At 42.9% G+C, this 72,089-nt stretch overlaps 1 protein-coding gene across 1 annotated transcript; it reads right to left on the bottom strand.

Annotated features, from left to right (window-relative positions):
* Positions 1–57,330: 57,330 nt before the first annotated feature.
* CISD1 (CDGSH iron sulfur domain 1) lies at positions 57,331–70,399 on the bottom strand. The gene is made up of 3 exons (XM_029609775.1): positions 70,231–70,399; positions 65,600–65,805; positions 57,331–57,493 (listed from the first exon to the last, which is right to left on the bottom strand). Exons 1-3 carry the CDS (start codon positions 70,253–70,255, stop codon positions 57,404–57,406), a joined length of 321 nt encoding a protein of 106 aa, XP_029465635.1. The 5' UTR covers positions 70,256–70,399; the 3' UTR covers positions 57,331–57,403.
* Positions 70,400–72,089: the final 1,690 nt, after the last annotated feature.

Here is a 72,089-nt window from a genome sequence, read left to right as displayed (position 1 = left end):
ACAGGTGCTACTGTAGTTGGACTATTAGCCTGAGATTCTGACCTTTTCCTTCTGCTCATTATGACCCTATGACTATCCATTACAAGTTTTAGACAGCGCCAGCTGCTGTCCAGATATCTCCTGTAATTTCTCCAGGTCAGGCTCAATAGTGCATTTAGGGTTCACATGACCAGAACTGCAAGCAGGCCAAGGCAGCAGAGGATTCTGGGTCAATCACAGTCTCCATGTTGGTCTCAGATTCAGGCACACATATCAAATGACTAATAGGTCTCCTTCTTTGGTGTCACTCCAATTTAGGACAGGCCCTGAAACTTTGGTCCAGAGTTTCCCAGATTTGTGTGGGAATCTCTGGTGCAAGAAGCTATGGCCTGTGATACTCTGGTAGGCCCTGCATTAGAGATTTCCAAGAGCAGTCCCAAGTGTTGAAAGCTGTGGGCCAAGGATGCAGGACCTGTCAAGAGATGGCACAGGCCTGATGCATGGTCCAAAGATTTCCAAAAATAGTCCCAAATGTAGAAATCTCTAAACCAAGAAGGCAGACCTGCCACTGACAGGTTGCTGACATTCTTGGCAATGCTGTCCCAGATGTTCTTTTTGATCTTCAAGGATGTCTTCTGCCCAAAAAACGCACTGTGCTTCTCAAAGACCCGGCACGCCAGAAGATCCATTTCTTCTTTCGTGAAGCACACATCACATTGACACCACTTCTCCTCCAGCTGCTGATTCCTGCCTGCTCGTCACTCCCTGATGATGCCTGGGGTGGGCCTCTACCTCCCAAAGCGCTACTCTCACTATCTTCTCTCTTCCCCTCCACTCTCCCTGCTCTGACCCGCTCTACCTGCTTTCTTCTCCCCTTCTAACTGCCCAATCTTGCTCGTGCATGCCACTCTCTTCCCACTCTCTCTCCCCATTCTGGCTGCACGCCACCAACCCATGCACCACACTCCTTCTGGCCTGTCACCTCTTGCTTGCCTGTCACGTTCATCTGCTCCCCCACTCGCACCCCTTCTTTCACGCTCCATTCTCTCCACAGCCACAAACACCAATGCCGTTCTTTCAGGAACCTTAACACAAAAGTTGATGGATAGACAGATAATCACAGATCAACAATCAGATGCACTCTAAAGATTCACTCAAGAACACAGACAAAAGGATGGGAATCAGCAAGGGAAAAACAAGCAGCACAAAAGTCAACACTTAGCAATTGCAAAGCACCAAGAACAACCTCCACAGAAAACCTCCAACATGTACATCCAGAGCTCTCTCCTAACACCACCCAGCACTGTCAAAAAAGCCCTGGAAGAAGTTGCCTTGTATGTCCATGAAAGGAGGAGTGTCCAAGAAAACAGATGGACATCTGGGCATCACCAATCATACCACTGGTCAGCCTAGGTCATTTCTGCCAGCCAATAGGAAACACTGCAGCCTTTTTCTAACCACCATTTTTTACTGCCGTTTTCACCGTGTTTTTTGCATGCCAGTTTTATGCTATTTTTTGCATGCCTTTTGGGCTTTCTGTGGATTTTTAGCCCCGGTTTGATTTGCATACCATTAATTTACTGCATCGAGTGGGCCACAGGTTTTGCATGAGAGTGCCCGATTATGCGCACATTTTTGTATGCATAAACTCCATGTTAAATTAGGAGCAAGGTGTGTGTACAACCAGGCACTAATGTGAGCACGCAGCACAATGCACCTTATAACACTGAGCCCAGAGAGAGAGCTGATGCAGTAGTTGCAGCTAGATTAGAATCCACTGGGCTGCCACCTAGTGACTGGCACAAGCATTAATAATTTATATCAACAAAAGAGACCTCACCCATTCACAGAATATAAATAAATTCAAAAATACAATTTATTCATGAAAACACATAAAATAGATCCTGTCTAGACAATAATTCCTAAACTAACACACTCATCCATCCATACCACAAACATATCACAATTCCCATCAACCCCATGTATAAAAACGACAAGACAAGGAGTCCTTGTTTCGCCCGCTTCATCCGGGCTTCATCAGGGATATTTCCGTCACTGTCAGCTCAAATTTGACCTGTATTAAATACATATATTCATCGTAATAACAATCCACCAATTCTTACCCCTAAAATCCACTGCTCACCCAAAAAATATATATATATAGAAAGGATCTACCTGTGCAAAAACGCTTGTAAATTCTCTCCTGGTTAAGATATGCAACATCCGTTGCCGGATTACAGAGCTTTATATATCATTCAAATCTTCAAGTATATAAGAAAACCATTTCTCAATCCAACCTGCTTCCGCTAATTCCAGGGACCAACCCTGTAACCAAAATATAGCGAAAGACATAAATACAATACCAGCAGCTAGGACAATCTCTGACTACAACGTTTAAAACTCCTCCATACTCACATTTCCTCCGGAACTGATGTCATCACGTATAAACGGCATGAAGTAAAGCCATACACCTAAACCTAGGCATATATAGTTTATTTTATTTATTTATTTAATGTCTCTTATATACCGATGTCCGTTTGCACATCGCATCGGTTCACAGTAAAACATGAACTTTATGGGCGAAGCCCTTACAAGGAACAGATAAATACAGTTAACTTTAGGGCATAGCCCTTAACAAAAACCAAGGAAGAAATACATTGGAGGGGGGTATTGATTTACATACTATAACCTATATATATGTATATATATATATATAAATAAATATAAACATAAATATTATAACATTTCAAGGTACCAAAAATCAGAGGCATTTCGTAATCCAATATTCAGGCCGAGTTCACAAGTGTGGATTGGGGTTATCCATTTCGGAAGGAATTATGTGATGGGGGGTGACGTAGGGTAGGCTTGCTGGAAGAGCCAGGTCTTTAGTTTTTTTTTGAAAGTGGGTGTATATGACTCCATGCGGATGTCATGAGGTAAGGAGTTCCAGATAGTGGGACCAGCTAGAGAGAAGGCTCTGCTTATGGTGGAGGAGAGTTTGAAAGCATTAATGGGTTGGGAACGTAGGGTTCCTAGGAGAGCTGTGCGGGTGGGTCTGTTGGAGGTGCGAGGGGTGAGTGGAGGGTTGATCCAATTGAGATTGGAGTGTAGCAGACTTTTGTGGATGATGGAGAGTGCCTTATAAAGAATTCGGGAGTGTATAGGGAGCCAGTGTAGAGAGATGAGTATGGGGGTGATATGGTCCTTCTTTTTGGAGTTTGATAGAATACGAGCGGCAGCATTTTGTAAAAGTTGTAAAGGCTTGGTGTGTGAAACGGGGATGCCAAGGAGAAGTGCGTTACAATAGTCTATTTTGGATAGAATAATAGACTGAAGTACAGTACGGAAATCCATGAAATGGAGAAGAGGTCTGAGTTTTTTTATTGTTTGAAGTTTATAATAACAATCCTTAATGATAGAGTTAATGAATGATTTAAAAGTCAGGTGATTATCTATAAGTACACCTAAATTGCGAACCTGTGTGGGGAAAGAGGAGGATGAGTGTGTAGGTGGAATGTCTGGAAGAGGTTGCTTGTTAGATATGATTAAAAGTTCAGTTTTTTTGGGATTTAAAGCTAGATGCATGTCATTAAGAAGTTGGGTGATGGAAGAAAGGCAGGATTCCCAGTTATGTAGGGCAGTTTGGAGGGAGTCGGAAAATGGGAAAATGATTTGCACATCGTCAGCATAAATGAAATGCTTGATGTGCAGGTTGGTGAGCAGGGTGGTGAGAGGAAGCATGTATATATTGAAGAGGGTAGAAGAGAGGGAGGAGCCTTGGGGAACACCCTGAGGCAGACTAATGGGGTCAGATTCTTTATTATCCACAAAGACAGTGAAGAAGCGATTTTGGAGATATGATTGTATCCAGGAGAGGGCATTGCCGGAGGTCCCAATACTCCTGAGGATGTTGAGGAGGACATCGTGGTTGACTGTGTCGAACGCAGCCGAGATGTCAAGCATGGCAACCAGATAAGAGGAACCTGAGTCAGTCCCTCTGATGAGAGTATCATGAAGGGAGAGCAGTAAGGTTTCAGTACTGAGATGTTTCCTGAAACCATGTAGTGTGGGAGGGAGGATATTGTTTAGTTCAAGGTGATCAGAAAGACGAGAGTTGACTAGTTTCTCGAGGATTTTAGCTAGGAAGGGGAGGTTAGAAACAGGTCTGTAGTTAGACAAGGTAGCGGGGTCGAGATTGGGTTTTTTGAGTAGTGGTTTCACTACTGCTTGTTTTAGGAAATTTGGGACTGAGCCATGTTCTAGTGAGCAGTTCAGGATATTTGATAGAGGTTTGGCAATTACTTTGGGTATTGAAAGCAGGAGTTTCGAAGGAATAGTTTCAGAGGGATGCGATGAGGGTTTCATCCTTTTAAGGATGTTTTCTACTTCGAGGGAGGAGGAAGAGTCGAACGAGGAGAGGGAGACTGAAGCGCTAAAAGTCGGTAGGCAAATATTTAAGTTATTATTAGAGAATTGAGTTGTGATGGCGGAGACTTTATTTTTAAAAAATTGGGCTAATTCATTGCAGCGATTTTTTGAAGAGTTAGGAATTTGTTGTGTGTGGGAGGGAGAGGTGAGTTCAGCTACCATAGAGAAAAGGGCCTTGGGATTGTATTGCAAGCCATGTATTTTTTTGGCGTAGTATTCACGTTTGGTGTGAATGATGGAATTTCTATATTCATGCATGCGTTGGTAGTAGATTGTTTTATTAGAGGGGGATTGTTGTTTGCGCCAGGATCTTTCAGCAGCTCTAAGTTGTGTTTTAAGATTTCTGAGGTACGGATTGTACCAGGGTTTTCTATTTCTGTGGTTCGGGTTTACAGTTTTTGTTATTTGTGGGCAATGCTCATTGGCAATGGAGAGAGTAAAGTTGACCCAGGTGGAGAAGGCGTTTTCTGGGGAAGAGAGGTCAATTTTTTTTTCTAATTCAGCGCATGCTTGTGAGATGGTATCAGTGGAGCAGGCTTTACGAAATTTAAAAGATAATGGCTGTCGTGGTACGGTGGTAGAACTTTGAGGAAGAATAAGTTTAGTCTGGATCAAGTAATGATCTGACCAGGGAACTGCTGTGCAAGAGGGTGGATTGCTGATGTTAATGGGGGAGTTAATAAAAATCAGATCAAGTGTGTGGCCAGCTTTGTGTGTGGGAGAGTTCACAATTTGATGGAAACCCATAGCTTCAAGGGATGATATGAAAGCTTCGCAGGCCGGGGATTGTGGGGAGGTATCAACGTGTAAATTAAAGTCACCTAGGAGAATCGTAGGTATATCATGGGATAGTGAGTTTGCAATAAATTCAATGAGTGGGGATGAGTCTTTCTCTAGAAGCCCTGGGGAGGTATAAATGAGACAGAGCTGGAGTGTGTTGGATTTGAAAAATCCAATTTCGTATTGAATTGGAAGATCGCATTTTTGGGCCAATAGTTGTAAGTCCTTTTTAACAGCTAAGAGGATGCCGCCTCCTCTCTTCTTTTTCCTAGGGATTGAGAAAACATCGTAAGTATCTAAGGGTAATTGGTTGATGAGTGGTGTGTCATGCTGTTTGAACCAGGTTTCAGTGACAGCGCATATTTCTGGTTTCGAATCAGTTAGAAAGTCATGTAGTATATGAGTTTTCTTTGTTAGTGATTGTGCGTTGAAAAGGATAATGGAAATGAGTGAGATACTAATTGCTTGAGAGCGTGTGAGTGTCTTTATGGGGATCAGCCTTCTTTTGTTGAGAGAGATCTTGTGTTTTGAGGTCAGGTGTGTGAATGAGAATGGCTGATTGGAGTGGTGTTCTGGTTGGAAGGCAACAGAGCAGTTGGTGATTAAAGGAGGCATTGTGTCCTGCAAGTGTCTTGCGGTAATAGATTCAGGAAAAAGAGTGGGAAGTGGGAAGTGGGAAGTGGGAAGTGGGAAGTGGGAAGTGGGAAGTGTCACTCATTAAATCCTTAACTGGTCTAGAGATTTACTATTAGGCTAAATCATTACCTCCTGTCAACACACTCTCCATGTCCCCCGGTGGCAATCATTAATCCTCACAGAAAAGCTTGCCATTCAATTGGCCCATTAAGTCCATAGGGTACACTTGTCTGCCAATCAAAAATGAATCTTTGTTCTGCTCTTCTCAGGACAGCGGCTAAATCACCTCCCTGCTGTAACGTTATTCTTTTAATGACAAAGAATCGTAATTCATCAATCTCATGATTAACATCTAACCAGTGTTTCACCAAAGGAGCGTTTATTTTTTCCATTTTAATCCTACTTTTGTGTTCAATGATACGACATTTCACAGAGCGCATAGTTTGTCCTATGTAAATCAAAGAACAAGGACACAAAATTACATAAACCACTCCTGCTGATTCACAAGTAAATGTATCTGGAAGAATGTATGGCCGTTTTAAATTTGGATGACAAAACTGTTGTATCTCTAAGACCTGAGAGCACACTGAACACCGCCCACACTTCAATTGTCCCGTCATGTTCATATTACTATCAAAGCCATTAAATTGAATCTTAAGGTTATCCCATAGATTCCTACGTTTTTTGACAGCAAAAATCGGACTATCTTCAAAAATTTTTAAAGGAGCCAACACTTTCCAATGATTTTTAATTACATCTCTAATTCTGGAAGATTTAGACGAAAATGGAATCGAACAAATGGTACGAGAAGGAGATTGTTTGTGTGCTTTAATTAATAAATTGTCTCTGTTGGAGTACAATGCTCTTTTATAAGCTTTTCTAATCACTGATTTGGAGTAACCCCGCGCCAAGAATTTGTCCTTCAAACCCAACGATTGTTTTTTAAACTCTTCAACAGACGAACAAAGTCGTCTGTATCTCAAAAATTGCCCTGTAGGGATGTTATTTTTTAATTGTCTAGAATGAAAGCTATCAGAGTGTAACAAATTGTTCTTATCTGTAGGTTTTTTATATATTGTCGTGGCCAACCTATTTCCCACAATATAAACTTTCATATCCAGAAAAGGCAATAACCGGGAACTGATATCAAAAGTAAATTTCAAATGTGGATTCGCTCCATTTATCTCCTGCCAGAACAATCTCAATTCATCCATAGTACCCCTCCAAATTAAAAAGATATCATCAATATACCTAACCCACCACACCACTTTATCCCACCATGGAGAGACACAAACCACTTTACTTTCAAAACCAGCTACATATAAGCATGCAACTGTAGGTGCAATCGGGGATCCCATTGGAATCCCTGATATTTGTAAAAAAAGTAGATGTTTATAAGAGAAAAAGTTACAAGTTAACACCAATTCCGTCATTTTCAACAAAAATATCAATTTCCTGTCTGAAAACCCCATGGTAGACAACACTGCCTTAACCATATCTAACGCTGCATCTTGTGGTACATTTGTGTAAAGTGCTGTAATATCCGCTGTTGATAGCAGGATTTCTTCTGAAAAAGATGGGAGCTGATCTATGTGGTTAAGAAAGTCTATCGAGTCTTTAATATAAGACGGTATGGATTGCAACTTAGGTTGTAATATATTATCTAAGTATTTGGCTAACGGTTCTAAAATTGAACCGATGCCAGACACTATAGGTCTTCCTGGAGGAGCTATAAGCGATTTGTGTACCTTAGGGAGGATAAAGAAACGGGGGGTAACTGGATGAGTAACTGTCAAAAAATTAAATTCCTTCTTAGAAATAAGTTTACCATCCAATGCTTCCTGTAACAAATCATCCACTTTTTCATGTATTTGGGACGTCGGATCGGAAATCAACTCTTTGTAAAATTGTATGTCCTTCAATTGTCTCATAATTTCCGAGTGGTAGTCACACTCATCCATGACTACCACTCCTCCTCCTTTATCTGCAGATGTGATGATGATGGAATCATCATCACGTAATGCCTTTAAGGCTTGCCATTCCCCTTTACACAAGTTATAAGAAGGAAATTCAATAACTTGCTCTAACTTAGCAAGATCGCTCAAAACCAAAGTTTGGAAGGCTTGCAACAGGGCACTGGGGGGTGTCGGTGGTACCCATCGTGATGGTTTATACAATCTATTACCTCCTATATCCATCTGGGTGTCTACAAAAAATTCTTTAATCTGTAACCTCCTAAAGAACTTATATAGTTCAACCCTAGTCTGAAACGCATCATATTTCGCGTAGGGCGCAAATGAAAACCCTTTATTTAACAAAGAAATCATAGGGTCTGTCAAAGGTTTAGAAGAAAGATTGAATACGATCGAATTCTTTAATGTCACCTGCGTAGATTGTAGTTGGTTGAGGCCTGATGTACTGTCTGGGGTCTTGACCCCCTGAAATTTTTGGCTCCCCGAGCCCTGGATCCTAAAAAAGAGGAGGTTAAAGGAGCTGTCACAGATGAATGACATTCTACATTTTGATCTACCATTGGTACCTGAAACCCCACACGTCTCTTATCTTTTTTCTTTTTATCACCACTCACTTCTTCAGTGGAATCCTCAGAGGATGAAGAAAAATCTCCATGTTTTCTACCCCTCCGTTTCCTATTAGCATTCATCCATGGGTAAACATATCCCACTGTATAATCCTTCTCATCTCTATTCAATTTCTCTATTTTCAATTCTCTAGTTTCTTTTCTATATTCATCCAGTTGTTCTTGGATATCTTTTAATTGATTCTCCATCGTCCCATTTGTAACATCTTCCTGTAACTTAGATAATTCTACCTCAATATCCTTGTTAAGAATTTCTATTTGTTGTGTTGTAGTCTCCACAATCAGTACCATCAGATCATGGGAGCACTTATTCAAGATGGCATTCCATCTATGAACAAATTGTTCATTATCTGAAAATAAAGACGGTTCTTTATTTAATCTCAAACCACGTGGTATTCGTTTCATGTGGCAGTATTCCGCCAATGTTGCCGCGTGTAATTCCATTCTAATGGCTTTACGTCTGTTATTCGTATAGCTATCCCAGCTGCTCTTTAACGGAGTATGTGTTCCGGAGTCAAATAAATGAAAATTAGCCAGTATATCCGATGCTGCCTGTTCTGAATACGCATACATGTCATCCATGATCCCTCAAATCCTGGCAACCCAAAGGTACAGAAGAGTACCTTAATATAAAATTACCCTCAGTGTATTGTACAAGCATTAATAATGCCAGGCTGAACACATAAAAAGACTAAATATAAATTCTCCCTCTTCAGCATAGTTTGTACAGCCAGAATGAAGTGTGACTGTGTAATGCAGTGATTGGAGCGCCCACCTGTGAACCTGAGAATGGATAACTGTTCATTTCTCCTATCTCTGTTCACTGTGTGCCTCTCAGCAAATCATTTAACCTTCTAGTGCTTCTGTTTAAATCTTAAGCTCCTTAGGGCAAATACATGATAAATAATTAAGTAGATTATGCTGCACAGCATTGTGCATACTGTCGGTCCTTCATGAACATTATAAAATTAAAAAGGGAAACAAGGGAAGTGGAGACACTTCTGGATTTGGTAAGGTATCAACTGGATAGTCTTGGTGGCCAATCTGCGCCGGTGAATTTCTAAAGAACTTTTAAGATGACATTTTTAGTCCCAGTGCTCACTTTCCTTAAACAAAGATTCCAGGCATACATAATTTGTCACACAAACTTTGATGATATGTCACAAAGCTGCACTTCTTCCTGCCTGTCCATAGCTTTTTCCCTGACATTGAACTTTGACAGGCTGCACTTAAGTCAATCATATCTGCTTCCTCCTTGATGTTTACTCAGCTAGGGATTCATCATCACAGATTGACAGTCTTTGTTCTTCAAGCAGCCAGTTCTATGACCTGTTTCTGAAACAGACCATTGTTTAAAAAAAACTGCACCCTTTGGCCAATGGGGCTATGAACAAGAAATGGCATTGCCGACAACTGAATTGGATCTAAATCAACTCAGACCTATTCTTGTTTTCAAAGAGTACTGAAATGCAATATAGATGGATTGTGAAAAAACAATACTAGTAAACTGCACATTAAAGCATCTTATTTTTAGACTTAAATAATGCATGGGCTTTTGGTTCTATGAATACACCCAACTTCCCCTTGTTATTCCTCTTCACCAGCTGTTCCAAAGAGAAGGGAGTTACTTTCTGATAATTTCTCTGGAGAGGACTCAGAGTTTTACAAACACCCACACAGTGCACACTTCTGGCAATGATTGATTGCTTTTCCCTTTCTTACAGCATAGGAGCAAGTTTGATACTTTGCTAGTTGAATGTTTTGGCCTCTCTGTATGAACTGTTAATTTCTTCTTCACTAAAGATTTAGTATAGAAGAACCTAGGCAGAGATTATTTTATATCCAACTTTCAACGAGCTACTAAATCAAGGGACTATTTAGTTTCTGGATATGAAAGCTATGATTCACAAACGTTTCTATTCGGGGATGGCTTTCTGTGCTATTATAAAATCAAAGGATCCCACCAACAAATAAAATGACTTCAAAATCCAAGCTAAAGAGTGGTGTTTTTCACAGCTGTAATGATGTCAACATGATTCTATGTTTGACATATAAGGCCTCTTTCTCTTACTAACTGCTAAGCCATCCCATAAAGCAGGGAATGACATATTCCAGTCATGCCTCTGGAATTATTTTGAAGGGAACTATGCTAGCCGGGGGCATACATAAAATTATGGGTAGTCTAAAGAGAACTCATCTGGAAGATGAAAGGAGAAGAACATGTCCTAAGGAGCTAGAGCTGTTCAAATTTGCTTGTCAGTGGAGCTGAGTAAAATCCTAACTCATCCCAACTTATCACCAGCGATATACTTAACCAGCCTTGGGAGTCAGTTGGAATACCTGGGCCAGTTTGTCATCCATATCACCTTCAAAGATACAGACTATAGCTTTCAGGTTTGTGTGGTGAAAGGACAATTCAGTGGCAACCTTTTGGGATGCAGTGTGACCATGAAGATGTGCCTTGTAAAAACATACCATTCCAGTGCAGCCTGAAGAAATGACTAGTGGGGCTGAGGCAGACTCCATTCCACCACAGCCCAAAGAGAGGCCCAGCAGAGCCTCAGCAAATCCCATCCCACTGTGGCCAAAAGAAAGGCCCAACAGGATCACAGCGGAGCCCATCCCACCGCAGCCAAAAAAGAGAGGGGGAGGCCCTGAGACTGTGTATGCGTGTGTGTGTGTGTGTGTGTATGTGTGTGTGTGTGCACGCGCGCGCAAGAGAGAGTGAGAGGCTGAGTGTGTGTGTGTATGAGAGAGAGTAAATGAAAGGATGTGTGCGAGTGAGCCTTTGTGCATATGTGTATGGAGGGATGAGAGTCTGTGTATGTATGCCTGTGTACATATGTGTGTGGTATATGAGAGCCTGTATGCATGTGTGAGTGTGTTTATGTGAAAGAGAGAGGATAAAGTTTGCACGGCCCCCCTCTCACTATCCACAACAATCTCAGGTTGACTGGAAATTAAAAGATCACAGGTATGGACAGCGAGGAATTTTTTTGTTTTTGTATTCATTTTAATTGGTGGGCGTTAGTTGATGTGTCTGTTGTTTTGAAATATTTTGTTTTTGATAACTTTAATTCTTTTTATTGAATGATATTCTGTTTGTCAGTTGTTTTTAAATAATTATTCTATTAGTATAGTTTAACTATTATGATTGATGTGTTAAATTTTTCCAATTTTATTTTTGTTTTATGTGGAATGGTGGTGTTTGTTTTTCTATTGTTGCACTGCATACAAATTCTGGCTTCTTATGGTTTCCAGTTCAGTTTTAGACTGCATGTACTTTATACTTTATGGTGTCTTTTATTCTGTATTTGGTGAGGATCTGCCAGTGTTCTGAATCTGTAACTGAGATAAAGTATTTTGCTAGCAGGTAGTTTCTGTGTTGAGATCTATAGCAATCTGGCTTGTCCTGTTTTCCTAAAAGGAGGTTTATTGATGTTTTAGGGCCTGGTGTAATATTTGAAGTTTTGCCTTTTCATAGGTAGGATTGTTACTGTTTGAGTGCTGGCATTTATGGCTGTTTTGGTAAGGAAGGTTTACTATATTGTCATTGCTGTTCAGCCCATAATGAATACACTTTACAATAGGTTTAATACCATAGGGTTCCAAGTGTCTTTTTTGAAAGGTTTTCTGGTTGGCACCACAGCAGTACCTGTAAAAATAAATATCAATGTTATTGTGATATTTTTACCTCAGAAGCCTATGAATGCCCTTTTTCATGTAAAAACTATTGTAAATGCAGAATTTTTAATTGTGTGTGGTGAGGGCAAGGAGGGAGAGGGCGCAAGGCTGTAAAATTTGCCTAGGATTCCTAATAGCCCTGTTCTGACATGTAGAGAATCTGACACACACACATGCCCACCATTCACCCATCTCCCACATCTCCAGGGGGCAAAAGCTGGGGAAATGTAGGCTGCAGATTATAGTAGAGTTCGTGGCAGTGTGGCAGGATTGCCATCTTCCTAGAAAATTGTTGGGGGGGGGGGTGTTCCTGGGGCAGGCAGTAGGCATTCTGGAATGGAGCAGAGTTGGAGTTAGCTGGTGAACCTAACTGGCTAACTCTGGCTATGCTGCAGGCAGGTCTAAAGTTAGCCAGATATACCCATCAGCTAACTTTTAAGATAACTGGGTACATTCAGCGGTGCTATCGTGCCACTTAATATCCCGGTTAAGTTAGCTAGATAGGTGTATTCATCTAATTTATCTAGCTGTTAGTCAGCTGAATATAGACCCCATTATCACTGAAACTGTATTTTACCACTCCGCTGACCCCTGCTTTCCACCTTCTTCAGCATTTCAAATCACAGAAAGGACCAGACTTCAAGAGACCCCCGGCCCACTCAGTGATTTGACCTGTGCTGTGCTCTGGGGGTGTCAGGGTTTCTAGAGTAGGGAAAGCCACCTGAGGAGTGGCTCAGGACTGCAAGGCATTCTGGGCTGAACAAGGGCGGGTCTTCTGCCTAGCCAGCCCCCTCCCCCACAGGTTGAGCCCGTGGGTTCAGGGGGCCAATAAGTCTTTGCGACAGCAGTACATGGTAGTGAGTCCATACAGGCTGGAACCAGACTAGACAAAGCAAAGATGGGCAGGCAAGGCTTGGCAGACTGGATGAGGCAGGCAGGGCTCAGCAAGCAAGGCTAGATCAGCAAGGCTGAGCAGGCTTGGATAGACATAGCAAGGCTTGGTACACGGAGGCAAGGCAAGACTGGGTACTAGGCAGGACCTGGAACTAGACAAGACACAGGCTAAGGCAAGACAAAGACAGGATTCAGGTGCAGGCAGGACTGGACAGAATACCGGAACAGACAGGACTGGCAGGGCATGACAAAACTTACCAAGGACAAGACCAAACAAGCCAGACTAGGGCAGGACTCAGACAAGGATAACACCAAACAAAGAACATATGAGCCCAAAGGTATCAAGGAAGAAGGCCCATAAGCCACTAGGTAATGGGAAGGCCTGGATAGGCCAAAAGGCAGGGTACTAGCCAGAATAGGCCCATAGGCCTCAAGACAAGGCAAGAAGCAAGAAGGCCTAAAGGCCACAAGACAACGCAAGGCACAAAACAAGAAGGCCCGAAGGTCACAAGGCAAGGCAAGGAATGAGGGTCAGGTCACAGAGCCAAGAGTGACATCATGAGAAGACAAAGGTACACTAGCAAGGCTGAGTTACATAGGACTGAGACTCAGATGTGGCAAGAGCAGCGAGGATGACGTTAGCAAGGCTAGTGATGAGGCTTACTGAGGGTCTCTGCTGGTAGGGAGGCATCATAGCAGGAGTTAAGAAGATAGGATAAAGCTGCATAGCAGGCAAAATCCTAACGGGGAGAAAGGGAGTGCCATTGAATCCCTTGCATCACGCCGCAGATTGCTTTGAACAACCCCTGTATCCAGACACCCACTGTCAGAGAGGGTTTCTGAAAGTACTAACAATAATTGTAAGCACATTTTGAGGCAGAGCAGTTCTATCATTAGGGAGGATGAGGTGGCTGCCTCAGGCGGCAAAATTTTGGGGCAGTAGGAAGTACCCCCAAAATACCTCTGTGGTAGCCGTTTGACCTTTCATCCAGAGGCAGGAAGATTTAGACAGTACTCACAGATTACATGACCATGGGGTTCCCACACCTCATGGGCAGGAAGAAGGGCTCCATGGCACCAGATGATGACATGCCAGCTCGAGACGATCTGACAAGCTGGCAGTAGTGCAGCAAAGGGAGCTGCTGCTGCTGGAAGTTCAACCAGTGCTGCAGGGATAAGTGAGGCCACAGATGCTCCTGGAAGTCACTGAGCTCAACTCCGCTGTCTCTGCTGCGGGCCTCAGGCCCCCACTGCTGGAGTTCGGCTTCACAGAGGGCCTGGCGGCTGTGGGAATGAATGCCGGCACTCTGTAGTGGGATGGGTGTTTGCAGGAGGCCAGTGTGGAGAGCTCAGATTGGGTGGTGAGGCTTTGAAGGCTGCTTGCACAGAATCAGCCTTTTCAAAGTGGATTGTGTGTGGGTGTCTGTGTGTCAGGAAGCCAGGCAGGAGGGGAAGCTGCTGGGTGAGCACAATCCAGTTAGTGTTCCAGTTGGCTGGTCTGGACTAAGGGAACACCACCTGGGAGTGCCACAAGAAGGCAGGTCAGGACAAGGACCACTTTTCCACCTAGCCAAAACAAGGGCAGGACTGACAAGGACAGGACACAGAACAAGGAACACAGAACATAAAGGTCCAAAGGCACATGGGGCTAAGGAGGCCTAGATAAGATGTAGAGCAGGGAGGGCTTAGAAAAGGCCTAGGTAGGCCACAAGGCAAGGAGCAAGAAGGCTGGAGGGCCACACGGCAAGGCAAGGAGGAAGAAGGCCAGATGGCCTCAAGGCAAGGCAAGGGGTCAGGGCAAGGAACCAAGGTAGACTCGATGCAAAGACATCAAGGCAGGGAACGGGCAGGTTTATGTAAGATAAGAACATAAGGCTTGCAATACTCGGTCAGACCAAGTGTCCATCAAGCCCAATATCCTGTTTCCAACAGTGGCCAAGCCAGTTCACATGTACCTGGTGGGATCCCAGGTGGTAGATAGATTCCAAGCTGCTTATCCCAAGAATAAGCAGTGGATTTCTGCAAATCTACCTTAATAATTGTTAATGGACTTTTTCTCCAGGAACTTGTCCAATCCTTTTTTAAACGCAGCTATATAAATAGCTTTCACCACATCCTCTGGCAATGAGTTCCAGAGCTTAATTATGCATTCAGTAAAAAATATTTTCTCTTATTAGTCCTCATCTTGAGTATTGTATTCAGTTCTGGGTACCACATTTCAAGAAAGATATAGTGTGTCTCCTGATCTTTGTACTTTTCGAAAGAGTAAACAACTGATTAATGTTTACTCATTCCATTCCACTCATTATTTTATAGACCTCTATCATATCTCCCCTCAGCCGTCTCTTCTCCAAGCTGAAGACTTGTAACCTATTTAGCCTTTCTTTATAGGGGAATTGTTCCATCCCCTTTATCATTTTGGTCACCCTTCTCTGTACCTTTTCTAATTCTGCTATATCTTTCTTGAAATGTGGTACCCAGAACTGAATACAATACTCAAGATGAGGACACACCAGGGAGCGATAGAGAGGCATTATGATATTTTTGTTTTATTCCCTTCCTAATAATCCCTAGCATTTTATTTACCTTCTTGGTTGCTGTTGCACAATGAGCAGACGATTTCAACGTATTTTCAACGATGACAACTAGAACCTTTTCCTGAGTGGTGATTCCTAATGTAGAACCTTGCATTTTGTAACTATAATTTGGGTTACTATTCCCTAAACACATCACTTTGCACTTGTCTACATTAAAATTTCATTTGCCATTTGCATGCCCAGTTTCTCAGTTTTGTAGTGTCCTCTTGCAATTTCTCACAATCCTCTTGTGATTTGACAACTTTGAATAATTTTGTGTCATCAGCAAATTTGATCACCTCACTTGTTGTTCCATTTCCAAGTCATTTATAAATATACAAGCCGTTAGACCAGTTCAAACGGGCGAGATTCCAGTCAGACCGGCATGTCAGTCAGAGCCGCTCTCTTCTCCATAACTTCTTACCCTTCCCATTTACTAACTCGTATCCTCTTCCCTTTTCCTTCCCATCCCCTCTCATCTTCCTTTTCCTTCCCCTCTCACCTCATCCACAACCCCTTCCCTCTCCCTCAGCCCTCCTCCACTCCCTCTTTTTCTCTTCTACAGGGCCGGCTGTTGTCTCTTTGCGTGATGGTTAAAACGGGCGAGGTTTAGCTCTGCTTTGGCCGTCACTACTCCCTCCCTCCTTCCCCGTTGGCGGAAGGACGGGCTCGGCGACTCTTCTGCCTTTTCCTCCTCCTGTCCCTTTGCATGACGGTCTGGCTGTCCCTACTCACTCCCCCCTTCCCCGGTGACGGAGGGACGGGCCCAGGCTGTTAACATGTTAGAGGAGCCGTTTCTCTGAGCAGTAGCTCGTTTGCCCTTTCCTCCTCCCCTCTGTGACACCCTGGTCCAATCTCTCTGCCTTGGGGCATAACGTCAGCACGTCGCTCAGAGAACTCTGTTCTGCACATGCGCAGAAGAGCTGCTCTCTACTGCGCATTTGCGGCACGTTGGTCAGAGCTCATTTATTTGTATTGATTTAAAAGCTTCGATTCTAGAGCAGATCCCTGGGGCACTCCATTATTCACTTTTTTCCATTGTGAAAATTTACCATTTAGCCCTACCCTCTGTTTTCTATCTTTTAACCAGTTAGCAATCCACAATAGGACACTGCCACCTATCCCATGATTTTCTAATTTCCTAAAATGTCTCTCATGAGGCTTTCTGGAAATCCAGATACACTATATCAACTGGCTTACTTTTATCCACAAATATTTACACCCTCAAAAAAAATGTAGCAAATTATTTGAGGCAAGACTCCCCTCGTCTAAATCCATGTTGGCTTTGTTCCATTAAACTATACTTATCTATCAGGCCAATGCAATATAGTACACTCGGCCGAGCGCATGGCTTTACATGTGCTTAGAAGCACATTATGGACATGTGTCCAAAACCCTTCATGCAATAAAGGGATTAGTGCACACAAAACATGCGTCCAAACCAGCGCATAGCTAATAGCGCTGATCACATGTAAATTCATATTAATGCGGCTATTAGCTATTACCACCACCCACTCCCCCAATCTAAAAAATTGCCGTGCAGCCACGGCACCCATTTTAATACTGCAAATTTAATGTCTGCCTGGGAGCAGGTGTTAAAGCAAGCACGCTCAAGGGCTGATGGAAAAAAAAAATCCTGCTTTCTGTGTTTCCTCCTATTAGTATCCTAGCGATACTAAATAGGAGGAACCACAGAAAGCAGAATTATATCCCGCTCAAGGGTTTAACAAAAAAAAAAAAAATCCTGCTGCTTTCTGTGGTTCCTCATATGGGTGTTATGAACTGATATATTTGTGGACCCTGGATAGTGGCGAGAGTTGGCTCCACCCACAGGGAGGAGCCCTGTGGGGACTCACCATGATAGGCATGGCCTCAGCTGAGACGGACACAGTAGCAAGAGACTTTATTATACTGGAAATGTTAAGGAATCCCACCAAGTGGGAGGGAGACACAATCCAGAGTAAAAGGTAGCTCAATGATGATATCCCCGGTAGTGGCCACAGGACGGGGTACACCGAGAATCAAAGGAGAGTGTTTGAGAGTAGTACAGGAGGTCCATAGAGATGAATGAAGGATGGTACTCACTCTGAAGTATGCCAGGAAGGTTGCTGAAACGATCACGGTAGTAGCCCGAGGCACGGGGTACACCGGAGGTTCCAACAGCATAGGGAAGCGAACGCACAAGGCTGAACCAGATGCACCCAGAGTAGATGGAGAATGACTCTAGGCAGGAAGGCCCTCCGAGGAGCGGATAGCCTGAACGTAATAAGGCCCCCGAGGAGAGGGTACCAAAGGCGTTCAAGTCTCAGAGTCAGGAAGGGTTCAGCGTAGCAAAGCGAATCGTCACTGAAGGGTTGGAATTCAGTAGGAAGGAAGTCCTTGCTAACTCGTAGGAAGGTTAGTTAGGCAGGCTTAAATACACAGGCGGTGATGACGTCATGCGGAGGGGACGCCTCGGAGGTTCCTGCCATGACGTGTATTTGATGGAGCCTGGTACGAGCGTCTTAGGTAATCCCTGATTCAAGATGGCGGACGGGCTTGCCCACGCCATCCCAGGAATGCCAAGAAGAGCGGCACGAAGAGGCAGAGGCTGCCAAATGTCCAAGATTCACTGAAGCAGGGAAAAAGGAGGTGAGCAACAGAGGTCGCAGCCATCTGCGACCAACGGGCGCAACAAGGGGGAACCACAGAAAGCAATATCCCCAAGGTCTGGCCCAATCGACCCCCTGCCTACAGTAAGTGAAGGAGTAAATATATTAAGTATCGGGCACTTGATATTAGTTCACTCCTTCACTTCCTGCCGATTGGTCCATTCACTGACACATGTCAGTGAAAGGACCAATCCCCTATCAGAAGGCTGTCCTGAAATTGGATTGGGCCTTTCACTGACAAGTGTCAGTGAAAAGACTCAATCAGGACAGCCCTGCCAATGGTGGGAAGGGAGCTCTGGTCAGGCTGTTCTAGACGCACAGCCACTTCTCCTGGGCACCCGATACAGAGTGCTAGGGACACACAAAATTACCTATTGTGCATCCCTTTTAGCATGGCAGCTCATTTGCCTATTGCATCGAGCACCCAGGACAGGTGGATATGTGCGCATTCAAGAAACATCACCCAGTTTGGATGCACATCAGTATATATATTCAGCAATTTTGCTCTTTATGATAGTTTCTACCATTTTGCCTGGCAAAGATGTCAGACTCACTGGTCTGTAATTTCCTGGATCACCACTTGATCCCTTTTTAAAAATTGGCATTATATTGGCAACCCTCCAGTCTGCAGGTACCATAGATGATATTATTGCTAGTTTAAAATTTTCCAGTAGTAGGTCCTCAGTTTAATTTCTCAGTCTTTCAGCACTCTGGGATGTATACCATCTGGTCCAGGTGACTTGCTATTCTTTAGTTTGTCAATTGCCCTAGTACATCTTCCAAGTTCACTGAGATTTGTTTCAGTTCCTCTGAATCCTCACCTTTGAATATCATTTCTGGCATGGGTATTTCTGATTCCATCTTCCTCGGTGAATGCTGAAACAAAGAATTAAATTTAGTCTCTCTGCTATGGCTTTGCCATCCCTAAGTGCTCCTTTTACCCTTTGATCATCTAATGGTCCAAATGACTCCCTCGCAGGCTTTTTACCTGAAAAAGTTTTTATTATGAGTTTTTGCTTCCATTGCTTCAGAATATGTTCCTATCTTCCTCTGACTGTTTTTTACCCAAGTAACAAAGGATGAGCCAAAGTTCCCTTTAACCAAGTTTGCAAGCATTTTGCCAGTTCTGTTCCCCGAGTAAATATAAGAGAACAGAGGTGGCTCTAAGATGTAATTTATCAGTGAGCATTTTTTTGTGCCACCCAAAACTCTTTCTTGTTCTTCTCTGAGTTGGATTCATTAAACTTCTTTCAGGCCTGCTCCAATTTTCAAGTCAAATCAATTATATCTTTATCTAAAACATTCTTTTTCCAAATTGTAAAGTTGATAATTTCTCCTTAACACAGATTTAGCCATTTCCCACATCAAAATCTGATTCAATTGGTGTTTTGCATCATTTCTTATAAACTCTGTCCATTTGGTTTGCAAGAATTTAGCAAATTCCTGATCCTGCATTAACTAGTTAGAGTAAGTGGCATGTTCAGTCTTTGAACTAAGCATGCATGTAACTGGACAATGGTTAGAGATTACCAGTGACTCAATAGTAGAGTTCTGGCAGATAGAGAATATATTTCCTGAAAAAAGGAAGTAATCAATACATGATTTTGAATCATGGGATCTGGCATAATGAATATAATCTCTTCTTATGGGATTCAAAGTTCTCTAGATATCTAAAACTTGGAGAGAATCGTAAATAAATTGGTTTCCTCTATGTCTCCCCATAATTGTGGCAATACTTTCTGATTGACAATCCATCTGAGGATCCAGTACACAGTTCATATCCCTGCCAATTATAGATTGAGCCTTTCTTAATGAAATAATATGAGAAACAGCCTTTGTAAAAAAAATTGTGGTCATATTGGTTAGGTCCATAGATAGACCCTAGAATGGTAGGTCTCCCATATATCAGACCTAGGACTATGATATAATGCCTGTCAGGATCCAGTATAGATTGTTTCCATTGAAAGGAAACCAACTTATGCAACAAGGTTTCTACCCCATGCCTCTTAGATGACCCTTGAGCATCAAAGATCTATCTGACTCATTTCTTTTTTCACTTTAAAATGCTCTGGGTTAAGCATATGAGTTTCTTGTAAAAATATATTCCCTTTTAATTTTCTCAAATGGAAAAGTACTTTTTCACGTTTAATTGGAGTGCCCAATCCTGAAACATTCCAAATTCTGCACTTGACTTGCAAGGCCCATCTTATAGTTGATAGATGGGAGGTACTCAAGAGCATATATACAAAATCTCCCAGGAAGCTCTAAGTTGCTTCTCGAATGCAACTGACCATCTAGTCATCTGCAATGCAATAGTTAGTCATTTAAAACTCGTGAGCTGTCAGATGCCTCCCCCTGAATCCCCAACCTGTTCAATTTCCTCTCTCTGCTGTCATATATAGACTTGACCCCTTCCCTCCCCCTACATCCTTTCCCCACCTTTTCTCTACTCCCAGAAACTCAAATATCAAAGGCTCACAGTTAGAAACTAAGAGGTCACACTATTGATGCATTCAGGTGTTATCCTTTCTTTCCATTCAATTGCTCCATGCCCTTCTAGATTACTAGGACTGGAAGAGCATCTACAATTAGAAATACAGCATAACAGTGTTAACTATTCGTTATATAAAATACCTGAAAAACGAGAGGTATTAAGCATCTATTATTATTATTCTGGAAATTCAACTTCATAACTTAATGCATAGTAAAATATTGTTGAATGTGCTCCTAGCAGAATCATTTTGACCACTAAATAGATTTGTATAAGATCTTGAGGACGAATGTTCTCAAAGCAAGAAGGGGCAATACAATTTCCTAAATTAGAACTCGAGTACCACTTTCATTGTTCTGGTTAGAGGCCTGCTGATATTCAGTTGTAAAAATGGTCAAATCCACTGTAGCATAACACACACCAGGCTGCCCATCTACTAATATTGCTACTTTAACTCTCCAACGGCAGACAATCATATAATGTGCCCCTCCGATCAAAGTGCTTACTTAATGGCTAGCTGTTCAGGTCAATCATAGGTAGTTGGCTCACAAAGCAGCTTCTGATGTCATAAATGATTGAGACAAACTTTTGTGCCAGATCCTTAACTGCGCCAGATATGACAATACAAATTTATTATTGCAATGCACCAGGTCACAGCACATTGGTACAAGATCTTTTCATTTAGTGGAAACCGCCATGGAGTAGTCTTGGAAAAGTAGAATTTTATTGTTTTGGTATCAAAGATCTTTTTTGTTTGTTATATTGTCTGATAATTTCTACTTTGTGCAAAGTTCAGGTGGCTTGGGCCTATTCTCCATGCGGGCTCCCAATCGATGCGCAAGTTCTACAGTCAAGGCCCCTTGCATACTCTCCAGGCCCAACGCTTGTGCAAGCCATGTTTCAATCAGTACCGACAATTCCAAATTGGGAACACTCTATGGAAGCCCTACGAATCTTACATTTTTTCAGAGCAATCTATCTTTCAGATCGTCAATTTTGATATCTTGCTTGGTTGCTGCCTTACCAATGCAATGTTCTTGGTTTGCAAGAGGTTCATTTCATTCTCCATTGTGCTGATCTGTGCCTCTGCCATGTTCTTATGAGAGCTAAATGAGTCTATGGAATTACGCCTGTCAGATATCTGCTCAGAAAGGTTTTCAAAATTGCCTTCCAGTGTGAGAACCACTGCTTTTATCAGATCTTCCACCACAGTATCACTGAGAACACATGGCGATTCCGATTCTCGCCTGTCCGCCATCTTTGTATCCTGCACCTTGGATTTTTCTTATTCCTTCCACACCACTTTCACAGACATCTCGCCAGAATTTTTAATTACAAAGTTATTCATATATTATCAGATGTTTATAGCAAGAAATTAGAGCATGATGCAGTCGAGTGAACTGGAAGGCTGCTAATCAAGGGGATTGCATCCAGAGCTTACCAGACTTATGTCTTCCTCAGCTCACCGCATCACATCTCCTCCCAAGAAGGATTTATGAATAATTTTTTGATGTAAAACAGCATCTTTTATTCCTCATCTTTTTCACAACTTTCTATTTTCTCTAGATGAGGATTTATTTGTTCTGTTTTGATTTTATCTCAGTTTTACTGACCATGAAGTCAACTTTATGCCTCTCATCAGCCTTTGGGGCTCTATTGGTGTCTTGCAACCCTTGTAAGGCTTTCCTGAGGCCCACGCCCAATGTCTGATTTGGAGAAATATCTACAACCTTGAATGAGGAAGAATGAATTATATTAAGTTGTGGGTGAATGAGCCACAGGCTGAGTCACATCAGGCATCATATGAATATGTTTTTTCCCAAAGGAACTTTATGGTCTCCTACAGCTTCAAGAAGTAAACTTCACATTCTCTGCTGCTGAGTGCTGGAAAAATGAGTTTATTACAGATTCAAGTCTTCAGGGTCAAAATGAATACAGTAAGAGTACAGCTGTTACAAAGGATGGACAAGAAGGGAAACTACCTTGTGTGTCAAGTCAGAGTTGGTGCTCCATCACCCTTTTCAGCAAGTCTGGTGTAACGTTTGCTGGTTGCAGGATTGTTCCACAACCAATAGCATTCACCCCAGGACACAGACTACTTCCAAAATGACAAGAATGCCACCATGATGGCCATCAGCATTCCCATTCCCCGGGCCTCCCCAGCAGTATTTACACCAGGACACTGACTGCCTCCAAAGCGACAAGAACACTGCCATGACATCACTAGCACCCCTGCTCCTTGGGCTTCCCTAGGCACTCGCAGGAAACAGCCTGGCTGGTGTGCTTTGATGACATAATGTGGTTGGGTATAAAGGGCCCAGCTGCATTCCCTTCCTTGCCTCAGCACAAGGCTTCCTGCTTGGTTGCAGTACATGTTGCTCCTGAGTTCCTGACCCCAGCCTTGGTTCCTCAGCCTGCCTTGCCTCATCGAGCCTGTCTTGCCTCATCAAGTCTGCCTGGTCTCCTCCGGCTTGCCTTACCTTGTTCATCTCATCTTGCCTTGTCCTCTTCCTCTGACCTATCCTTTCTCCAGCCTGACTTCAGTACTGACCTCTGCTATGGACAGGGACTACTCTCCTGCCTGCTTCCTGCCACTGACCTTAGCTATGGACCATGCCTACATCTTGCTTGATGCCTACCTCAATCTCTGTTTCGCTACTGTTAATTCTCTGACAGCTGCTTGTCCTGACCTTGGTCCAGCCCTGGACTCTTTTATCCTATACACTTGTGGGGATCGTCGCCTAAGTTCTGCTGGCCCCTGGAACCCAAAGGCTCAACTCATGGGAAAAGGGGTTGGTCCCAGCCCAGGGTGTGGGCCTAGTAGATTTGCCTACTAGGCTGCATCAGCCATGCCAGAGAACAAGGATCCACTATTCTTACAAGTTTGCTGAGGCCATGGACCTGGTAGACTCACCTGCATTCCAGGCCATACTTTGTCTAGCTCAGTGTATCCAGCAGCAACAGGATGATTTAAATCAAGTGACTGATCTAGTTGAAAGACTGGTGGTGCGGATGGATGTGGTTCAAGTCCAGCTGCCATCATCGGCTCTGGTTCCGCGTCCTGTAACCCAGTATCTAGCTGGGCCTACTCGATGCCTGCCGTAATTTCCTTCCAACCCCCCCCCCAATACATGGGAGACCCTAAGGAGTGCAAAGACTTCATAAACCAATGCAAAATGTTTTTCGAGCTTCAGGCAGCTCTTTCTTTCTCTGCTCGTACAAAGGTAATGTACATGTTGTATCTCTTTGCTGGCTCTACCTTTGCTTGGGCTTGTCCACTGTGAGAGTGAGAGGATACGCTACTTTAGAATTTAGATCTTTTCCTTCAGCAGTTTTGGTTGGTGTTTAATGAGCCAGGCATGATGCATCTGCCGCTACTGAGCTGCTGAGGATTTGTCAAGGGACTCTTACCATAGACAAGTATACAGTACAGTTTCGAACCTTGGCCTCTGAGATAGGCTAGGGAGAAGATAGCCAGATAGCCATCTTTTGGCAGGGGTTGTCTGGGAAAATCAAAGATGAATTAGCAGGGCATGATATCCCATCCACATTAGAAGGCTTGATTGCCCTAGCCATCAGAGTGGATCTCGGGTTTCAGGAATATGCACAGGAAAACAGAGTTTCTCGCCAGCCCATTCATCTGCCTCTTCGGTTTCAGCATTGCTTGGCATCCTCATCCAGTTCAGTGCAGACTGCCCTAGCAGAGGAACCTATGCAACTGGGTTGCTCTAAGGTTACTGAGGAGGAAAAGTGTAGACGGAGACAATTAAATCTCTGTCTATATTGTGCTGATCTCTTTTAGGTTAGGAAAATTGCATCCTTAGGGCTAGTTGGAGAGGCAACCCTAGGCCAAGTCCTGCACTCTCCACAATTTGTAATTCCTGTCCGCATCAGCATTGGGGAGATCATGATTCACACAGCGGCTTTCTTGATTCTGAGGTAGGTTGGAAATTTTATTTTTTTTTTATTTATTTAAGTTTTTTATATACCAACATTCAAGACGGTAGTCCCATCATACTGGTTCACAAGAAACAGGGGTGCAATTATAATAAACTTTACAATTTGAACAATAGTGCAGAAAAGCAGTTACATGTAACAAGGAAATCAATAACTTGGAGTAAGAAGGAAAATGAAGATCAGATAATTATATATATATATATAATGACATTGTAAGAGGTGGCTATTAATGCTATTACTAGCGAAGTGTGTTGATTGAAGGGAGTTAAATAATGTTGGAGTTAGGAAAGGCCTGCGTGAACAGCCACGTCTTGAGTCTTTTCTTGAATGTTGAGATGCTGGGTTCCATTCTAAGATCCGGGGGAATGGAGTTCCATAAAGTTGGACCGGCTGTGGAGAGGGCCCGATCTCTAAGCGTGATGTGTCTGGTAGTTTTGGCTGGAGGTACTTGAAGTGATCCTTTGTAAGCATCTCTTGTCGGTCTTGTTGAGTAGTGTAATCGGAGGGGGATATGGAGATCGATTGGGGCTAATTGATGGATGTTTTTGAAAATGGTGAGAATGGCCTTGTAGATTATTTATCAAAGAAACACTAGTTCAGCAACATAACCTGCCCACAATCAACTTGGCAAATGCCCTCATTATCTCGTCTGTTTACAGAGATCCGCTGCCCGGTCCCCTTCGAATGCATACAGGCCTTCTCCACAGTGAAAGAATTAGCTTCTATGTGCTTCCTCTAGCTGCCAATTCTGTTGTTCTCGGGCTGCCCTGGCTCCGCCTTCATCAGCCGATCATAAACTGGAACATGCTGCAAATTGCCCATTGGAGCCGGTGATGATTCAGTAGTAATTCCTGCATAAAAAAGGGACTGTGCCTTACAAAAAAACAACAGCATTTTTTTCCTTGTCTGAGAATAGCAGGATCACTGTCAGAGAAACTGAGATCACTTGGGTTTAAGACTACACCCCTCTGAATGCCTTGCTGACTGATTTTGGCTAAGTGCCAGCAGGGAGGAATGAGCCTTGGGTGTGGCTAGTCACATCTCCTTTGGTAGCTGCTCCAGTGTATAAGAGATGTCTGCAGTAGCACTAAGGGGGAGGGGGGAGCAAAGAGTCCCCAGTAACTCCTCTCCAGCCATGTAGGAGGAGGTGGCAACAGAGGAGGATTCTGAGACTGAATGGAAAAACCCCTACTAAAAGTTAAGTTAAATGCTATTATGATCTAACAAGAGACTATTAGTTTAATTACTGAAGACTAACTTTAGGGAAAAACCAAAGTGATCTGTATACAAGTCTGTTGAACCCTTATGTTGAAGGGAAAATAACAGGGAAATGAAGCTTAGCTGTGCAACATAGAGAACCTTATGAATTTAGAAGTTGTGGCTTCTGTTGGTAACCAGTTATACTGTGGCCCTGTAATAATCTAAACTCTCAATGAACAGAGGGATACAAGAAGACTTGTTTGTGAAATGTTTTAGATGTAAAAATCCCTCTTTGAACTAGAGAGAAAGTATAACAGCAGGGTTTTCAAAAGTAGAAACAATCTCCCTAACAGGCCTATACAGTACAGTGCGCTCCGATGGAGCACACTGTTAGCCTGCTCTTGGATGCGCGTTTTCCCTTACCCCTTATTCAGTAAGGGGAGGAAAACGTGCATCCAACCCGCGTCACCTAATAGCGCCCTCAACATGCAACACATTTGCATGTTGCCCTCAACATGCAAATGCAACATGCAAATGCATGTTGAGGGCCCTATTAGGTATGCGCACAGGATACAGAAAGTAAAATGTACAGCCAAGCTGCACATTTTACTTTCAGAAATTAGCGCCAACCCAAAGGTCGGCGCTAATTTCTTCCAGCACCCTCCAACTTAATATCATGGCGATATTAAGTCGGAGGTCCCGAAGAGTATAAAAAGTTTAAAAAAAAAAAAATTTGAATTCGGCCTGCGGCTGTCGGGCCGAAAACTGAACGCTCAATTTTGCCTGCGTCCGGTTTCCGAGCCTGTGGCTGTCAGCGGGCTCGAGAACCAACGCCGGCAAAATTGAGCGTCGGCTGTCAAACCCGCTGACAGCTGCCGCTCCTGTGAAAAAGGAGGCACTAGGGACGCGCTAGTGTCCCTAGCACCTCCTTTTGCCCGTTTTTACCACCGGGCCTAATTTAAATACTGAATCGTGCGCACCGGTGAGTGGCCGGTGTGCGCGCCGGGAGAGCGGGCGTTCGCCCACTCTCCCGCAGACTTTACTGTATCGGCCTGTAAGAGATTAATAGAAAATAGTGGTTGAAAGCACTGACATTGGTCCTGGGGTTTTTTGGGGGGGTTTTTTGAGTAATTTTCCCTAAAAGAAGCTTGGTTTGGTTCATAAGCAGGGCTACAGACTAGTTGCAGCTAATTAAAGTATTGTTAAGGAATTTCCTGCCAGAAAAAAACTATTTAGTCCCAGGGTACCGCTCTAGAGGGTTTGAAACTAACAGGGCCTTGTTGGTGAGCGTTTTACTAAGAGAAACTGTATGTTTAGTCAACGAGCACTGTTTTAGAAAGTTGCAGTTTGCAGAACTTCCCTAATTGGTAGTCTGTTAGGAAAAGCTGCATGTTAGGAAAGGTTGGAATGTACTAATTAGAATGCCTGCTAAGATACAGAGGTCTGTGTGTTGGATTTAGTTTCAAAAGTCCTGAGCTAGAAGGTTTGCAGTTTACACAGGGTTATTAACTAAATGGCCATTAGAAGAAACTGCAGGTTAGGTTAAAAAAGTACACTGGAATGAGCCCATGGTGATGGGGGGGAGGGGGGGTGTTTGTGGAACCTTAAACTGTGAATGCAGTTACTAAAAATTAATAGGCACTGTCTGTAAAAAAAAGCTTAAATGCTTCTTTCAGCCATTAACCTGGTCTCATGCTCTAAAAAGTAGTAAGTCCTGCATTGAAACTAAGTGGAATTTCCTAAACTAATGATGTTTTGGAATGCCCTACTGCAGTTTATAATTTGCGGGATCTTCATAGCCCACTTCAATCTCTAGTCCAGCTCTTCGATGGCTCTTAATTGCTAGGTGCCTGTTGCTAGCTGAGGGCTATAATCAGAAGGTCTGTAATTGGAACACAACAAAACACCCTCCCAACATGAGGTAGCATGTGTTTTTCCCAAGCCTGGGATTAGCAGCAGCTTTTATTTACACATGATAACAAATGGACATTTATCACATCTGTTGCTAAACAGAAGCTTCAAATATCAGACAATTTCACAGCTCACATATTGAACTTGGGGCATCACTCATAAGTCTACTCATACTCCTCAAAAGATAAAGGTTCATAATGATCCAGGTACAGTTTGTTAACCACAGCCCCATATGGGAGAAGGCATTCAATTTGGACTTTATCCACCCACCTGTCTTGGCGGTAATACCAAACACTGTGCTTGCTGCCTGCCCTGACTCGGACTGTGCCTCGGATTCCTCTTTGCCTGCTGCCTGCTCTGGATTGGATTATACATTGGATTCTTCTTGCTTGCTGCCTCTCCTGACTCAGACTGTGCCTCAGATTCCTTTTTGCCTGCCCCAGATTGGATTGTACATAGGATTCTTCTTGCTGGCCATTGGCCTACTCCAGATGGCAGCAGTCAGGCCTAGCGCCTAGACCCTGGCCTTTGTAGAAGTGTCCGCCTGCTACAGCAGAGTTCGGGACTCCTCCGTTGGCCCCTTCACCCTGTCGCAGTCCAAGGGTCCACGTAAGTAACACTAATTTGGGAACTCTTTTCGAGGGAAACACTATAGTTAAAAGCCTTCCTGAATCATCAGCTGGTAGAAATGCTATTCAGATAGTCAATGCAATCAAAGAAGAAAGTAAGGACTGTAAAGTTGATATTATCATCCATCTGGGAACCTTAATACTGTTGATGCAACTCCATCATTGCTCTCTGCCTGAATGGCAGGGGGAAAAGGGGAACTGGCCCTTTAAATCTTGAGAAGAGGCATGGCTCTGTGCCTAAGAAGGCAGGACCAGGGACAGCAGCCATGCTGTGAAGAAGAAAGCAGGCCCGAGGCATCTGAGGTGGCTCCAGCCGCTGAAGAGAGGACTGAGGACGGCTCCAGCTGCATGAAGGAAACAGCAGCAGCGGCTGACCCGCCACGTAGCATGGCGGCATGGCCCGCCGTGCGAAGAGGAAGGCGTGGGTGGCCTCCCAGCCGCGAGATGAACAAAGGATGGTGGCTCCTAGCCGCGGAGAGCGGCACTGGTATCGGCGGCTCCAGCCGCGAAGGAGAGAGAATGACAGCGGACTCCGGGCCGCATGGAGGATAGCGTCGGGGAGCCGGGACGTTTGGCAAAAGGTGAGACGCTGCTTGAGGGCTTGTTCCCACAAACAGAATTGTAACACATTGCTGATACAGAAACATGGTTTATGGAGTCACATGACTGGGATATAGCCACTCTGGGCTATAACTTATTAAGAAAGGACAGAGAGGACAGGAAAGGGGGAGGAGTAGCTCTTTATGTCAGAAGCAATATCCAGGCAATTGAAATGCAGGGGACATGGGGTAGGGAAGAAGAATTATGGGCTAGCCTAAAAAAAGATGATGATGCTTCTATTTACATCAGTGTAGTCTACAGGTCTCCACTTCAGACAGAGGAGCTGGACAGAGATCTGATCAAAGATATCAAAAAGATGGGAAAGAAGGGAGAAGTGTTGCCCAATGGAGATTTTAATCTGCTGGATGTAGACTGGAGTATCCCTTCTGTGGAATCATAGAAACATAGAAACATAGAAATGACGGCAGAAGAAGACCAAATGGCCCATCCAGTCTGCCCAGCAAGCTTCACACATTTTTTCTCTCATACTTATCTGTTTCTCTTAGCTCTTGGTTCTATTTCCCTTCCACCCCCAGTTTTAATGTAGAGAGCAGTGATGGAGCTGCATCCAAGTGAAATATCTAGCTTGATTAGTTAGGGGTAGTAGCCGCCGCAATAAGCAAGCTACACCCATGCTTATTTGTTTTACCCAGCCTATGTTATACAGCCCTTATTGGTTGTTTTTCTTCTCCCCTGCCGTTGAAGCAGGGAGCTATGCTGGATACGCGTGAAGTATCAGTCTTCTCCCATGCTGTTGAAGCAGAGAGCCATGCTGGATGTGCATCGAAAGTGAAGTATCAGGCACATTTGGTTTGGGGTAGTAACCGCCGTAACAAGCCAGCTACTCCCCTCTTTGTGAGTGTGAATCCTTTTTTCCACATTTCCTCTTGCTGTTGAAGCTTAGAGCGATGTTGTAGTCACAGTAAGCATGTGTATGTTTATTTAATAAGGGTATTGACTCCAGGCAGTAGCCCTCATTCTGGCGAGTCACCCACTCTTCATTGGCGGCCTCTTGACTTTATGGATCCACAGTGTTTATCCCACGCCCCTTTGAAGTCCTTCACAGTTCTGGTCTTCACCACATCCTCAGGAAGGGCATTCCAGGCATCCACCACCCTCTCCGTGAAGAAATATTTCCTGACATTGGTTCTGAATCTTCCTCCCTGGAGCTTCAAATCGTGACCCCTGGTTCTGGTGATTTTTTTCCTACAGAAAAGGTTTGTCGTTGTCTTTTGATCATTAACACCTTTCAAGTATCTGAAAGTCTGTATCATGTCACCTCTGCTCCTCCTTTCCTCCAGGGTGTACATATTTAGATTCTTCAATCTCTCCTCGTACGTCATCCAATGAAGATCCTCCACCTTCCTGGTCGCCCTTCTCTGTACCGCCTCCATCTTGTCTTTGTCTTTTTGAAGATACGGTCTCCAGAACTGAACACAGTACTCCAGGTGAGGCCTCACCAAGGACCTGTACAAGGGAATAATCACTTCCCTTTTCTTACTCGATATTCCTCTCTCTATGCAGCCCAGCATTCTTCTGGCTTTAGCTATCGCCTTGTCGCATTGTTTCGCCGATTTCAGATCATTAGACACCATCACCCCAAGGTCCCTCTCCTGTTCCGTGCACATCAGCCTTTCCCCGCCCATCGAATACAGTTCATTCGGATTTCCACTCCCCATATGCATGACTTTGCACTTCTTGGCAGCTGCCATATCTTCGACCAATCTTCCAGTTTCCTTAGATCTCGTCTCATTCTCTCCACTCCTTCCGGCGTGTCCACTCTGTTGCAGATCTTTGTGTCATCCGCAAAAAGACAAACCTTACCTTCTATCCCGTCCGCAATGTCGCTCACAAAGATATTGAACAGGACCGGTCCCAACACCGATCCTTGCGGTACACCACTTAAAACCGCTCTCTCTTCAGAGAAGGTTCCATTTACCATCACACATTGTCTTCTGTCCGTCAACCAATTTGCAATCCAGGTAAAGAGGTACTGGATGCCCTCCAAGGGGCTATGCTCAAACAAATAGGAATGGATCCCACAAGGGACAGGTGTAATCCTGGACCTAGTGTTCACAAATAAGGATAATGTCTATAATGTCTGGACAGGTGCTCACCTGAGTACAAGTGATCATCATATGATATGGTTTGCTATTGCAAATAAGATACAAAGGAGTCATATGAAGATCCAAGTTTTGAATTTCAAATAAATGGACTTTGACAAAATGCGGATGTAGCTGGAGGAAGAACTAGAAAACTGGGAGAAAATGGGCAAGGTGGAACAACAGAGGGCTAAATTAAAAGGAGCTATTACAAAGGCAACAAATCTATATGTTAGAAAAGTAAACAAAAGTTCAAGGAAAAAGAAACCAATTAGGTTCTCAAAGGAGGTGGTTGCAAAAATAAAGGCAGAAAGATCAGCGTTCAAGAAGTATAAAGGATCCCAAAAAGAGGAATACCTGGTGAAAATGAGGGATTCTGAAGAAAGAAATCAGAAAAGCAAAAGGACAAGCGGAAGAAAGGATTGCCCAAGAGATAAAGAGAGGAGACAAAACATTGGCAGGAATGGTGAATAAAACGGAAAATATCATAATGCCTCTGTATCGATCTATGGTGAGACTGCACTTTGAATACTGTGTACAATTCTGGTGACCGCATCTCAAAAAAGATATAATTGCAATGGAGAAGGTACAGAGAGGGATGACCAAAATGATAAAGGGGATGGAACAGCTCCCCTATGAAGAAAGACTAAGAGGTTAGGACTCTTCAGCTTGGAGAAGAGACGGCTGAGGTGAGATATGATAGAGGTGTTTAAAATCATGAGAGGTCTAGAACGGGTAAATGTGAATTGGTTATTTACTCTTTCGGATAATAGAAGGACTAGGGGGCACTCCATGAAGTTAGCATTGGGCACATTTAAAACTAATCGGAGAAAGATCTTTTTCACTCATCGCACAATTAAACTCTGGAATTTGTTGCCAGGGGATGTGGTTAGTGCAGTTAGTATAGCTGGGTTTAAAAAAGGATTGGATAAGTTCTTGGAGGAGAAGTCCATTACTTGCTATTAATTAAGTTGACTTAGAAAATAGCCACTGCTATTATTAGCAACAGTAACATGGAATAGACTTAGTTTTTGAGTACTTGCCAGGTTCTTATGGCCTGGATTGGCCACTGTTGGAGACAGATTGCTGGGCTTGATGGACCCTTAGTCTGACCCAGTATGGCATGTTCTTATGTTCTTATTTATCAGATATATAAGAGAAAGAAAGAAAGCCCAAAGTGGTATAGTTAAATTGAAAGGTGTCGAGGAGCAATGTGCCGAGACAGACAAGGAAATAGCAGAAATATTAAACAAATTCTTCAGTTCTGTGTTCACTAAAGAAGACCCTGGAGAAGGACCATTGCTGGTTGACAAGACCATAGAAGGGAATGGGCTAGACACAACTCCTTTTACAGAAGAGTATGTATGGGAAGAGCTAGGAAAACTGAATGTGGACCAGTCCATGGGGCCGGATGAGTAACATCCCAGGATACTACGAGAACTCAGAGATGTCCTGATGGGTCCACTAAATGACCTGTTCAATAGATCCCTGGAAACAGGAGTGGTGCTGTGAGATTGTAGAAAAATGGTAGTGGTCCCGCTTTATAAGAGTGGTAGCAGAGAGGAGGCTGGAAACTATAGGCCAGTTAGCCTCACTTCGTTGGTGGGAAAATTAATGGAGTCACTGCTGAAAGAGGATACTAAACTATCTGTAATCTGGTAACTGCACTTATTATTATTATTAAGATAAATATTAGTTTTTACCTTTTTTGTTACCTATCCACTTGTTAATTGTAAACCGACATGATGCGATATCTATTGTGAATGCCGGTATAGAAAAACTTAAAATAAATAAATAAATAAATAAGTTGCTGAATCCGAGGCAGCATAGCTTCACCAGAGGAAGGTCCTGTCAGACAAATTTAATTTATTTTTTTGATTGGGTGATTAGAGAATTGGATTGAGGAAGAGCACTTGATGTCAGCTATTTGGATTACAGCAAAGCTTTTGATATCATTCCACATAGGAGGCTTATGAACAAAATGAGAAGCTTTGGAGTAAGCACCAAGGTGCTGGAGTGGATTACCAACTTGTTGACTGATAGGAGACAGTGTGTAATGGTAAATGGAAACTTCTCTGAAGAGAGAACCATGTTAAGTGGAATGCTACAGGGATCAGTATTGGGACCAGTTCTGTTCAATATCTTTGTGAGCGACATTGTGGAAGGGATAGAAGGTAAAGTTTGACTATTTGTGGATGATACCAAGGTCTGCAACAGAGTGGATACGCCTGAAAAGGGATTTACAAAGGCTTCAAGAGTAGTTGAAGATTTTGCAGCTGGGATTTAATGCCAAGAAATGCATAGTCATGCATCTGGGATGCAGTATCCAAAAGAGCGGTATGAGATGGGGGTGGGGGGGAAGGCTGATGTGCATGAACCAAGAGCGGGATCTTGGGGTGATAGTTTCTGGCGATCTGAAGATGGCAATGCAAGGTGACAAGGCAATAGCTAAAGCCAGAAGAATGCTGGGCTGCACAGAGAGAGGAATAACCAGTAAGAAAATGGAGGTGGTGATGCCAGGTCCTTGGTGAGGCCTCACCTGGAGTATTGTGTGCAGTTTTGGAGCCCTTATCTCAAAAGGGATAGAGACAGAATGGAGGTCATCCAGAGAAAGACCACCAAAATGGTGTGGGGTCAGTATCAGAAAACCTATGAAGAGAGACTGAAAGAGAGGAGGTGCTGGGGTGGTATGATACAGACCTTCAGAAACCTAAAATGCTTTAATGATGTGCAAACATCAAACCTTTTCTGTTGGAAAGAAATCAGTAGAACTAGGGATCATAAAATAAAACTCCAAGGAGGACGCCTCAGAACCAACGTCAGAAAATATTTCTTCACAGAGAGGGTAGTGGATGCCTTGAATGCCTTTCCGGAGGAGGTGTTGAAAACTGAAACAGTGAAAGAATTCAAAAGGGCATGAGATAAATACTGTGGAACCCTAAAGGCTAAAGGATGGAAATGAAGAAAAGACTGCATGGAGGAACTTGATGGTGCAGCGGTTATTACCCTTAATACTGTTGATGCAACTCCATCATTGCTCTCTGCCTGAATGGCAGGGGGAAAAGGGGAATTGGATTTGTTCAGCAACCGAGGGTCCCGACTTTTACGTTCTGGGGAAACAATTATGAGGGTAATTTGCTGATGCGGCGGTTATTACCCTTAACTAATAAGACTGATACTTTGATGCAACTCAGACATTGGTCTCTGCTTCAATGGCAAGGCATAACAGGGAATTGGATTTAATAGCAATCAACGAGGGCTAGTGTGGGAATCTGATAAGCACGGGGGTAATGGGGAATTGGATTCAAACAGCAACCAACAAGAGCCCTGATTTTTATGGTCTGGGAAACAGTGAAGCATGGGGTAACCTACATGGCATAGCACAAACTACCATAAGCTTACTGGGCAGATGGATGGACCATTTGATCCTTTTCTGCCGACATTTCTATGTTTCTGTGAATTCTGCAAACTTTGATATCAAGGGGACAGGCAAGATTTGTCGTGGGACGAAAGTCAAGCGTGAATGTCTGTAGCATAGCAGTTTAATTGAGCTATGTGGTAAATCTCTAATTAAAGAGCCTTTATTGGTGGGTTTTGATGCAGAGAAAGTATTTGTTAGGGTATCTTGGTCATTCTTACATAGAACTCTAGACATATATTGCTTTTCTGGTTTCATAAATAATGCCTTTCATATATTACACACCAATCCTATGGCTAGCATTTTGATAAATAGAGGCCTCTCAGCACCATTCTGCCTCTCCAGAGGAATTAGACAGGGATGTCCACGTTCCCCATTGTTATTTATGCTTACTTTGGAGCCCTTGGTGGCTACTCTGGAGAAGTATATGCCACACATAGCGTATGTTAGAGCGAAGCAATTGCCTTCAATTTTTTTTATTTTCTGACAACATTTTGTTTCTTCCTTCCAGAGGCCAAAAAACATATGGGAAAGATTCTAGATATTTTACATGAATACGGTAGCTTTTCTGGTTTTAAGTTAAACCTAAATAAATATGAAGCATTAGATATTTCAGATTTATTGGTAGGACACTGGCCACAATTCCCTTTTCAGTGGGCACAAGAGATAGGAGTTCTCATCCATAGGAATACTAGGAAATGGTATGTATCTAATATTACACCAGTTATAAAAAAACTTTTCAAATCTAAACTACAAAGCTGAATTTTAGGATGATTGCATTGATTAAAATGATGCTATTACCAAAATTACTATATATTCTTCAAATGTTAACCTTAGTGATTCAGAACACTGATATTAAAATCATTTACAAATTATGCTCAGAATTCATATGGAGGAATAAGAGCTAGGATATCTGTGGTAAGACTCTTGGTTCCAACTGCAAAGAAAGGATTATAGGGTTATGCAATTATGCAGGAGAAAAAAAATGTAGTTTTTGTTTTATTTTCAGGAAATTTTTTTTTCCACAAATTTCAGTTTGTGGATTGTTTGATTTGTTTTCATTCATGAAAAAAAACAAATCAAACAATTAAAAAAAAAAACCTGCCAAAAAATGAAAACGAAGCCTCCTGGCACTTCTCGCTTGTAAGAAAAAATGTTGGGGCCAGGATCTCCTCAGCCCCCACTTACCCAATCCGGTGGGAATTCGCCGGCTTCGACGTAAGCCCAGGCTAAAACTTCAGCTTTGCATATGCCGAGGGCGCAGTAGGTCGCTGCAACTTCGACCTACTCAAGGTCGAGGCTTTGGCCTGAACTGGAGGCCGGGTCCTGATGCCAGGGCCTCGGCCTAGGCCGGGGACCAGACCCAGGCCCAACACTGCAACCCAACCGGGAAGCTGGGTCCCAACATTGGGGCCTCAGCCTGGTCCTAGGCCCAACACCAGGATCTCAGCCCAGTGTCAGGCCCAGGCCTTGGAGCTTCTTCATCATCTTCTTCTTTTTTTGGCACTTGCAAGCCAAATGATGCCATCCGCTGGGGTTGCACCGGAGTTAATAAACTCTGGCACATTCACCACAGCAGACGGCACCATTTTGATATACCACAGTGTGTACAGCATTGCCTTGCAAGTGCCAAAGAAAGAAGAGGACAAAGAAGAGGCTCCAAAGTCTGGGACTGACCCTGAGCCAGGTCTGAGCCCTAGGCATCAGGACCCGGCCTCCTGCTCGAGGCCCTATCATCGGGCCTGGGTCTAGGCCTAGGCCTCGGCATCAAGACCTGGCCTCCAGATCGGGTCATGGCATCGGGCCTGGCTTCAGGCCCCGACCTAGGCTGAGGCCCAGTGTTGGAACCTGGCTTCTGGGACAGGTTGCGGTACCTATCCAGGCCAAGGTCCCGGCATCAGAACCAACCTCTAGGTCAGGTCACAGTGTCAGCCTGGGTCCAGACCCCAGCCTAGGCCTAGCGTCAGGATTCTATCTTCGTCAAATTCCCGATGGATAAGGTAAGGGTTTTTTTGTTTAATTTTTGAGGATCTCAGCCGAGGCCCCAGCATCGGCCCATGCCTTCACCTAGACTCTGGTGTCACACTTGGGCCTAGACCGGGGCCCTGGCTTTAGGCCTAGGCCGAGTGTCAGCATCATGCTCGGGTATAGGCCACAGCCCTGCTTTAGGCCTCGGCCTATGCTCGAGGCAAAGCCTCAGCTTTGGTCCTAGATCTAGGCCCGAATCAATAGTTTAAAATGAAACGAACGAATAAGATTCGTTGCATTTTTCAGTTTCATTTTAAACAAATGTACATCTTTACAGGATGAGTGCTACTCAATATAAAATTCTTTAACATAGGCTGTTTCATGAGCTCTCTAGCGATTGGTTAAGACTGAGTAATCATTATTTGGATATTCAGATGGAACAACTATTGACAGTCCCTTGCAATCTTAGATTCATATTACATGATGAAAACTTAGATCTACCAGGTGAGATAATTGCTACTCCACTAGTGTCATCAGTGCATCATACTTGGAGATTTGTACATCGATACCTTTCCCTCCCATGGAAGGTATCACCTTGGCTGCCAATTAGGAGTAATCCTGGGTTTCCACCAGAAGATAATAGCATGATATTCAAGTTACTTGTTGTGTTTGGTGGTCCACAGTTCTCCCCTGCGAACCACTGCACTTCCTCCAGCCCCAAGCCAACATTGCTGACCCCCGACGCCAATGAAGATCTTCAGAGCACATGCATGGCAGGCCGCCACATTCAAACAAGCCCAACGAACGCGTGGCAGGAGGTCACCAGTTTCCCACATGGCTGCCCCTAGGCATGTGTGCACTCGATATGCTCAAACCCAAAGGGGCCCGTGGCAGGAAATCCCCTGCGGTGGCAGCGGATGACATCACAAGCCTCGGATTTTAAAAGGTCCTTTTTCCCTGAAGTCCTCGCCTCGGCAACAGGTCTCCCTCCAGCCTGTGTACTGTGAGGTGCCTCAGCATTCCCAAGTTCCTGGTCTTCATCTTGTCTTCAAGTTCCTGGTCCTCATCCTTTCTTCAGTTCCTAGTCCTCATCTTGTCTTCTGTCCCAGTGATCTTCGTCTTTAGTTCTTCTTCAGTTCTTGTGGTCAGTTTTTTTGTATTCCTCGTCTTCTCACCTGCCTCCCTGTGCTGTTCCTCACCTTCCTACCCTGCTTATTCATCCCACCTTCCCTTAGATGGATACCCGGTATTGACCTATGCCTGCCTTCTTGACCTCTGTGAACGCCACCTTCCACCGATCTCTGCCTGCCTACTCGACCTCTGTGGCCGTCTGTCACCAACCTCTGCCTGCCTACTCAACATCCTTGAATGCCACCTGCCTTTGATCCAAGCTTGCATTGATCTCGCCTGCATACCTCAGCCTCTCCAACGGATCTTCTGACCATCTGCAGAGGCCCCCCCATCTAAGGCCTGCTGGCCCTGGTACCCAAAGGCTCAACTAGAGAGGAACATGGGCTGGTATAGGTGAAGCTCCAGCTGGGCTTCTACCTCACCTGATTCTGCCAGCCAACGGTGAGGACCTACAGGGCTCCTCCCTACAGGTTGCACCAACTCCACCTTGGTTCAAGGGTCCATGCCCGCAGTCAGCAAGGAATGGACATGGTACCATTTTTTATTAATAGCCAAAACAGGAAGGTCCATCCTTTTGAGCAATATAAATTACAAATGGAAATTTTGGATGCCTATTATTTTGCTTACAATCAATTGTCGAGTTTTATTTGTTCTACAATTCAGAGTCCCAAACAAAATATCACCTCTGCTGCTTTTCAGAGACTATTACATATTTATGAAGGGGATAAAGACAAACTATCTACCTGTTATATAGATACTTACATTTGGTGTATATGGCAGTAGAATAGGACAGGAAGACTCATCTGCATACTGTTCCCAACATCTCCTGGGAGAAGACTCCAGAGGTCACAGCGAGCGATCCAGGCTTCGAACTTCACAGTCCCGGTTTCCAGAGGCAATGCACCCTTTGCAGTAGAAGAGGACCAGAAGGCTCATCTACATATTGTTCTCAGCATCCCCCAGGAGAAGACTCCAGAGGTCACAGTGATCAATCCAGGCTTCGAACTCCTAATGGCACGTGAATCTCAAACCTTTCAATCCATTGAGAGAAAATCCACTTGCTGGTGTTTGAAGAGGATTAGTAAGTGTAGGTGCAGGAAATGTTAGGACTTAAAAAGTTTGGAGAGAGGTGAAATAGTGGGATATATTCTTTAGAGTTTGTGTATGTCTGAGATAATAAGCAAGCCAAAGGGAGTTAATTCTAGTATTTGTCTTTCCCTCCCTCCCACCCACCCCTAGCTCATCCCTTGATTTATAGGCAAGAGACACGTTCTCATAAAAAAAATCAATCAGGCTGTTATCTAAATCATACTATTGCACCAGCCCAGATTAAGTAGTGAATAAACCTATAAACTTAAAGGATGCTAATTCAAACTCCCATAGCAACCTAAACTTAACTAGGAATCAACAAAATTAAGATGAAGGTGACAGTCCAGCAACAAGAGGGGGACTTTCCAGTCTTTAGCATCGAGTATCACATGTATGATTTTTTACCCGTTGATGTGAGGTTGTATGTGTGCACCAGGTGCAAGGAGCTCCTGGCACTCAGAGAACAAGTCCAATCTCTGGAGGCTAGATTGGCAGGCCTGGAGGAGCTGAGACAGAGAGGTACATTGATGAGACATAGTAGCTAAGTCCCAAATCCAGGCTGACAGCCCCGGTGCTGCCTTGGATCTGAAACATCTTCCAGTTGGAAAGCATAACTCTGGTGTAGCAGGAATTGATCCTGTAGTAAGGATCTGCTCTCCATTTTTTGTCCTGTTCCTGTGGAATTCAATGCCATGAGATATAAGGCTGGAACTGAATTCTCTCTCAGGAAAATGATTGACACCTGGCTGTTTAACCAGTCATTTTAGGAAGAGCGGGGCAGAGCTCTGGGACTTATTGCCATACAAGTGGATTAATACTGACCTTAGGTGTCATGGGTTCACCTGCCGTGCAGCCTCAACGTGCCCTGATCCAGTCTGCAAAGACACCTCCCCACCAGCAAAGATCTCCGGTGAGCTCTATTCTAAGCTATCTCCTCACTGGCCACTTCACTCAGCCTGTGGTGCAGCCTCCTCTTCACCAGGGGTCCTCAGCGAGCATCACCTCCAGCTTTGCCAAGCTCTGCCTTGCTGCTCGCACCATACCAAGCTCCAGCCCCATTTAATCCTGCCTTCCCAGAACCTAGATGCTGTTTCATGGAGTTACCCTTGGTTCTCTGATCTGGTCACTCTTACCTTGTTATATGCCTTGTGGCCTCCAGGCCTTCTTGCTTATCCAGGCCTTACCTTACCTAGTGACATCTGGGCCTCATTTTTAGCAGCATTCTTGCCTTATGTGTTGCAGCCTTCAGGCCTCAGTGTTCTCTGTTCTGTGTTATCTTTGTCTACTCCTACCCTGGTCTGCTTTGCCTAAGTCCTGCCCTAGACTACCTTATTTAGTCCAGTCCTTGTCTGGTCTTATCGGGTCCTGCCCAGTCCAGCCCCCAGAATCTATTCCCTGCCTTGCCTTGCCCTAGCCTGTGTCTGCATCCAGCCCAGTCCCTGCTCAGTATCCAAGCCTATGTCTGTATGTAGTCCCAGGCTTGTTCAGTATCCTGCCAACCCCCTGTCCCAGTATCCAGACCTCAGCTCCTTGCCTGTTCCAGTTTCCAGTCCACAACTCCTTGCCTGTTCTAGTATCCAGTCCTCAGCCTGTTTCTATACCCAGAACTCTGCTTCCAGTCTCTCTGCCCACAATGCCCAGCCTGTATCTGACCTCAAGTTCCAGTCTGTCCAGCCTTATCCAGCCTATCCAATTAAGCCCTACTGGCCCCCAGAACCCAAGAGCTCAACCTGCAGCGGAGGAGGCTGGCTAGACAGAAGATAAACCCAGCTTCTGTCCTGCTCCTGTGTGGTGCTTCCAGACCCCAGTCCAATTAACTTTATGTCTGTTTTACTATTTTATGCTTGTGTATTCTGGTTATTAATAATGATGTAGCTGCCTGTATTGATTTTATTGTTGTAATCCGCTTTGGTCTTAATTTGTAAAAGCAAGATACCAAGTCCTACTAATAAATAAATAAACAAATAAAAGCATCTGTTTTCATACACACTGCATGGAATGCATTTATTTATTTATATACATTTATAGGCCACTGATACCAAAGCCAACTGCAGCTTACACTAAAATGATGCAGTGTCACTATTTGAAAAATTAACTGTTATTGCTTTTTATTTCTTTTCATTTTTTTTTTGACCCAGCAATATCCTCTTCCTCTTTGAGGCTTCCAGTTTTACTTGAAACTAGGAGATCTAGTGCCTCGAGCCTTCGTCTACAACTACCTGAAGATTTTCCTCCGATTTTATATTCCTTCACACTCATTGGCCAGGAGCCATACACTAGGCCACCTTCCAGAACCTGGCAATCATTACCCCTATAACCTAACCAGCCATTAGGTAACATCATTGCACGATGCATAGGTGTCAGAACTGGGTGGGCCGTAGGGGCCATAGTCCCATCAAAGTTTGCGCCAGCTGCATTAAAATTAGAGTTTTCATGCCGCCCGCAGCAACTCCTCCCCACTCCCGCTGCTCGTTCCTGAGTGAAGCTTTTGATCCTCCCCTTCTGTGCAGTTTGCTCGCAGCAGAGGTTATATCTTAAAGATGTAACTTCTGCCACAAGCAAGTATCAGCAGCACATGTGGGCCCTGTTTGCCAGACCTCTGCTGCATCAGCAAGGACCTGCTACCACCACTGCCTTCAGGTGGGACTTGTCTTCCCAGCCTCCACAGACCTGCTCTATCTTACCGCCACCACTTGTTCCTGCCCCTGCTGGCCCCCAGGCATGTGCTGCCACTGGAGCGACTGGATTGCCCCCTCTCCTAGACCACTGCTCCTGCCCTCAGTTTTACAAAAAGAACGAGATATCGTGCTTGGGAGAACTGAGGAGCAGCGGATGGGGGCTGGAAGAGATCAGGAGGGGGAGGGGCAGTTGAAAGCTGTTAGGAGAGCAGGGCAAATAGAAGGGAGGCTGAAGGGAGAGAGGACTGGGGGAAGGGACTGGAGGGGTCCTGAGACTTGCTTGGTTGCTGCTTTTCTGCGGATGGCAGGGTTATGACACTGGGACTGCCTCCCTCTTTCTTTCTGCCCCCCAACCTTGCTCTCTTCCCCTGCCCTTCCCCCTTGCCTGCTCCTTTTGCTCTTTTTTTCTTTCTCCCTCCCCCACCGCTACCCCTACAAGAAAATGGACGAAGGCTTGGCAGCCCCAGCATAACACCAAGGATGCCGAGCCCCCATCATTTCTCTATTTGGGAGTATAGGGCCACTGAGCTTTTGTTGTTTTGGGGAGAATGCCTCTTTCTTTCTGAATCCTCCACCCTTCTCTTTCTTTCTGCCCTCCCCTGCCCTCTCCCAACCCCTACTCTTCCCCTGCTCCATTCCCTCCTTCTCTTTCTTCTGTCTCCTGCCCCCACTCCTGTTCACATAAGAAAAACAACAAAAGCTCGGTGGCCCTATCCCCCCTCGAGCCTTCATCTTTATTTTTTTTTTTGGGGTATTATTATGTTGGGGGTCGCAGAGTCTTTGTTTTTCTTGGGGGGATGCCTGTCTTCCTGTCCTTAAACCTCCCCCCCCCCCCCCCCCCCGATTCTTGCTCCCAGCCTTCTTGCCTGTTCCCCTCTTCTCCCAGCCTCTGGCCTCCCCACCTCTCCCCACCTCTCTCCTCCAGCCCCCATCCCCACTCCCCCTTGCTCTTGCCCCCTGCCCCAACCTTCCTCATCCTTTTCCCTGGTACCACCTCTCTTCTCCCTGCTCCTGCCCCTCCCCTGTCCACCTCCCACAAGAAAAAGAAAGCTAAGCATTCCCAACATAATACAGTATTATACTTTATATGGTTTACATGAAGAATGTATGTAATTACATTAATATAGGGGTTGGAGGCAATTTGCATGGCTCCCCTAATCAAACAGGATTCCTCAACCCCTGGGATTCCTTCCCATCCAGGGGCTGTGAACACTGCTTCTGGAGTAGGAAGACCCAACCCTGGAATCAAACCTAGGCCCTCCGAATTGCAGTGCTGCTGCCACTAAGCTGGCTGTGAATTACATTTTTAATGTGTTAACATTTTAGTTTCAGAAGAAATAATGGAACACAGCTTCAGAAATCCAGAGTACTATAAAAATGACTGGAAAATCTTGAAAAACAGTAGCTAGGAAATATTGTGTACAGTGGTAATAAAAAATAGTCCAAGTTTTAATCTTTTTATCCATGTAAGGTTCTTGCTGCAAACTGCAGAAAACTATTTGAGAACACTGATTTATTATCTTAGGTTAATTATTCAGTTTTGTTGTACTTATTTTGCCAGATCCTTTCAGTGAACGGCTGAAATATCCCAGCTACAAAACTGGTTAGCACAGCGTGCACTGTTTCTAAATACAGCAAGGCCCTTCCATTCCCTTTCAGTCACTGTTCCTCAACCAGGAATCATTTTTCACTGAACCTCTAACTTTACTCTCTGCTCATATCACTTCTTCATGGTAGTTTCAAGCTTGTCTATGTCAGAATCACTTTAGAATGAACAGCCTGCTGGGTTTACATTTCTCATTTTTAAAAATGAGAAATGTAAACCCAGCAGGCTGGGTTTACATTTTATATTAGTGCAGAGTTCAAGTAGTTATATTGGTTCTTGTCACAGAAACATAGAATACAATGGCAGATAAGGGCCATAAGGCCCACCTGATCTGCCCAATTTACCTCCTGTTACAATAAGCCCCAGTTGATCTCTGACTTTCCCTCACAGCTAGGGATCCTCACATATGTGATGGCTATGTTCTAGGTTTTAGGGTTCTTGCAGAAGTGGAAATGGATGAAGACAGTATCCCCCTGCCCCCCCCCCCCCCCCCCCAACACACAACCTCTTCAAATTCTATTATGAGTGCCAAGGATGCAAGGTAGGTGATGCAGTAATGAGACCCATGTGGGTTAGAGATGAGGATGGCCAGTCCCCCTAATTTTGCTGGTTTGTGAAAGGAAGCTGGAAAAATAGTAAGAGCATTCCCACAGTGCCAGGATGGAGAATAGCATGATTTGAAGGAAATATGGTGATTAGAGTTTGTGCATATTTGAACACTTATTTTTTAACTTTTAGATGAATGCTGGCCTTACATGCCAGCAGTCAGTTCTGTCATGCAACTTGCTAAGGCATTGGTGATTTTCTTTTCTGACTGCATTAAGCATTCATTTTTTTGTGTGTTCATTTTACTCATTGATTTCTGTGGAAATTAAGCAAATGAGGCTGTATAGGGACTGACAAGTGAGCAAACATTTTTGACATTTTGTTTTTAGCTCCTTTTAACAATACAGCCTGCACATGCTCCATGTGGTTTTCCCTCTCAATTCCAGATGTTGCTGACAGCAGTGAAGCAACTTTGCATATTGGAAAAAGGACAAGGAGGCTCATGCATAAGGAAACAAGGAAATTAATGCATTCTGCAGCAGTCAGCAGGACAGGCCCAAAATGCTTCATTATATGCTCATTTGAATCTAATCTGACTCTATTCTGTCTCCTAAAAAGGCCCTTGCTCCAGCTTTGAATAGCAACTTTTTTTTTTTTAATTCAGTAATGTGCCCAAATACCTATTAGCTTCTGACTTCTTTCTGGTCTCAAAATGGGTGAATATCCCACACTGTGCTTCAAGAAACTCTCTTTACAAAAATGTCCCAGTCCCAGCTTGTTGATTATAAAGAGGAATCTTTGTATGTCTCCTGCTCTCTAACAAAATAAAATGGAACAAATGATACAAGGAGGAAGCAATTCTGAATTCTTTAATTTAAGTATGCAGTGAAAGTGTACAAAATAAAGCTTTACATGGCAGCAATGCTTGTTACATAACATTCCAGCTTGGCGCCTGCAGCAGGGTGGCAGTGTCACATTACTCCTTGATGAAATTGTTTGGTAATGGGAATACAAGTCAAAAGCCAGTACATCGTTTAAGGAAGTACAACCTAGAGACACTACAGGCCATGGGCGTACCTGGGAACTTTTGATTTCCAGTCACCCTGAAATTACTGTGAATGCGGAGGAGGAACCAGATGTGCACAAACTCACTCTCAGACACACACACACACACACACAAGGCGATCTTTCCACACATACACGCTCATTCTTACATGCTAACTCTCATTCCTCATTCTCTGACACATTCTCACATGCTCACTTACAGCTTAACTCCTCTCATTTTCCCACATGCACATGCTTGCTCACTCACGTCTCTCCCTCTTCCACACACACACACACAGACACACAAACACATGCCCACTCACCCTCATACCCATGTTCATTCACAATTTCACTTCTCTTCCTCCTACACAAACACACTCTCACAGACATGTCCTTTCCCCTCCCCCATGCACACACCAAGGCCCCCTCACATCTATATACAAATACACATGCACAAATACCCCCCCACCTCACTGGTTACGTCTCCCCACTCCAAACTCACCAGTAGGGTAACCTCCTCCTGGGCTTAATAGGAAGATTCCTTCTTCCAGCCAATTACAGCAGCAGCAGCATCTTCTACTGCCGCCTCTGCTATTTGTTGCGTCCGTCGGTCTCAGATGGCTTCGACCTCTGTGCCTCACCTTTCTTCCTTCTCTCTCCTCAAGCCTTGGGAAGATGGCTACTGCTGTGTCTTCATGCCGCTCTCTCCGGTGTCCCTGGATCGGCAACGGTGACGGTGTTCACCATGATTTTCCTGAGGGCCTCCTAGGGTGCGTGCGCACACGCCACCCACGTCATGGCGGGAACCTCGGGGGCGTCCCCTCCGAGTGAATTCACCACATCCTGGTATTTAGTCTGCCCTTCGTTTGCTAACAAACTGAGTTAGCAAGGATTGGATTGCCTCCAGTCTAAGCTGCTCTGCCACTTCCCAGCTGCCGCAGGAAGCTCTCTCTGCCCTTCGGGATATTTTTTCAGTTACCTGGGTACCCGCTCCTTGGGGGCCCTTCTGCTCTATTTCAGGTACCTATCTTGGGATACCGGGTACTCACTCCTCGAGGGCCTGCTCTCCCTAATCTGGTGCCTGCCACTGAACTACTTCTGCCTGCCAGGACCTTCAACTATACAGCTTCTGCTTCAGTGAGTACTAACCCTTTCAGTCTGTCTCACCTTCAGCGCTCTGTGTCTACATCCGGGACCTGTCCCTGCTACGCCATGCTGCCTATCACCTACTCGAGTGTGAGACTGGTCTCCTCTACTGAGGACCCCTGGACTACTTCACTGGGTTACCTTCACTGCTGCCTGCTCCCCGGGCAGTACCATCGAGCTGTACAATAAATACAACTTCTCTGTGTCTGCATGTATAGAGTCTAGCCTAGTACTGTGGTTCCTCACGGGGCTCCTCCCCATGGGAGTGGCCATCATCGCAGTACCCAAGAATCCACTCCAACACCTCATAATCATAACAGATTGCTAACTCCATGGATTCGGCTCAGCTCACCACTTTGCAGTCCATTCCGGGCCTGGCCCAGCGAAACTCCGAACATCAGAATTCGTTGGACAACTTGACTGTTGCCTTTAATCAGTTACTCACACAGATGAATGCACCGGCTGCCGCAGGTAAAGACGTTATACTGCCAGAAGTGACTGTCAAGTCTACAGTGCCTCTATCTGCTCCAACACGCTTCTTGGGTGAAGTTTGGAAGTGAGAGGATTTATTAATCAACGTTGCATGCACTTTTCTCTGCAACCTAACCATTTCCCTACAACGTATGCCAAGACCACTTATATCCTTTTGTTTCTGGACAGAAGAGCGCTGGCTTGGGCCTCACCGCTGTGGGTGCGCAATGACCCTATCCTGAATGATCTTGCCGGGTTTCTTGAACTGTTTAAGTCAGTATTTGATGACCCTGCCCGGTACTCGATAGCAGGATCAGCTTTGGTTAATCTAAAACAAGGTAACAAACCTTTACCAGACTTCGCCATTGAATTCAAGACAGTGGCTTCTGAATTACATTGGGACCCTAGGTGCCTGAAAACCCTGTTTTTTGAAGGCCTGAACTCCCGGTTGAAAGATGAACTGGTGACTCATGAAATGCCCGAGACCTTAGCAGAACTTATGAAGTTGGCAGCAAAGATTGATTGCCGAATTCATGACAAAGTTCAAGAGGTCAAGAGTCCCAGAAGACCACTCCAGAGAGAGATTCGTGTCAAGTCTGTACCCAGGCCTACACTCCCAGGGCCTGCTGCTGGCAAAGAAGAACCAATGCAATTGGGCCGCAGTCAGTTGACTTCTAAAGAGAGACGATTCCGAAAGAGGTTGGGACTATGCATGTATTGTGGACAAGCTGGTCATGCTGTATAAACATGCCCTATATGTCCAGGAAACTGGAAGACCTAAGTCCTGTGGGAGGACTCTTCTTAGGTCTAACTGCACCCTCTCCTCCACTCTCTCTTCCAGTAACTTTAATCTGCGAGTGGAGTCTCAATTCGTGGATCAGACGATGGTGCAAGGAAGAGGGATTCAGTTTTGTTAGGAACTGGGGAACCTTTTGGGGAAGGGGGAGTCTCTTCCAAAGGGATGGGCTCCACCTTAACCTGGGTGAAACCAGACTGTTGGCGCTAACCTTTAAAAAGGAGATAGAGCAGCTTTTAAACTAGAACAAAGGGGAAAGCCGACAGTCGCTCAGCAGCGCATGGTTCGGAGAGAGGTATCTTCAAAGGATACTAATGATGCATTAGAATTAGGGCATCCTGACAGTGAGGTTCCAATAATTAGAAAAATAGTCCAAGTGCCTGTAACTAAAAACTCACCTGAGCTAAAAAATTCTAACGTATCCCTATCAATTAAAAAGCAGAATGAAAATACAAACAAAAAACAAACTTTGAAATGTCTGTATGCTAATGCCAGAAGTCTAAGAAGTAAGATGGGAGAATTAGAATGTATAGCAGTGAATGATGACATAGACTTAATTGGCATCTCAGAGACATGGTGGAAAGAGGATAACCAATGGGACAGTGCTATACCAGGGTACAAATTATATCGCAATGACAGAGAGGAGCACCCAGGAGGAGGTGTGGCGCTTTATGTCCGGGATGGCATAGAGTCCAACAGGATAAACATCCTGCATGAGACTAAATACAAAATTGAATCTTTATGGGTAGAAATCCCTTGTGTGTCGGGGAAGACTGTAGTGATAGGGGTATACTACTGTCCACCTGGTCAAGATGGTGAGACGGACAGTCAAATGGTAAGAGAAATTAGGGAAGCTAACCAAATTGGTAGTGAAGTAATAATGGGAGACTTCAATTACCCCAATATTGACTGGGTAAATGTATCATCAGGACACGCTAGAGAGATAACTTTCCTGGATGGAATAAATGATAGCTTTATGGAGCAATTGGTTCAGGAACCGACGAGAGAGGGAGCAATTTTAGATCTAATTCTCAGTGGAGCACAGGACTTGGTGAGAGAGGTAACGGTGGTGGGGCCGCTTGGCAATAGTGATCATAATATGATCAAATTTGATTTAATGACTGGAAGAGGAACAGTGTGCAAATCCAAGGCTCTCGTGCTAAACTTTCAAAAGGGAAACTTTGATAAAATGAGAAAAATTGTTAGAAAAAAACTGAAAGGAGTAGCTACAAAAGTAAAAAATGTCCAAAAGGCGTGGTCATTGTTAAAAAATACCATTCTAGAAGCACAGTCTAGATATATTCCACACATTAAGAAAGGTGGAAAGAAGGCAAAATGATTACCGGCATGGTTAAAAGGGGAGGTGAAAAAAGCTATTTTAGCCAAAAGATCTTCATTCAAAAATTGGAAGAAGGAACCAACAGAAGAAAATAGGATAAAGCATAAACGTTGGCAAGTTAAATGTAAGACATTGATAAGACAGGCTAAGAGAGAATTTGAAAAGAAGTTGGCTGTAAAGGCAAAAACTCACAGTAAAAACCTTTTTAAATATATCCGAAGCAGAAAGCCTGTGAGGGAGTCAGTTGGACCGTTAGATGATCGAGGGGTTAAAGGGGCACTTAGAGAAGATAAGGCCATCGTGGAAAGATTAAACGATTTCTTTGCTTCGGTGTTTACTGAAGAGGATGTTGGGGAGGTACCCATAATGGAGAAGGTTTTCATGGGTAATGATTCAGATGGACTGAATCAAATCACGGTGAACCTAGAAGATGTGGTAGGCCTGATTGACAAACTGAAGAGTAGTAATCACCTGGACCGGATGGTATACACCCCAGAGTTCTGAAGGAACTAAAAAATGAAATTTCAGACCTATTAGTAAAAATGGGTAACCTATCATTAAAATCATCCATTGTACCTGAAGACTGGAGGATAGCAAATGTAACCCCAATATTTAAAAAGGGCTCCAGGGGCGATCCGGGAAACTACAGACTGGTTAGCCTGACTTCAGTGCCAGGAAAAATAGTGGAAAGTGTTCTAAACATCAAAATCACAGAACATATAGAAAGACAAGGTTTAATGGAACAAAGTCAGCATGGCTTTACCCAAGGCAAGTCTTGCCTCACAAATCTGCTTCACTTTTTTGAAGGAGTTAATAAACATGTGGATAAAGGTGAACCGGTAAATGTAGTATACTTGGATTTTCAGAAGGCGTTTGACAAAGTTCCTCATGAGAGGCTTCTAGGAAAAGTAAAAAGTCATGGGATAGGTGGTGATGTCCTTTCGTGGATTGCAAATTGGCTAAAAGACAGGAAACAAAGAGTAGGATTAAATGGACAATTTTCTCAGTGGAAGGGAGTGGACAGTGGAGTGCCTCAGGGATCTGTATTGGGACCCTTACTTTTCAATATATTTATAAATGATCTGGAAAGAAATACGACGAGTGAGATAATCAAATTTGCAGATGATACAAAATTGTTCAGAGTAGTTAAATCACAAGCAGATTGTGATAAATTGCAGGAAGACCTTGTGAGGCTGGAAAATTGGGCATCTAAATAGCAGATGAAATTTAATGTGGGCAAGTGCAAGGTGATGCATATAGAGAAAAATAACCCATGCCATAGTTACACAATGTTAGGTTCCATATTAGGTGCTACTACCCAAGAAAGAGATCTAGGCATCATAGTGGATAACATAAGAACATAAGAAAATGCCATACTGGGTCAGACCAAGGGTCCATCAAATCAAGCCCAGCATCCTGTTTCCAACAGTGGCCAATCCAGGCCATAAGAACCTGGCAAGTACCCAAAAACTAAGTCTATTCCATGTAACCATTGCTAATGGCAGTGGCTATTCTCTAAGTAAACTTAATAGCAGGTAATGGACTTCTCCTCCAAGAACTTATCCAATCCTTTTTTAAACACAGCTATACTAACACATTGAAATCATCGGTTCAGTGTGCTGCGGCAGTCAAAAAAGCAAACAGAATGTTGGGAATTATTAGAAAGGGAATGGTGAATAAAACGGAGAATGTCAGAATGCCTCTGTATTGCTCCATGGTGAGACCGCACCTTGAATACTGTGTACAATTCTGGTCGCCGCATCTAAAAAAAGATATAATTGCGATGGAGAAGGTACAGAGAAGGGCTACCAAAATGATAAAGGGAATGGAACAGCTCCCCTATGAGGAAAGACTAAAGAGGTTAGGACTTTTCAGCTTGGAGAAGAGATGGCTGAGGGGGGATATGATAGAGATATTTAAAATCATGAGAGGCCTAGAACGGGTAGATGTGAATTGTTTTGTTACTCTTTCGGATAATAGAAAGACTAGGGGGTACTCCATGAAGTTAGCATGTGGCACATTTAAAACTAATCGGAGAAAGTTCTTTTTCACTCAACGCACAATTAAACTCTGGAATTTGTTGCCAGAGGATGCGGTTACAGTGCAGTTAGTATAGCTGTGTTTAAAAAAGGATTGGATAAGTTCTTGGACGAGAAGTCCATTACCTGCTATTAATTAAGTTGACTTAGAAAATAGCCACTGCTATTACTAGCAACAGTAGCATGGAATAGACTTAGTTTTTGGGTACTTGCCAGATTCTTATGGCCTGGATTGGCCACTGTTGGAAACAGGATGCTGGGCTTGATGGACCCTTGGTCTGACTCAGTATGACATGTTCTTATGTCTTCTTATGTCTTATGTCTAATTCCTTATATCTAGATTTACCATAAATAACCCTACTAGAACTACAATATGTCCAAAACTCTGCTGCATTCATTCTTTCAGGGACTACCATCGGGCAACATATCACTAGCTCAGTTTCATTGGCTTCTGATAGCTTGAAGGATAAAATTCAAAATATTATTGCTAGTTTTTAAAGAACTGCATGGCCTAGCACCATCTAGTTTCAACATGGTGTTGAAACTATTCCAGCCAACTCAACACTTAAGATCTGCAACTCAGTGCCTGCGTGATGTCCCTGCTTCTAGGTTGATTAGACTTGAATCTCATGACCGCCTAGTTCATGTCCAAGGGCCTCAACTATGGAATTCTTTGCCTTTGGCCCTTAAAAAAGGTTTCCTACTTAAGTTTAAGAAGATGATAAAATCTTTATTTTTCAAACAAGCATATAGTATTCTGAAGACAGTTAACAATTTTATGCCAATAGGAGAGTGTGACAGAGGCATGGCAAAGATTAATGGATCGAAGACCTTTGGGGCTACATACAGCATTACAATGTTTATATCACCTATGTTTATTTTTTGGTTTAAATTTTGTTCAAATTCTTTTAACTTATCTGTTTAATATGCTTTTTTAACTGTGAATGAAGGTTGTAAACTGCCTAGGAATATTGATAGGCAGTATATAAAAAGTTAAATAAATAAATAAATAAAATAAAATAAACCTACCAAGGGACAAGAGAATCTCTAGAGATCTGCCCAGATGGGAATTCAACAAAGGCTTTCAAAAGGTCCAGGGTGGAAAGGAACTCCACATGCTTCATGGACATTCTTCATTGGGGCATCCCATGACATTCAACGACTCCCTTCTGACTGAGCTTTTTTTCTTTCAGAACCTCAAATAGGAGTACCAAGATAAGCCATGAGGCTTGAGAGGTACTGAAATACAATCAAACTCTAAATCTTCCCCAGAGTAGTCTTTATCGTCCACTCTTGGAGGTCGACACACCGGGAAACACTATCAAGGCATTGTAACAAAGAAGTGGCAATCTCTAGGGACCACTCATCCCATAATATAACCATTACCAATGGCCAGAAGCAGTGAGGAATCACTGATAGTAGGGCCACTGTAACTGGCTGCTCACCAGAATTGCTTGTGGGGAGGGGAGAGAGGAAAACCACTGCCCCTCCACAGGCCAGATGAGTATTTGGTTGACTCTTCTGAAATCCCCCAGGCCACTGAGCCTTCAGACCTTCCAGAGGCTAGCTGACACCATTTTCTGGGAACCTGTGAAGCACTGGGACTCAGCCCTTTTGGACCTTGACCAAACAGTAATCTTAAAAAGGAATACTTACTAAGATGGGCCTCAAACTTTAAATCTACTGCCCTGTCTTGTGATCCATAGCATCATCCCAAAGGAATAACCTGAGGATGGAGGCATGCAGTAGTGAAAACTCTGTCATGGCAGCTGCTGAAGGAGCACAGCTGGCTATATTTTTTTTTCTTTGCTAAAAACAGCTTTATTGCTGCTTCCTAGCCCACTTCACTTAAGCACCCAACTACGTCCTCACTCTTCAGCTAGACCCATCAGAGGAGCATATAAAGGCACTCTCCATGTTCCCTCAACAAAATCCTCGCTTCAGAAACATACCATATCTACTGCTGGCCCCATTCAATGGAACGCGCTCCCGCCAGATATCCGTCTAGAGATCTGCCACTCTACATTCAAAAAAAACTTAAAACCTGGCTCTTTAAACAAGCTTTTTCAGGACCATAAGCACTTTTTTCCCCTACAGCCAGCAAGAGTTCCTCATCATCGCATTCCCCAGGTTCTATACTTCTACTCAACTCTGTATCCATTCTCTTGCTGCAGGTCTCATGTGACATTTACTGTTTTGCTTTTATGTTTTTGTTTATACTGCTCAATGAGACTTGTTAGCTTATATGTTTACATTACAATGTTAATTTTGATCTAGTTTACCCTTTTCCAAGTTCCACAACCTTGTTCTATGTAATGCCTCTAGGCAAAAAATTTATGTTCAGTTTCAATGTAAACCGATGTGATCTGTATTTCATACAGGAACACCGGTATAAAAAAAAAATCTAAAAATAAATAAATAAATTAGTCCAGAGGTAAAGGAATTAAACCCAAGTGAGGGGAGAGAACAGAAGGGGGAGGAGGACCCATCCCCACAAGTCTCAGGTAGAGGGGGGATTCCTCCCTTACCCAACCTTTCAAGTCTTAACCAGGTTCAAATGGAGACCTGGGAGCTGCACATGGGGTTCTGAGCCACCTGCCAGGTCCTGCTTAACCAGGCCTATAGGAAACCTAGGAGTCACTTACCTGAAGTTGCTCAACCTGGCCCAGAAGAGAAACCGGGCATCACTTATCTGATGCTGCTCAACCAAGCCTACAAGAAATCCAGGAGTCACAAATCCAGGCCTCTGCTCAACAAGGCTCATAAGCGAACACTGGAGCAATGATCTGGGCCTGCTCCACTAGAGGAACAATCACAAACACTGTTTGTCCTAAGAGCCAAGATCCTGCTCTACCACGGAAAATTGCATGCAGGTTGTTGACCTGTGAGCAAGCTCCACTAGAGACCAGGTCTAAAGGCCAGGGACCTGAGAGCCAAGAAATTGTACTCTCTAGCCCAGCATGTGTCCACCATCTGCTGGAGATAGAGAAATACTGACTATTGCTGGTACATTGCAAACCTATATACCAAGTGATGATGCCACTGAAAAAGGGTGTGTCTTCTGTCTCTATTTGCAAGTAGGTGGAGATAACCCACAAGTCTGGGCTGGTCTGGTGTAACAGAATGATAAGGAAAGTTTTGCTCAAAAATCTGTTTAATCTTTGGAAAAACTAAAGTTGCAAGCAATGTACAAGATTCTCAACATGTGAAGCCCAACGAAAAGACAAAGCCCTGGAGCAAAATAGGTGCCCCTTGCCATAAGAACATATCCCAAAACTTTGGTGGCAAACCATTTTGAGCTTCAGTGTCATAAAATCCCAGCCTTTCACTCAGAGGTGGCATTGGCACTGGGCACTTTATCTCAGTCTAAGTATTGTCAACCACTAGCAGAGTAGAAGAGGCCTTGTATAGCTGCCGGTGTTTCCTTGAAGTTGACGGCCAAAGAGGCCCTACAGGGCCCACTGGGGTTTTCTTGCATCTGGTGGCATTTCCTACAGCTGGAGACCAAGGAAGAGGCACCGTGGGGCCACCAGCATTTCCCCTAAAGCCTGTGGCTGAAGAAAAGAGGGTGCCTGTGCTCATGTTTGATAGAGAACCTGTGCATGTGTGAGATAGAAAGTGAGCGTGTGTGTGAGTGAGAGAGAGATACTGGGGGAGACAGCCTATGCGTGTGTGTGCAAGAATGCCCTCAGGTGCAAGAGTGTGTGTGCATGAGTGAGTGTAAATTTAGTCTGTGTGCCCTCTTCCAATGTCAGGGTAGGAAATCTTGGAGAGCAGAGGTTGGGTTTTTTTTTTTAATCCTTGTTTTAAATTGAGTGTTATCTGATGTGTCCACTCTTAAAATATTGTTGGTATTTGGTAATTTTTTAAAAAACATTTTTGTATGCATTTTAAGTTATTGAATGTTCGCTTCATGAGCTGGGAGATTTTTTATATTTCTTGATTGTATTTAATGTTTAATGAGGAATGGTGGTGTTCCTGTTTTTCCATTGTTGAACTGTATACAAGGTCTGGCTTATTGCTGATTCCAGTTCAGTGTTTGCATGTTTCTATTTCTATTTTATGGTCTCTCTGTTCTGTATTTGGTGCAGGTCTGTCTGTGTTCTGCATGTGTGACAGGTGAGGGATTCTGCTAGTGTGTAGCTTGGCTTGTTCTGTTTTCCTTATAGGTGTATTGGTGTTTTAAGGTCAATGTAATATTTGCAGTTTAGCCCTATCATGGGCAGGTTGTTACTGTTTGAGTGTGGTAGTTAGTGTTACTGTATGTCAGATTTGTTATAGATACTGAGTACTTTTTTTGCAGGATTTTGAAATATTACACGTTACTGATGTGACAGGGACACCAGTCCCGTTACCAGTAAGAGCTAGGTGAGCCCTTGTTTTAGCTAGCAAGAGAGTAGGTTAGTGTAGAGGGGGCAGTCCCTCAACGTTTTCAAAAACTGGCGAGTAGTAGAGAAGTTTTTTTGTTGTTTTTACAGGCCCAGTCAGCAAAAGCAGGCTAGTCCAGCCTGTGGATCCTGACTAGAGTCGGGAGGGGTTTCTTTTTCCAGTCCACAACCTGGCTGGTTAAGATTCTCCCTCTGGGTCTAATTTTCAGGGATTTTGAGATTTTTATTAAAGAGCCACTGAACACCTGGGCCTGTCTTGCCCACAGGGATTGGGGGAACCTGTGGGTGGGCAGCCCAGGGATAGGGAAGATACACCCCTGAAGTGGTGGTGTCCAGCTGTGAGGAGGGGACTATTTAGATTCTGTTCCTTTTTGGGGAAAGAAAATTTTCCTTAGTAGAGCCAGGAGGAAGTTTGGCTGCACCTTCCTTTGTATTTGAAGAGAACTGTTTGTTTCAAAGGGGATCCTTAATCAAAGTTCCTGCGAGACAGTACTAAAGAGACTTTGTAAAATAAAAGATCTCCTAACCAAGAGTAAAGGAAAACAATAAATCGGGGACACCCATCTGACAGTTTGGATGGTGTTTTGCCCAACTTAAAAAGCCCTACCCATCTAGGAGGGCTACTTCATCTTAACCCAAGAGAGGCTGTTTTCCCTTGTCCCGATATAAGGGAGTCCTGAACAGATAGAGAAGAAAGGCTGTAATAACTGGATAAGAGAATTCTGAGGTGCTGCGATCTAGGTTTTGTGCCATTCATCATCACTTAACAGTAAAGTGACTCCAGAGTATTTATTTTGTACTCACGGCACCCACATCAGGGACAACCATTCTCCCCAGGGGAAATTGCACACATCAGGGAATGTGTGAAGAAGTCACCCCTGTCACATTGGGTCCTGGAAGTTTACCTTCCCCCAACTACAAAGGATCCGGTCTTGGGAGAAAGAGCAAGTGTGAAAAAGCTAGCCGATGGGAGGTTCCAGCCCCAAAGAGCAATAAATAAGTTTGTGTATGCACCTGTGTAGGGTTGCACTGATTTATGCGAATATGTAGCTGTTACTATGAGGTGACACCAGAATTTGAATATAATTTTTCTATGACGAATGGTAAGGAAGTGGCCCATTTCACCTCTGCATCCTTTGCTGAGGGAGCTTCTTAAACACAGGGTACTGTAGAACTTGGTTTATATTGGAATTCTGTCCTCTCCTGTATAGACCCCAAACTTTATTCCCAAGAGAACTTAAATTATTCAAGGGCATCAATCAATAAAGTGGTAATTTTACTAAACAGCTGAAACTAGCCAGGGTTGTTTTTTGGGGGTTTTTTTGATGCATAGAAGAATTTTTGGACTAGAGATATTACTGACTTACATGCTTAGCACTTTGTGACAATGGTGCAAAATGTTTATAGTGGTGTCTCCTGCTTTATGAGCAGGGATGTCCTATCTCTGTATGGACAGAAGTAAGAGGTAGGTATGGAGAGAGCCATGAGACCCCTGCTGGGATCGAACTCGCTAGGTGATTTCCCTCTCACAGATAATATAGGACAATTTCCTGGTGGCAACTGCATGAGAACGAAGACAGAGATAATTTAAAATGTAATATTTAAAAGGGAGATACCCACTTATGTGGATTACAGAATTGTTCTGGGGAGAGGGGAAGCTGTTGACTGTGATAGTTAATTATCAAAATCTCAGAGGGAGGGAAGGGGACAGCTTATGGGTCTGTGCCCCAGATCTTTTAGGTACCTAGCAACACCTCTGCTTTTATTTATTATGGTGCAATGTATTTACTGTTTTTGTTTTTAAAGATATTCTCAAAGAAAATATTTTTGAAATGCAAATTTAAAAAAATGAAATGCAATCCCAGCATAGTGACTGCTATTGTCAAAGGACCTTCATTTTCAAATTGGAGCTGGACTTCTGAGTGCTGTTTTCAGCATGTGCATCAGATTTACCATTATCTCAGAAATAACTGTTCTCCTAAACTGAAGCAGGGAAAGGAAAACTTATGCAAAATAAGTAATGTAGAGATGATGTCACCATTTCCTGCCTCCCCAAATCAATGGAGATCTGAAGAAGGAGGAGGAGAGAGAGAGAGACACACAGTACTCAAAGTTTTCTCAGTGTGGATGCGGCTTAGAGCATAGGATTTCATTAGGGATGAAGAAACAGGCCCAGAGAGAAAACATCAAAATTAGTACAACTATATTACTAATAATCATAATCAAATAAAAATAAAACCATGTCTCCATAATATGAAACAACCAATGAGATCAACAGTTCATAATAAGGATGGCACATTTATGTTTTTTTTAATTTTATTACTTCAACCTTAATGTACAGATCAGATTACAAACCTGTTTAATTTTTGTTTCAAAGAAATTAATATATATGCATTAATTTACAAGAGAGAACATTACTTACAACTGACAATTAACTATTCTTTAGAAACAAACATACTATGTACACCGTAGTGTTTGAACAAGTAATGTAAATGTCACAAAATATATGACCTGTGGTATTCCACATCTAAACTCCTCAGTGAAATAAAAATGTTTTCACGTAGTTAGAAATATACAGGCAACTTTAGGATTTAGGTCACATTTTGGGAATCCCAGAAGCACATGGATTAAGCTTCCTTTTTCTTGATAATCAGAGGTCCCACGTTGTCCCCAGTTTCATCATTGTGTTTTGTGTGAGATCCATCACAAAATGGAAACTTGAAGGGAAAAACACAAAAAACAAAAGAACACACACTTAGATAAAATGACATGGTAAAAAAAAAAAAAAAAAAAAATCAATGCAATTCTGACAGTTTTCAAAAAACAAACATAAAATCTCAAATTGACATATAAAAGCTAGAATCCTATACATTAACATGGATCATACTGGTAGAATAACAAAATGTTTTATAGATTTTCCTATTAGAGTTGACTCCAATTAAGGTACAATACTCAAATCTTTAAAATAAAAAAGACAGAAAGAAGAAATGAATGGGAGGAATGACTGCTGACCTGTTACCCTTTTTGACTACCTCTTTCCACAAAAGGTCTGGTTTTCAGGATAGCCACAATGAATATTTATGGATACATATTTGCATGCATTTGGTCACCTTGAATACTAGATCTGGTCAGATTAGTTAAGGAATAGATTTTGGAACAATTGGTATAAGAACACACTTTAATATATTTTTACTGCTGTGCTAAATTGTTTACACCTTTTTATTGTGAAGCTGCAATTAATCTCTTATTTGCTATTTCTAATATGCTGTAAATTGCTTTGTGTTTATTTCATATTCAACAAGGCAGATAATAAATCCAAGTAATAAATAAATGAATAAATTCTGCAAAGGAGGCAAACTGAAAAAAAAAAGTGGAACACCATAGGGCAGACTTGTTCTAACTGCACAGCTGATTCACAGCTATACTCAGGGAAACTGATCATGCACAATAAAACAAAATGGCACAATCAGTCCTGACCTACTGAGAAGCAACTAAATGACAGTAATTGCAAACTATTATAGAAGTAGTGAAGCAGATCTCTTTAAAAATAACTTACTAAACAAAATGGATAAAATACTATATCATTGATTGCTTATTTTAATTTCACAATCACATTCCCTTGAAACTATAACAAATGGCCAGCTGCTTTAGTTGGAGCTCAGCAGAAAAGAACATTTTAAGTGTGTTAACCAGATAGCTTTCCACAAAATGACGCATATGAAGACAATAAGGAAATTACTATAAATACATTTAAAGAGACAGCAACGGTTTTTTAAATATACAAAATCTCTAACATATATTGCACAGTTTTCAGCTGTTATATTCTGCAAAAACTGTATAAATATAAATATGACTTGCTAAACCAAGACTGCAGATAGACATCCAAATGCACTGATTAAATTCTTAGTTCATCAGTAAACTGGTCATATTTGGACTTGGGGAAGAATTTCTTTCCTCTGTGTTTCAGAAATAGCTACATATGCACAGAAATGTTTCACCTCCTGTTGGATTACCATAGACCTTCTAGACAATTGAAAGAAGACTGGATTGCATGAGTCTCTCTCTTTTTTTTTTTTTTTAACCCATGTAACTATGTAAATTATTACATGATATATGGCGTGGTTGCCTAGGCATCTAAAATTTAGCTACTGTTTAATTGGTGTCATCTTCTCCAAACAAATTTATGTATCCTCCAGTCACCTATGTATTGGTTTGATGTTTCAGTATTCCAATTACTTATCTGTTCATGCATGCGCTTTGTTTAAATTAAAAAAAACTAAAAAAAAAAACCCCAACAAAAAAACAAAACAGTTTAAGGCCACTGTGTAAAGGAAAGGTTCCTGCAGGCCTCCTCATTCCCTGGGGGATGCCTTACAAACAAGGAATTATCCTCCTCCGAAAAGCACTGCCCCTTCCTTCATGCTCAGTTCAGATTCACCTGCAGATCACTCCTCTTCCCCAGAGTATAGAGTGGTTGAAGCTGCCAGTTACACCTTGGCCCAGAGGGAATCTCTTGGGCATTTAGGAACTCTGCTCTTTTCTATCATCTGTTCCAGGGATCTTCACTTTACAACTGAACAAGACAGTGCAGAAGGCCTGGCATCTTACAAGCACCAACTCCAGAACAAGTCCCATGGGGTGGGTTCCCATGGGACCCCTTGTCAGGTCCAGTCCGAGGACCCTGGTTGCCCAATTTTGCTTGTAGTTCCTTCCTCTGGATCCTTCTTCAATGGGATACTGCTGGGCCTAGCTGTACCCAAGGGCAGTTGGGGTCAAGATAACTACTAGCTCAACCCCCTCCCCTTTACTCTAGTGTAGAAGGGTCATCGTTGGGCCTATAGGGGAAAGCCGGACCAAGACCCTAACATGTGCTAGGCCGTCAACAATGCTGGAGCTTTTCTTCGAGCCGCCAACCAAGCATCTACAGCCATACGACCTTGCTTCTCATCTCTCCCCTATTTTTATTTTATTCAAATTAATTTTTATAGAGTGAGAAAAATAATATACAGTGAAACAAGTTTTGACAGGTCAATATGAAAAATCTCAATTTCATTTCAACAACTGAAACAAAACAGCATTGTAACTCACCAAATTTTCATGAACAGCCCCCTGAGCTGGATCGCTTGTGAGCAGACTGCTGACTCACCTAAGACACACTGAAATCACTGACTTCTAGGGATTCACACTCCTCCCTACCCAGTTCCCCCGGTGTTCACCACCTCCAGGGGAACTCCTACAGCCGGCTAGTCACAGTTCTGTAGCCTACCATGGTTCCCTGCTCACATACCTTGCCTTCGTATTTTTTTTTTTGTTTTATTCCTCCCACACAGAGGGACCAGGTAGAGGAGGGCAGAAAAAAGAAAGAATGAGTTCCCTATATATAAAGAAATACATTTTTAATAGGCCCCAACGATCCACAATCAGCAGAAATGCCTCGGCTAACTACACCCACCCTCCTGGGTCGAGACTCTCCCTACTGAGAAAAATCTGCTCTTACATTGTCTTTTCTTGCAATGTGAGACACCAAGATCATCTGCAACTGACCTTCCACCCATTCCATCAGCTGGTTTATTTCCTGCGACACTTGCTGGCTCTTGGCTCCTCCCTGGTGATTGATATAGGCCACTGTCGTTACGTTGTCAGACATCACGTGAACCGCTCGATTCCTCAGCCTGTGGCTGAACTGCAAGAATGCCAGCCCAACCGCATAATCCTGAGACTGTGGGTTCCCACGAGATAGAGAGCACTGAAGAGGACGCATATGCGCCCTTTCCCACGGCACTACTTCCAGGGTAGCTGCCATCAAGCTGAGTACCCGTAGGTAGGACAACACTGTTGGGCATATTGTGTTCATCAACTGACGCACTTGAGACATCAATCTTGGGATCCGAATTTCTGGAATTGGATCCCCAGATATTCCACCAACTGGGATGGTTGAAGATTGCTCTTGGTCAATTTCACCACCCAACCAAGCTCCTGCAATAAGGAGATCACCTCGTGTGTCACCAGGTGGCTCTCATCCTGAAACTTGGCTTGAATCAACCAGTCGTCCAAATATGGGTGCACCAGGATTCCTCCTTTTCGCAAGGCAACCACTACCACCATCATTATCTTTGAAAATGTTCTGGGAGCGGTGGTTAGACCAAAAGGCAGCGCCTAAGACTGATAATGGTACCCCAAACACCGCAAAGCGTAGAAAGCGTTGATGTTCCAATCAGATGGAAATATGAAGGTAAGCCTCTGCACCACCATTATTACAGAGCGTTAAGGTTTCCATTCGAAAATGAGTCACCTTTAAACAGTTGATCCTCTGAGATTCAAGATGGGACGAAAGGAGCCCTCCTTCTTGGGCATAACAAAATAAATGGAATATCGCCCATAATTTCTTGAGGTGTGGGCACAACCACAGCTCTCAGTCTGAGGAGCCTTTGAAGTGTGAACTCCACTGCTGCGTCTTCTGCGGGGAGTGGCAAGGGAACACCATGAACACATCCCAAGGAATACTGTGAAATTCCAGTGCATTGCCTTCGAGTTTCATCTCCAGGACCCACCAGTCCAACATGATCTCGACCCACCTCCAATAAAAGAGAGAGACGTCCCCCTATTTCCTGTTCCGGAAGGTTGGTCGGCAGACATTCATTGGAAAGCTCGGGAAGGTCTACCACCTGAGCCTGCTCCTCTCGGCTGCCAGGGACAAAAAGGACTGAGACTTACCAAAAGGCGGGATCCGCTGAAAGGTCTTCTATCTGTAGGGACGAAAATGCCTGGAACCCTGGAAATGACCCCTCATTCCAAAGGGGCTCTGTAACTGTTTCTTATCCTCTGGCAATTGAGGCACTGGAGACTCACTACACATACTGGCCGGTTTCTCGCTCTCAAACAAGAATGAGCCTTTAAAGGGCATCTTGGTAAGATTGGTCAGCTGACACAGCTTCCAAAGCCAATTTCACAACCAGAGTTGACGGCTGGCTGCTATTACCAAAGCCACTCCTCTGGCCGAGGTCCGGACCAAATCACAGCCTGCGTCTACTAAAAACAAACAATGGCAGCAGGCTCCATAACTGCTCTGGATTCCCTCCAGACTCATTTACCTTCTATGAGAGAAGCAGACAAGATCTTGCCACTAGGGCACAAAAAGAGGCAATCTGTAAATTCATCGCCAGTGCCTCAAAGGCTTGCTTAAGAATAGCCTCAATCTTTCTATCATGTACATCCTTCAAGGCCACTCCTCCCTGTACAGGGATAGTCATTCGCTTAGACACAGCACATACCTAAGAATCCACTTTGGGAAAATGCAAACACTCTCTCACAGCTGGATCCAGGGGGTAGAGGCCTTCCAATGTCCAACCCCCTTTAAAATTTGCCTCTGGGGCATCCAATTCCAGATTAATCAATTCCTGGCTGGCATCCATCACCGGGAAAAAACAAGAGGCTTTATGTAAGGAAACCAAAATAGGATTCTTCTTCGGCTCTTCCATAGCATCCAAACCAGAAACACCCAGCTGTTTCAAGATCTGGGAAATTAAGATCAGCAGTTCATCTCTATGAAAGAACAGCAACATAGTTCAATATGGTTCCAGCCCTGGTGGAATTTCCCCATCTTCCAGGGAATCAAGATCGACCTCATCATCAGTGTCATCCAGATCCCTGTCGGGAACACTTGCAGGGAGTCGAGGCGAGCCCCGGCGCATAAGTATAGGACTGGAAGAGGAAAGAGCCACTGGCTGAGGGTCTGAATGGACAGAAATGGGGGAAGCCGAGGACTGCACCTAAAAAAGGCTTTTAAGGCTTGAAAAAATTACACCCAAGAAAAAATAGCCGGGTCCAGACCAAGCCCAGAAGAAACTGGAGCTTGTCCCACAGAACTGCCCTTGTCAGCGAAGGAGCCAGTCAAGAGAGAACCAAGATCTGGCGTCCCCCCAGTCAAGGCCGTGACCAACCCTTCATCATAATGGAAAGAGCCAGGCTTAGCAAAATGCAAGGAAGACAAATCTCCCTGAGCATCTGAGCAGCACTGACACAGGTTAGAAACCAGGTCAGGCTGAGAAGCCCTAATATAACAGGCAACACAAATAGGAAGACACTTAAGCGTCTTGCTTACCGGCGCCACCACTGCAGTATTTTATTTATTTATTTAAATTAATTTATATACCGGAGGTTCCTGTATAATATACATATCACCCCGGTTCACAAAGAACAGTAACTATCGCTACAAATAGCGGTTTACATAGAACAGAATAAAAGAAGTTTTACATTGAACAAAAACAAAGTAATAAGTTTTACATTGAAGTCAGCATGTGTAAATTTCTGATTAACAAAGGAAGAAAAAAATAGATCTGAATAACTCGTTGTGGGCTTGAAAAGACTTTTCTTCGTGTTCTTGGCTCAGTAATCATGCATCGGAACAGCTCACGCTCAAAAATGTAATGTGCTCAAAAAATAAGCGCCTAGAAGAAAGCATGGGAAGGCACGGCACACGCATAACTTGTGTACCAAGTTAAGCACGTAAAAACATTTGTGCACGTAAAAAGCAAACGTACGTGTGTGCACACCGATGGCCTATAGAGGACAGCAGAATACGCACAAGAGATTGCGAAAATGGCCACCGTGGCCTACCACATGGCGTGCAAGAAAAAAGCCTAAGTGCAGGGCCTAGCCCACCGGGGGCCACTCAACCCATCAGGCTGCCCAGTTCCCAACTCCAATGGGAGCAGGAATGAATGTCAGCATGGCGTGGCAAGAATGGAGACCAGAGGAAGTCCTAAACGCCTCTAATTGTCTCTGATTCAGGTAAAACTTTTTTTTTTTTTTTTTAAACCTTACCTGAGCTCAGCACTTACCGGCTGAGTACAGAGATGGTCTCCAGCTGCAGGGGAAGAGGGCATCTGCCATCTCCGCTGCACTCGACCTCCTGCACCCACTGCCTTTTTAGCTGAACTAGCAGCTACGTCAACACTGGGAAACCCAGCTACCAGACCAAGGCACAGCTCTGAGGGATTATGAAATTGCCTCAGGAATTCTCAACTGGGGGAGGGACCTTTAGGAATCACCATAGGACAGCAGGGCTTTCTTTTACTGAACTTAGAATTTCAAATTTCTTCTTTCAAAAAGCTCATAGCAATCCCCATAGGGAGATGCACATCCACCATCTGCTGGAGATGGAGAATACTGGCAGGCTGGGATCACTGCAGAGTTGTATGTACTGTGACATCAGCTTGCTCCATCTGCTGGCAGGGAAGCAGGACCAGTGGGTTTATGAGGCCATCTGTCTACATGCTAGGAAAAGAAGTTTTATTCCCAAGTCAGGACTTTGCTAGCCAGCACTGGGAATGCTGTGGAAGCAGCGTTTACCGCATCTGGATGGAGGACGAAGGGATCTCAGACACTGCTCAGCAACAATACCTAGTGGCCAGGTTTAAACTCCTTGTTACCACATTCCAGAGCGAGCAGCAGTTTGTGATTGCTACAATGGCTGGGCTAAGTTGTATGAGGTTATAAAAATAGGGAAAAAACTATGGATAATTGCAAATGAAGCCTCATGGCTCCATATCCAAAAAAGGCAGATTCCAATTCATATGGAAGTCCAAAGGAGACTGAGGAAACTACCAGGCCAAACAAACAAAGTTAACTCTGAGCTATGGAGATAATCCTTGAGGACAAGAAGTTGTGAAAACAGAGCTGATTTCCTTTTAAGAAGGTATTGAGGCTCTGAATCAGACAGGGTTGGAGTCATTTTTTATTTTGGCGGAGGATGTATATAGAGGATAGGCCATATGGATTCAGAGTTTTCACCCAGACACAGACTAGTTTGAAGGCCACAGGTGAATCTCTGAGTGAACTATTTACTGTCTTACACTGTGATACATTTATGAACAGGCAAGAGTCTTGTTTATTTAGTTATTCCACTAAGTCGATGATGAGAAAGCTAGCAATTACCTTATACTAAAGCCTGAGAGAGAGAGAATGAAGGCCACACAGCTGTGTCTGAAATCTGATAAGAACTCAGAGGGAGGGAATGCCACTGCTTTCGCAAGTGTTTGTAGTGTATAAGGAGAGACAGCGAGAAAGAAAGGGTAGAGAGAACCCAGGACATGATGGTATGGCTGATCCTTTGGAAATGTAAGCTTTTTATATCTATATAGCAATTGTTATTATCTATCATTACTTTTTCTATATGATCTGATTTTATTTGTTCTATCCTCCTATTGCTCAAATTAACTTACTTTCTTACCTGCAACTGTGATGTACTGAATCAAAGTTTGTGTGTGGCTATTTGTATGGGGGGATAAGCTTCTGAGTTCAAGCCCCCAGGTATAATTCCAGTAATTGTGTGTGTTTACATGAGATTAGCCCCCCAGGTTCGAACCCCTGGGCAGGATACCAGTGTGCACAGTCTGAACCCGTAACAGACTGTCATCTAAAAACAGAATTATTTCAACATATTACCTATATGCATGGATTTATAGCTGATTTTTTTAGGCTGTCTAGGAGAAAATCAGAATTACAAATCTATTCATACAATGGGATAAAACCAGAACTTGATCAACCTGTTTGCTTTATTTGGGATGAGGTGGCAATCCTAATCTCATCTTCTCAGATACTACCAAAAGTAAAAGGTCCTGTAATAGTTCTGAGTTTGAATTAAAAGAATTTCTAATTATTCTCTCAAAGAATATGTAAACAGAAAAACCATACTGAGGCAAGACAATCACAGTGATCAGATATGGTAATATCGATTCAATGTACCATCTATATGTCATCTCAGGGACAGTTTAAATAATGTGTGAGTTGGATAAAATATGAAAATCTTTCCAGTATCTTACCTTCTGAGATCTCCAACAGCGGCAGTACACTGCTTTGTCTCCCAAGTCTTCTATATCAAATGCATGAACCACCTTGGGGTTATCCTTTTGGATCTGGAGGTTCACCAAGGACTTGGAGCGCTTGCCTTTGCAGATATATGATCTGTAAGCTAAATAACCAACAGCAGCTGCTCCAGCAGTCACTGAGATTGCAACCAACCACTCAACTGCAGAAAGAAAAAGAAAAAGGCAATCAACTAATTTATACTTAATTTGAATACTTAGATAATGTATGTTGTTATAAGCATAAGAATAAATTTAACTATATGCTGATCGTAAAATGATTGAGAAAAACTGTAGTCCATTAGCAAGATTTCTCTAAAATGTTTTCCAGAATAAAAATGTTTTAATTTACTTTGTTAATTTCTTTTTATATGTACAGTGGCAAAATGAAGGTGTGTTTTGCTTTGTATGGACAAGATGAGAGGGAGAACCACATTAACAAACTAGCAAAGTGCTGATGGTTCAACTTTTTGGTTTTCACTTTTCTCCTCAATGTTATTAGGGGAGGCCACACCTTGACCAGTGGTCCCATGTACAGATCCCAGATCTACTCCAAGCTACTCCTGGCTCTTGCTACATTAGCAATTCATCCCATGAAGTAGTGTTTGGCTGTATGGGACAATGCTGGGCACCTACAAAGCGGTTTATTTTGAGAGCTAGTTTGCATTGCTTCATGACCCACCTATCCCTCTACTGGATTCTGATGCATTTTCTGCTCAGTGCACTGTTTTCCTTTTAGTTACAGGCACAGTCATAATTATTTGTCTTTTTTGGTTTACCTTTTCTGTTAGCTCATATTTGGAAAAGGAGGTAGCAATAGTTAGATGGACCCAACCTGGTTTTAAATAGAGCCACTGCTGCAATATTTTCTGTTTCTGAAAGAGGAGCTTCACCTCCACTGGAATTGTAAGAATTTTAGAAAAAAAAGTTACATTCTCATTAAAGAACTATTTTTCTAAAAATACAATTTAGAGTGATAAAACTATACATTACTAGGAACCTCTCACTTACACAAGTTACTACATGACTATAATTATATGCCCGAGGGGCTCTTTCATTCTCCAAAAAAAAAAATTAACATACCCAGTACTGACAACTTGTGACTGAAAACAAACTGGAGTGACAGAAAACTCTCTCAGACTTCCTGCTAAGAGTTGGTAACCAATTCTAAGACTATCAATCTGCAACTATAGAGGCTATATACAGATGAAAACTGGTAGTATTATTGCTCATACTATTGAAAATTGACATCCTTCATATCACCAAGTATCGCAAATCAAAACCCCAGTACCTAAGCTTTCAAATCACTTGTTCTAGCTCAAAGTGATTCCAATTACGGATACTGTAGAGAAAGCTTTACAATTAACTTCTTTATACCTGAATGTAATTAAACAGCTCTTAAATCAATTAAAACTTAGCGTTAATATTGCAAAGACTGAAATAATAGTGTTAGAAAGAAAAATGTCATCACATAAAAGTACTTTGTTTTTCTATTATGAAAATTTCCAAATTAAGTTGGCTTCATCAATTAGAGATTTAGGAATCTACATTGACCAAGAATTAACCTTCAAAAATCATATTGCAAACAAGACAAAAGAAGGATACTATAAACTGTTGATTAAAACCATTGTTAAAACTGAAAGATTTTAGAACAGTCCTGCAAGCATTAATTTTTCAATCAACTGATTATTGCAATGCTTTACTGCTCGGATTACCGCATTCAACAATCTGTCCATTACAAATTATGCAAAATTCCGCTGCGCGACTACTTACAGGTAGCAATAGAAAAGAACATATTACACCAATATTAAAAGACCTTCATTGGTTACCAATTGAATAACGTATACAGTTTAAAACCTTCTGTATTCTTCATAAAGCAATACACAAGGAGAAGGTGGAATGGCTGAATGCCGCAATACGGGTATATATACCCCAAAGAAACTTAAGATCTGCCAATAAAGGCCTATTATCTATTCCCTCTATGGTTTTGGCGAAATTGATGTCAGTGAGAGAAAGAGCTTTGTCACTTGCTGCCCCAAAACTCTGGAATAAATTACCGGTTGAGAATTGATTAGAAACAAAACATAATAACATTCAGAAAAAATGTTAAGGCATGGCTTTTTCAACAAATATTCAATGAAGGCACCAGTAACTTGTGAATCAAGCACTATATGGAGATAAGTGCTAAGAGAGGTTGAGGAAAAAATAAATAAAAAAAGGTGTTGAATGTTTTAGTATTATATGTTTTTTGTTTAGGCCTTTTATACAAACATTGTAACAAATCGATTGATTTTAGGATGTGTTTTTATACTGTCTGTATTGATTTTTATTTTATATTGTGAAACTTTGTAAACTGGTATGACGGTTTTCCTAATACCGGTATAGAAATTTTTAATAAATAAAATCGCATTTTAATTTTCTGTATCGTTTGTTTGTTTCATTCTAAGTCACTCTCGATAGAAAACAACATAAAATAGTGAATAAACTATAAATGGAAAGTTTTCCCATAGAATAGCATGACAAATGCCTTTATTTATTCTATATCTAAATGGCACCCTGCACAAGAATGACTTACAATAACCACAAGTAACAGGAACAATATAATCATGGTGACAATTAAAAATAAAGAGCCATTTAAAAAAAATGTTTTCAGTCTCATTTGAATGTATTCAGATTTAGTACTTCCTGGGTATTATGAGATAATGAATTCCAGACATAGGGAGCTAAAAAGGAGAGAAACCCTAAAAAGAGGAACAGGATTGGTAAGTACATAAAATAGTGAGCAGAAATCAGTTTGAAGTACTAAGGGAACATGTGGGGGAATGCTGACATGAAGAAAGACAGGACAGAGCAAGGACACAAAGCAAAAGGCAAAGATCTTGAAGCTATACAAATTTAACATAGAGCCAATGCAGCTAAGCAAGCAGGGCAGAGGTTGGAGAAATGCATGAAGACAGAAAAAGCAAGTTGTAGAGTTTAAATACCTGAAGTATGTGAAAAGACAAATCACGAAGCCTAGCAAATATAGCATTGCAGTACTTAAGGCAAAGTGAATTCAGCATGGATAACAAATTGACAGGCATTAAGGGTAAGAAACAAACATTTTATTAATGCATGGAAGATGTGAAGAGGTAAAAAGGAATGGAAAATGTCACCCTGCTTATTTGCTGAGCTGGAAGACTGTAGAGTTGTAATAACAGAGAAAAGCCAGGAGGAGGACAAAGGACAGAATGCTTGGTAGGAAACACATCGTTTTAGTTTTGGAGGAAATCAAGAATAAAAAAATATGGGAAGAAAGCCATATATGACAAAGAGGAACAATTACCAGAGGGGTAAGAACAGAGAAATCTGACAGAAGACAAAAGGACTACAACTGGTATGTTAGATGAAGAATAGGGAACCCAGAACCAACCCTTAAGAAGCACTGCCAGATAAGGGAGAGGGATCAAATTTGCAATGGTTCAAAATAGCAGAAAGAGGAAAATAGAAAAATAAAGAGAAAATAAAATAATAGAAAAAATACAGCTGATTAAGGGCTTAAGAGATCTGATGGCATGACAAAGTCTTTTCCAGCATGCCTCTCTGCCTGTCAAAGTTGGCAGTATTGGATGAAGAATAAGTGACCTAGACCTAGGACAGGAATTGTACTGAGTGGTTTAACTGAAGAAAAGGAGTCAGAACGCAGAAGAAATCTCAGAGCAGAAGGAATAAGATTAAGTTGAAAGGAAGTGCTGAGAACAGTGCTGACAAACATTTATCTACTGAAACTGCACACTTGAACTTTAGAGCAAAAGGCGGAGGTATTCAAGAAATTGTTCATAGTAGCAAATCTCCACAGAAATCAGACTATCCTAGAATTATCTCAAATCTTATTTTGTACCATGGGAAAAATAATGTAGCAGCTCAAATAAGTCCAAGCATTTCTCCAATTAATCAGCTCAAGCATTTCGTAGAACTTTGACATAAATGATTAACTTACACGGTCATCAGGCTGAAATAATAATTAAGCAGGTGTCCACTAAACCAGGATATTTTCTGCTATTAAATTACTAAATGCTATGTCAGAAAATAAATGTTTTGGGTAAAATTAATACATTTAAAACGTATTTCTGCTCCGTTTGTGGTGCCTACATGTTTTCAGATAAAAAAAACGGAGCCATAACTGTAATTGGGTTTTTAGGGGCTACAATAACTAATCAGAATATATTCGGTCCCCAAGCGCCCAAGGGCCGTTTGCCCTGAGCCAGCGGCGCGATCCGCGAGTTCCACAAAAGCTTTAAAAAAAAGTAAAAGACGAAGTAAGGGTAAAGGCCGAGGGTGGGAGAAAGGAGGAGATCTAGTGCTCAGATGGATGGAGCAGCAGTGAAGGCAGGAAGAGATTCGGTAGCGAAGGTCGATGGGGCAGAGGTGAAGAATGAGGGGTACAGCGGCCAAGGCCATCACAGAAGAGAGCCTTCGGCCGGTCTCATCCTCCCTCAGTAACACCACCAGTTTCGGAGTTGAAGCACTCAATAATTCGGTACTCTCAACAGCCTCCAATTCTGCGCTGGGCAGCAGGACGATATAAGCGGGCTGCAGTTACCCCCTACCTCTAACCCCGAAGAGTTTAGTCATCCTCACAGCTTCCCGTCCAGCAGCAGCGCGCCGCTTCCCACTGGAACGTCTGAAGGGCACTAAAAGCGCAGGCCTGAGTGACGCCGAACGTCACAAGCATGCGACAAAAAGCCGGCGGCAGATAATGATGTCTTCCCGCTTAGTTGTACTGGTGCGTGCAGACGTAGGCGACACGAAGATACTGAAAGTAGGAAGATGATGCGAGTGGGCGGAGCAGGCTCTGAATCAAGAAGTTAAGTGTTTTGTTGAGGTATCAAAGCAAAGGTGTATGTACTAAGCATTTTTCCTATAAACGCAAAATGGGCAACCTTGTAGGCTTATAATTAGAAGAACAAAAATAAGGGCCAGACAAATGCTAACGGGAAGAACATTAGTAATAGAGGAGTGAAATACACAGACAGTGATCCTTCAAATTTGCTGACAGTTTTGTATATCTTACATATTTTTCATAGGTGGAACTTTTATGGAGCTCAGGCACTGCTGGTCTTTCTTTTTTTTTTTTTTTTTTTTAATTGGCAAGTGTGCTGAAGAAGGGGGTTAAATCTGTAAACCATTGAATATCTTCGGTGGTAATATGGGAATATTTATTAAAATATTTATCATCTGCCTATATTGGATCAACCGTGTTAAGTGACTTACATATTAACATTAGTAAAATGAACAAACAATTGTACAGATTTATATCTTAGCTAATTGCAACTACAGATAATTCACTGAAGATCTGAAGGCCTCTTGATACAAAAAACTTTAAGATGTTTACAAAAAGTAATATCCTCAAAGAATCAAGAACATTCCAAAATGCAGGGCCTGCAGAGAAAAATGCTCAATGCCTGGTAACCGGACCACCTTGATAGAGGGTTATAATAAAGTCTAAAATGCCTATGAGTAGGCAAAGACTACAGTTATCTATGTGCAATTTTAGTAAATTAGGCATTTTCGTTTACATTTTCCTTTTTTGCCTTAGAACAATGTGCAGTGTCACTGAGGGCTTAGAATTCTTGAATAAGTTTCATCTGTAATATTTAAACCAGAAAACTATGAGAACCCAAAAGATCCAGGTTTCCATGGGTTTTTTTTGGTAAAACAGTGAAAATTATTCATAATCTTTATGAAAAGCTTCCAGATTTCCAGGATCCTAGAAGATACAAAGGGAATTTAAATGACAGGGAATGCCAGCCCATAAAATAATTGTGCAAGCATGGCCGCCCACTTGCTGCACAGGGAGAGCTCTGGAGTCCAGTTCCAAACTGTTAACATAGGCCAGCATTCATATCAGGCTCCAGATACATCTTATTAATTCTAAACCAGTATTCTGATGGAATTTCCAGAAGGCTAACTGGTTGGCTTTCCAATCCAAAATAGAAGTTACACTATGAACAACAGACCCAATGCTTACAAATTCTCATTTCTATTATAAAATCAGTATCTAAAATAATTCTCAGAGTACACCTTGCGCAGGCAATTAGAAAGCCAGCAACTCCGGAAAGAATTTACAAAAACAGGTAATGAAGATATAGCCAAGGTCTTACAGGAATTGTTAAATTCCAACAGAAGACAATGATGGTGAGAAACAGTGGAAAAGATCCAGCCTTAAAACATGGAATTATCATTTTGGTACAAACAAGCAATAAAAAGGACATCAAAAAAGATTGCAAATCAAATCAGTTTACACCTTCTTCCTTGCACAAAAGCTTATGATAAATGAATTATATGAGCAGGTACAACTTACTCCAACACTGAACAAGCTTTCTGGAAACTCTATAAACTCCTACCTGTATGCCAAGCAAGAAATTGTAAGAAATTGTTTTGAAGAATAATAAAGCCAAAAAATCTG

This window comes from Rhinatrema bivittatum, chromosome 7 (assembly GCF_901001135.1).
Source record: "Rhinatrema bivittatum chromosome 7, aRhiBiv1.1, whole genome shotgun sequence".
Lineage (NCBI taxonomy): Eukaryota > Metazoa > Chordata > Amphibia > Gymnophiona > Rhinatrematidae > Rhinatrema > Rhinatrema bivittatum.
Note: the sequence above shows the minus strand (reverse complement) of the source record. Positions and strands in the feature narration are given on the sequence as shown.

What these genes read in the sequence shown, in the direction of transcription:
- CISD1 (XM_029609775.1), bottom strand. Translation starts at nt 70,255, where the DNA reads ATGACTAAACTCTTCGGGGTTAGAG. An exon ending in TAAACTCTTCGGGGTTAGAG is followed by an intron (nt 65,806 to 70,230) that starts GTAGGGGGTAAC and finishes TTCTTTCTGCAG; the next exon opens with TTGAGTGGTTGGTTGCAATC. An exon ending in GCTGTTGGAGATCTCAGAAG is followed by an intron (nt 57,494 to 65,599) that starts GTAAGATACTGG and finishes TTTCCCTTCAAG; the next exon opens with TTTCCATTTTGTGATGGATC.